The 72,089-nt window shown below is 42.4% G+C and overlaps 2 protein-coding genes across 2 annotated transcripts; one reads left to right on the top strand and one right to left on the bottom strand.

Moving 5' to 3' along the window:
* Positions 1 to 11,648: 11,648 nt before the first annotated feature.
* On the top strand, positions 11,649 to 31,071 carry TOMM7 (translocase of outer mitochondrial membrane 7). The gene is made up of 3 exons (XM_030550754.1): positions 11,649 to 11,858; positions 24,247 to 24,295; positions 30,842 to 31,071. The coding sequence occupies exons 1-3, from the start codon at positions 11,756 to 11,758 to the stop codon at positions 30,855 to 30,857; spliced, it is 168 nt and encodes a 55-aa protein (XP_030406614.1). The 5' UTR covers positions 11,649 to 11,755; the 3' UTR covers positions 30,858 to 31,071.
* Positions 31,072 to 40,354: 9,283 nt separating this feature from the next.
* On the bottom strand, positions 40,355 to 54,031 carry IL6 (interleukin 6). Its single transcript, XM_030549379.1, has 5 exons — positions 53,911 to 54,031; positions 44,648 to 44,832; positions 43,601 to 43,714; positions 43,282 to 43,428; positions 40,355 to 40,665 (listed from the first exon to the last, which is right to left on the bottom strand). Exons 1-5 carry the CDS (start codon positions 54,029 to 54,031, stop codon positions 40,474 to 40,476), a joined length of 759 nt encoding a protein of 252 aa, XP_030405239.1. The 3' UTR covers positions 40,355 to 40,473.
* Positions 54,032 to 72,089: the final 18,058 nt, after the last annotated feature.

Genomic DNA, 72,089 nt, shown 5'->3' with positions numbered 1-72,089 from the left:
TATAGTATTAGATCTTGAATCTTGACAGAGATGGAAAGCAACTTTTCCCTTTTCCTCTAATTTACAGCTATCTCTTCACCTCCCCCACGATCAGTTTAAGATATCTGCCTAAATGTAGATGATTAGCTATTCAGACTAGGATTTCTCTTATTTGCCTGAAAAGTGCATGTGCCATCAGGGGTGCTGGAACTAGGGATGATGGGGGGATGGCAGCACCCCTGGGGCTTGAAGTTGTTTCCATCATATCCAGGATTTACAGTTTTGTTCAATGATTTTTAGCACCCACCCCTCCACTATAACAATTGTTTCAACACCACTGCATGCTGCAGTATAAATATCAATTCTTTGCCACACACCCCTAGCAAGCTAAATGAGAGGCATGTATTACACACCAGCTAGTCTGCGACTTTAGAGGTCTGTGACACAAGCCTCACAGCAGCTTTTAGTTAAATGATACACAAGTGGAGGCAATAAGACACAGTGGGCAAGTCTCTTGGTCATTCTTTGAATTCAGAGGGGTAAGTAAAAACAGAGGGAAGCTGCTGCTGCACATGTGGCACTCTCTTGTGCGTACCCTCCCCCACTAACATTAAAACCCACAGTTAAGATATTGCATAAGATATTGCTACAGTTAAAATAAATTCTGTCTCAGTGGGCATAACACCTCTTTTGCCTACTGGATCAACTGCTGGATTGTATTTGCTTTTTTAAGATCCCTTATACACTTACATTACAAAAGTGTTGAGGGCACCCAGTTGAGAATCCAATTTCAATAGAGTTGTGACCCGTTTCAGCATGTCATTTTAGCATGGCTTGGATGCTCTTTCATTTGCAAGGAGTGAAGCTGAATGCAGGTTCAGATGAACAAGTAGAACTTTATTAATCCTCTGCGCTGCTCTGTCTGTGGGACTGCATTGCTTCCAGCCTAACTTCCTGTGTTCCATGTTTTTCTGAGGGAAAAATCTCTGACAACTGTTTACTGAGTGCACATGTACCTACAGTGGAATGGACTTGTGCAATTACTCAAAGAAGAATGTTAGCTGATATTAATATACGAAAAAAGGATTAAGCGAACCATAATCCAGCAAAATCATTAACTTTCCCTCACAAATGATACTGAAACTTACTGATGCTGTCACTCCTTCTGTATTTCTGAAAAGATATATTAACTGAATCCGTGTTTAATAATGAGTTTGGCTTAACACAGGTTGTTTGCACTGTGACTGGGCAATATGAACTAGGATAAAACATATTCAGCTCATTTTGGTAAAAAATATTTATGAGACTATCTATAAGCGTTTTGACTTCAATGGGTCAAGAGTTCCAAAACTAAATGTTTCCATTGACTGAGGCCTGTTCTACACTACGGCATTAGGTCAATATATGCCGCATTAGTAGAATTTATAATGTGCATATCTACACGACTGAGCCCTTTCCACCAACCTAAAGGGCTTCTAAGATCTATGCCTGTACTCCACCTCGGCAAGAGGCATGGCGCTAGAGTTGACCTTCCTGGGTGAAATTACGGATAGCGTAGGCACAACGCTGTGTTATTTGATGGAATTGGCGTCCAGGAGGTGTCCCAGAGTGCTCCAATGTGACCCTCTGAACAGCACTTTCAACTCCACTGCACTTCAGCCAGGTACATAGGAAAAGCCCTGGGAATTTTTGAATTTCATTTCCTGTTTGATCAGCGTGGAGAGCTCACCAGCACAGCTGACCATGCCTGCCCAGGACTGCAAACATGCTCCAGCATTGAGCACACAGGAGTGGATCTGATTGCTGTGTGGGGAGAAGAGTCTATGCAGGCAGAGCTCCAAAGCAGCAGAAGAAACACTGACATGACATCTATGCCAAAATCGCACAGGGCATGGGGGACAAAGACTACACCAGGGACACATGGCAATGCCATGTGAAAATAAAGGAGCTCAGGCAAACATACCAGAAGACAAGGGAGACAAACAGTCGCTCTGGTTCTGAGCAGCAGACATGTCGCTTCTATGAGCAGCTGCATGTGATTCTAGGCAGGGACCCCACCAGTACCCCAACACTTTCCATAGATACCTGCCAGGGGCCCCAGGCAGCTTCGGGCAACAACGAGGGGGACATTGTTGATGAGGAAGAGGAGGAGAAGAATGTGCAGCAGGAAAGTGGAGGATCCATTCTCACCGACAGCCAGGACCTTTTCGTAACTCTGGAGCCAATCCCTTGCCAGGGCCTATTGTTGCAGGACCGTGATGGTGAAGAAGGCACCTCTGGTGAGTGCACACTTGTAATCACCTACAGAGGTTACATGCAATTGTGTTTAATGTGTAATCTAAGGTAAACAATTGGGATACAGTGGTGGCTAGACCAGCTACACAAAGGGTGCTCCCCGGAGAAGCCTGTTTATGAGCCAAGAGTTCTCCCCACCAAAAAATTTCCCCGGGTGGCCCTGACATCTCCTACCCTTTGTTGTGTGCTTATCATGCCTGCCTGCAAACCGAAATCTGCTGCCCAGTGCTCTGCCGTGTGTTGTACCTTACTGGTAGGCACTTCTTTGAGAAGACAAAACATGTCCACACTCAGGGAGTGTATTTACTGCTGTGACGTGTTTCATTCATTGCAGAGTTAACCTTCTGTTTTCAACAGTGTATGTTTTGTAAGGATACCCATGTGGGTTTTTTCCCCTTGCAGCTGCAACCTTGTCTGTGAGTGCTTCCTCCACACCAGCACAAAGGCTGCCCCAGATTAGAAGGCGAAAAAAGCGGACAAGGGAAGACATGCTCTGTGATTTGCTGTGTTCCTCTGAGACTGACAGGGCCCAGCTGAATGCATGGAGGCTTACACTGTCAGAGAGTATGCACACCAACCAAGAGGGCAGGAAAGCATGCAGGGAAGAAGAGCATAACACGCAAGAGGAGATGTTGCTGCTTATGGAGGAACAAACAGATATGTTGAGGCATCTGGCTGAGGTGCAGGAAAGGCAGCTAGACCTTAGAGACCTGCTGCACCCAATGATGAACCAGCTGCCCTCCTCACCAAGTTCCATATCCTCCTCTCCCAGACATCCTAGAATGCAGGGAGGGGAGGGAAGGGGGAAGCTTCATTATCCCTTGAACACAACTCCAGCGGATGGTTCATGGAGCAGAAGGCTCTCATTTCCACAGCTTTGATTGCTAAACAGTGCAATTGTAATAAGCTAAGTGTCCTTGCCCCTCCCCACCATGTTATCAGGCCCTTAGACCCAGGTTATCTTTGCTATTCATTGCTGTCTCTGTTCGGTGTTTGTTAGAAAAATAAAAATGCATGGATTGAGAACAAGAGGCTCTTTATTCACTGTGCACACTGTGGTTGTTGGGGGTTTAGTTTACAGGGCAGTACATGCAAAAAAGGGGGCAGGTTGGTAAGGAACAACACACAGAACTGTCACATCAGTGTTGGGTCATTCATGAAACTGGTTTTCAAAGTGTCTTGGAGATGAAGTGCACCTCAATGTGCTCTTCTTATTGCCCTGGTGTCTGGCTGCTCATAATTGGCAGCCAAGCCATCTGCCTCAACCTCCCAACCCACCAGAAACTTTCCCCCCTTATTCTCACAGATATTATGGAGCACACAGCAAGCGGCAACAACAATGGGAATATTGCTTTTACTAAGATCTAACCTAGTGAGTAAACTGTGCCAGCGCCCCTTTAAATGTCCAACAGCACATTCTACCACCATTCTGCACTTGCTCAGCCTATGGTTGAACTGCTCCTTACTGCTGTCCAGGCTGCCTGTGTATGGCTTCATGACCCATGGGAGCAAGGGGTAGGCTGGGTCTCCAAGGATAACTATTGGCATTTCAATGTCACCAACAGTAATTTTCCAGTCTAGGAAGAAAGTTCCTTCTTGCAGCTTTCTGAAGACATCGGACTTCCTAAAGATGTGTGCGTCATGTACCTTTCCCGACTATCCCACACTGATGGTGGTGAAACAGCCCTTGTGATCCACTAGTGCTTGCAACACCATTGAGAAGTACCCCTTGCAGTTTATGTACTCTTTAGCAAGGTGGTCTGGTACCAAGATAGGGATGTGTGTTCCGTCTATCACCCCACCACAGTTAGGAAACCCCATCGCTGCAAAGCCATCCACTATATCCTGCACATTTCCCAGAGACACTAGCAGAAGTGAATTGATTGCCCTGGCTACTTGGATCACAACAGCCCCCATGGTAATTTATCCACTCCAAAGTGATTCCCAACTGACTGGCAGCAATCTGGTGTTGCAAGCATCCGCAGGACTATCGCCACTTGCTTCTCAACTGTCAGAGCAATTCTCATTTTGGTATTTCTGCTGGGGAAAGCACTTCGCAAAGTTCCATGAAAGTGGCCTTACGCATTCAAAAGTTATGCAGCCACTGTTTCTCATTCCGTACCTGCATAACTATGCGGTCCCACCAGTCTGTGCTTGTTTTCCAGGCCCAGAAGCAGTTTCCACCATGTCAACAAGCCTGGCTGCTACCAACAGCATGTGTGAATTGCTCCATTCCATGGCTTTCAGCATGGCAATTTGCATGGCATCACATTCTTCCATGGCTCCTGGCTAGGCTCTGCAAATACCACAGGACGACCGCTTACAACAACAGTGTTCAGCTGAGCGGGGTCCATACTTGCTGTGCTACGGCGTCTGCATGGGTAACCCATACTTAGGAATGAAAATGATTGTTTGCCATTGCTTTCAGGGATGGAGGGAGGGAGGGAGGAGGCAAGTGCGTCGTGGGAGGCTGATGACATGTACCCAAAACAACCCGTGAAAATGTTTTTGTTCCATCAGGCATTGGGAGCCTAACCCAGAATTCCAATCGGCAGCAGGAACTGTGGGATAGCTGCCCACGGTGCATCGCTCCATAAGTCAATGCTAGCCATGGTAGTGAGGATGCATTCTGCTGATGGAATGTGCATAGTGGGGACATGCAGCATTGACTTTGTAAAATTGGAGGCTAAATGTTGACTTAAATAAATTTGACCTAATTTCGTAGTGTAGACATATCCTTAATCTGTCATGAGGTCTGAGACCTATGACATGGCTATTCTTCAAATTTCATTATGAGTCTTGCATTATATGTCATTTTTCTTAAAGTTTCAGCTCCTCGAGTCAAGTGACTACATGAGATTCTCAGCTTTCGTTAAAAAAAAATAAAAAGGTTGGATCCATAAAGGCATTGTGATGCTGAGTTTCAGAATGTCTAACTTTTAGGAACCTTAAAAATCACTGGGCTCCACAAAGCCTGAACTAGGTGCCTTCTCTCCCTATACAATGGATGGGGAAAGAGATAGGCACCTGTGAATGGGATCTACAAAAGCCAGCACCTTAGGTGGGGAGTTGTCTAAACTAGTTAATGGAAAATGCCAACAAGACAGGTGGGTCTTAAGCCCCGTCCCTCCCATGGAGTTCAGTGCCTAAATCCAGGCTGCAGGGAGAGACATATCTCTGCTTGCAGTACACACAGCCTGGCCAGAGGCAGATTACAGTTTTGTGGGACCCTGAGCCAAAGCAAGTGGGCCCCCCTCCCTACTCCTTCTGCCTGCAGTTCCTTTCCCCAGATGCTCCTGCTGGGGAGCGGGGTCGGGGCACAGGGAGTTGCCCTGCGGTGCCTGCCCGCCCAGCAGCAGACTGGAACAAGCTCCCCAGCAGAAGAGCCAGGTGGGCGAGTGGAGCAGGGAAAGCCCACCTACCCTGCCCCCCGACAGGAGAGCCAGGCAGACGGAACAGGTCGGGGCATAGGGGTGCCCATTTTACTGAGGCCCCTGGGCACAGGCCCATTAGCCTAGTGGCTAATTCGCCATTGCCAGGAACCCTCTCCTGGAGTCACATAGTTTAGGTGCTTAAGCTTTTCTCAATGAGAACAGAATACGTGTTTGCCTATCTCAATACAAAATGGCCCTACAGGTGGGTGAGGCCTCCTTTAGTCCACTGGCTAGGGTACTAACCTGGGATGTGGGAGACCCTGGCTCAGTTCCTCCCCCTACTTGATGAGGCAAAGGGGTTCCCCACATCCCAAATGAGGGCCCTAACCACCAGTTTATGGGATGTTCTGATGTGGGTCTCGCTCAATCTCTCTTGTTAAGCTGTTCAACTTTGTATTAAAGAATTAAATATGAATTGGGCCATACAAAGAATGGCAATGACTCTACGGCCCAGTGGTTAGGGCATACATCCAGGAGGTGAGAACCCCATGTTTAAATCCCTTCTCCTCATCAGATGGGGCAGAAACTGGATGTATGATTTAGTGACACAAAACCAGTAGACAGGGATAAGTACAAAACAAACAACAAGATTTATTTAACAAGGACCCCCACCACAAGTATAACAAGATAAACAGGTAACTACCTGGTTGTTAACACTCAGCAACAAAGGCCCAGATGTAATAACAAAGGGTGGGGAAGTAATAACAAAGGATTTAACATATCACCATATCATGTAGGTCAAGGAAACGCACACTGGAGGAGACTGTGACGTTATTGACATGAACTGTGACCATATAGATCATTGTTGCAACCAAGGTCCTATAGTTGCACCACATCTTGTACAAAGGAGGTCAAGTACAGTGTCTATGGAAAGGTTGTTATCTGATGGTTATGATTATGCTATATGTATGTGTGTATTATTTTTGTATTTGAAGTTCTAAATATTGGCTATGTACTGGTATTTCAATGTGTTTGATTCTAAGCAGCATCAGTGAAGCATTTGGTCAGCTTCTTGAGAAAGGATTATTCTGAGTAAGTGCCCAGTCAAGAAATACTTAACAGACAATGGACTTTGGGAGACGCCAATCCACATCTGAGCTTTCCTGGGAATGTTCAAACTAACATGTAAACAATGGCATTGGCCTGCAAAAAGTCGAATCCTTCATGAACATGTGACTTGCCCAGGTGGCTACAAACTCCATCTTGTTGCTGTGATTTTGCACGGAAGAACAAACGGGTTTCCGTCCACAAGGGAGAGAGAATATAAAAGGCCCTGGAAGCCTCTCCATTTTATCTTCAGCTGGCTCAAGAGATGGCCTCTCCACCCCAAAGAGATGCTGTTGTAGGATGGTTACCCTGCTCCTGCGCAGAGGGGTTAAAATCAGCCCTGGGAGAGGGCTGTGAAGGGGAAAAGCTGGGCTGATTGGGGGAAGCAGCCTCAGATGGGGGCCACACCCCAATCAGGATCCAGCTGGCCCTATAAAGGCCAGTGTAGCCAAGAGTTGACAGTCTCCTCTAGCTGTGGAGGTAGACAGGCTTGACTGCTGGGGAGCTAGATAAGGTACCTGGAGTGGAGCAAGGCTGGGGGAAGGTCAAAGGAGCTGGGGAGCTCTGGCTGGGTAATCCTCCAGGCTGTGGCCTAGTATAAGGCCAAATAGGTACTGGGATTGTAGGGTACTGCCCAAGGCTAGGCCAAGGCAGCAGGTCCAAACCCCTCCTTACCTGTGATAAGTGACTTATACTGCAGTATGCCCCAGAGAGTGGGGGCTAGTTGGTGACTGGCAGTAGCCTATGACTGATGTGAGGTGGGGATAGAGGGTGGGTGCTCCCTGGGGAGGGGAGACCCAGTGAGGCTCTGGGGTGCTGCAGGGGGCAGCACCCCAGTCTGAAAGGGTCACCAGGGTGCAAGAGGGACTTGGAACCCAGTGGGAAGCAGGATACTGGCCTGCAGAGGGCACTCCTGGGTTGAAGAGCTAATTCCCAGGATGACCAACAGGAGGCGCCGCAGAGGTGAGTCACTGCCCCCTTACAGATGCCTAAAGGAAACTGGAACAAAAGACTATAACTACGAGAGTGTGAATGATTGCTGGACCCAGGCCATAAACCACGTTTGTCTGAAAAGGATTGGGCCCAGATTAGGAAGGAGTCTAGTCTGTGAAAGAAGGTTATTGGAACATCTCTGAGCGTGAGATTTACCTGTATTCAGTTTCCTACTGTATTAGGCTTAGACTTGTGTGTTTTGTTTTATTTTGCTTGGTAACTTACTTTGTTCTGCCTGTTATTACTTGGAACCACTTAAATCCTACTTTTTATACTTAATAAAATCACTTTTGCTTATTAATTAACCCAAAGTAAGTAATTAGTACCTGGAGGAGCAAACAGCTGTGCATCTCTTTCTATCAGTGTTACAGAGGGTGGACAATTTATGAGTTTACCCTGTATAAGCTTTATACAGAGTAAAATGGATTCATTTGGGGTTTAGGGTCCCATAAAAACTGAATACTGGGTGTGAGGAAAGTCCCTGTTAACTGAGAAACTCCTGGGCTAAGTGAACCTTAGTTTCTGTGAACTGCAAGGGGGCATGGCCCAACCTCTTGGTCTGTGCTATATCTGACAGGAGTGTCTAGCTCAGCAAGACTGGAGTGGACGGAAGCTTTGTCTGGCAGGGGGATTTGCTCTCAGTGGTATCAAAAATAAATCCTACAAAAAGTGGAAATATGGACAAATTGCTAAGGATAAATACAAAAGAATAGCACAAGCATGTAGGGACAAAATCAGAAAAACTCAGGCAGAAAATGAGTTACACCTAGCAAGGGATATAATAGACAGTAAGAAGAGGACTTGTGAATACATTAGGAGCAAGAAAAAGATGAAAGAAAGTGTAGGTCCACTACTTAGCAGGGAAGGAGACCTAATAATAGATGACAACAATAAAACTGAGGTGTTTAATACTTATATTGCTTTAATCTTCATTAAAAAGGTTAATTATGACAAGAAGGCATAGACTTACTCTGCAGCATTGGAGATTTAGGTTAGACATTAAGAACATCTTTCTAACTATAAGACTAGTTAACCTATGGAGTAGGCTTCCAAAGGAGATTGTTGAATCCCCATTATTGGAAGCAAAGATGTGTACAGGCTTGACAGAGCTTGCTTTGGTCTAATAGCATAGTATAAGTAGAACTGCATATGTGTAAGAAAATCCAGAGTAATCATAGAATCATAGGCTGAAAGGACCTCAACAAATCCTCAGTTCCAACTCCCTGAACTATGGTAGGACCACGTAAACCTAGACCTTACAGGTTTTTGTTGACAACCTGTTTTTTAAAACTTCCAATGATGGGGATTCCATGACCTCTTGAAAGCTTATTCCAGAATTTAACTACTCTAACAGTTAAAGTCTTTTCTAATATCTAAACAAAATCTCCCTTGCTGCAGATTACGACCATTACTTGTCTTACCTTCGGTGGACATGGAGAACAACTGATCACAATGTTCTTTCAAACAGCTCTTAACATATCTGAAGACTGTTATCAGATCTCTGCTCAGTCTTCTGTTCTGAACACTAAACATGCCCAATTTTTTTTAACCTTTGCTCATAGGTCAGATTTTCTAAATCTTTTATTATTTTTGTTGTTCTCCTTTGAATTCTCTCCAATTTGTCCAGATCTTTCCTAAAGTGTCCACAATTGGACGCAGTACTCTAGCTGAGGCCTCACCAGTGCCAAATACAGCAGGACAATTACCTCGAGGGTCTAACACACAACACTCCTGTTAAAACATCCGAGCCTTTTTTGCAGTTGCATTATATTGTTGACTCTCATTCAGTCTGTGATACCCTATAATCCCCAGATACTTTTCGGCAGTTCTACCACTTTGCCAGTTATTCCCCATTTTGTAGTTGTGCATTTAATTTTTCCTTAAGTGAAGTACTTTGCACTTGTCTTTATTGAATTTCATCTTGTTGAATTCAGACCAAATTCTCCAGTTTGTCAAGGTTGTTTTGAATTTTAATCCTGGCCTCCAAAGGGCATGGAACTATTTCAAAACTATTGCAGTAGAAAGGTGGTGAAGCACTGGACTAGGCTACCTAGGGAGGTGGTAGAATTTCCATCCTTAGAGGTTTTAAGGCCTGGTTTGACAAAGGCCTGGTAGGATGATTTATTTGAGGTTGGTCCTGCTTTGAGCAGAGGGTTGGACTAGATGACCTCCTGAGGTCTCTTCCAACCCTAATCTTCTATGGTTCTATGAACTCATGTGCCTTTATGATTCTCCCCCCATCCCCCATGCTAGTATTATTCTTTTGTACTCCTCCTTAGCAATTTGTCCATATTTTCACTTTTTGTAGGATTCCTTTTTGAATTTCAGGTCATTAATGAACTCCTGATGGAGCCATATTGGCCTTTTACTGCTCTTCCTATCTTTCATATCAGGATAGTTTGCAGTTGTCCCTTTAATACTGTCTCCTTGAGAAACTGCCAGCTCTCTTTAACTCCTTTTTCCCTTAGATTTTTCTTCCCATGGGATCTCACCTACCAGTTCTCTAAGTTTGTTAAAGTCTGCTTTTTTGAAGTGTAATTATTTTGTGATTCTTGCTCCTTTCTTTCCTTAGAATCATGAAACCTGTCATTTCATGATCACTTTCACCCAGATTTCCTTCTGCCTTCAGATGTTACCAATTTTTCCATTAGTCAGAATCAAGTTTAAAATGGGGATCCCCTTGGTTAGTTCCTACACTTTCTGGGGTGAAAAGTTGTCCCCAATACTTTCCAAGCACTTTCTGGAAATTTTGTGTTTTACTTATTATTTCTCCAACAGATGTCTGGCTAGGTAAAGTCCTCCATTACTACGACATCTGCTGTTTTGGCTATTTCTTCCTAGAAATGACTCATCCATCACCTCATGTCTATGGGGAAAAAGAAAAGATAAAGTAACCACAAAACTAGAAGAAACTGGTTTGAGTGAGCATAAAGCCTGTACTGGCAGGAGAGGAGAGTTTATAAGAAAACAAGAAACTTTAGCTATCTACACTAGTGTTTATGTCATCAGAAACTATGTTGCTCAGGTGAGTGAATACCCCTCACCCCTCGCCCCTCCCAAGTGACAGGAGTTACTCCGACATAAGCACTGGTGTGGACAGCACTATATCGGCAGCTCTGCCACTCATTGAGGTACTTTTATTATGCCAATGGCAGAGCTCTTTCCTGTCTGCATAGAGCCTTTTCACCAGATGCACTACATCACTGCACACGGAGACATGCCCTAATACATATGTATAAGAAAAGCTATTAAAACATTATACATAATTTGTGCAACAAAGGGAAGATGAAGCTGTGACTAGTCCAGTATTGGAAGGGACATGGTAGTGGTGAGATTGTCTTGATATGCTTCCCACTTGTAAGTAACTGATACGGTGTGGTAATATTTTGCCTTAATAGAGATGTTAGACCCATCAAGGGGGGTTTTAAGAACAGGTTGAACAAACATCAGTCATGTACTGTCCAGGTGTACTTGGCCCTGCCCCGGATGAGGGAGCTGGAATAAATGACCTCTGGAGGTCCCTGCAGCTCTGTGTTTCTATGATTGCAGACGACTGCCTGACAATGCGACCCGATGTGGGTTTGGCAGGCTTGTGGCTGGTAACGTGGACGGCAGGCTCCACAGCTGGGCCCAACAAGCAGTGCCAGTAATTGCTCCCAGGGCGCTGAGGCAGAGGCAGCCCGCGCGTGCGTTTGCGGCAGACGCGTTCAGGGGGTGACTGCGAGGCCCAGGCAGGCGCCTACCCGGAGTGCGGCCAGATCTCACTCCGTACGGACAAAGACCTAAGGGCGGGAACGAGACGCGGACACGTTCTCCTCCCCCGCGCTCGTCAACAGTCCCAACGCCCCGCCCCTCCCGAGTGTGTCCGCGCGCCCCGCCACCCCCGCGCAGCGCGATGTGGAAGGGCCTGAGCGGGTCGCTACGTCCCGGCTGTCCCGCGGCCGCCGCGCCTGCGCAGTTACAAGCCCTGAGGCCGCGCGCACCGCTCCCTGTCTCGCGTTGCCGGGATGCCGAAGCTGAGCAAAGAGGCCAAGCAGCGGCTGCAGCAGCTCTTCAAGGGCGGCCAGTTCGCCATCCGCTGGGGCTTCATCCCCGTCGTGCTCTATCTAGGTCAGTGCCCGGGGGCGGAGCCGCGCAGTCCCCGCTCGGGGGGGCCTGCCTGGTCACGGGGCCTACGGAGGGAACACTGCGCCGCCCACCCCCCCCCCCAGCTGGGGCGCGGGCTGGGGCACGCGGGGGAGCCCCTCCCCGGGAGATTCCGGGTCACGCGGGGGCCAGTCCCGCGCGCACCCCCAGCCGTTGGTGCCGGTTGGGCGGAGAGGCTGGCGCGTTCGGGCCGGGGGCCTCGCCAGACTCCTCCCTTCTGGCGGCCGTTGGACGAGGGGGCTCGTGAGCGCGCGGAGCCTTGTTCAGCCTTAACCCGCAGGGGCAGAGCCGCCTCCGCTCTGCAGAGCCGCCCCTTCCAAGGCCTGTTGTTGCCGGGGAGACCCGCCCCTTCCAGTGGCTGCAGGGAGGGAGACAAGGCCCCCATGTGCTCCGGAGCAGCCTCTTCCAATAGTTGCAGGCCGCGGCCTGGAGTGTGGCACCTAAGTTATCTGACTTCACCTAGGCCTGTGCTCCTTTAGGCCAGTGGCTCGCAACCTTCACAGGCCATGTCTACATCTAAAATTTTGCAGCGCTGGTTGTTACAGCTGTATTAGTACAGCTGTATAGGGCCAGCGCTGCAGAGTGGCCACACTTACAGCAACCAGCGCTGCAAGTGGTGTTAGATGTGGCCACACTGCAGTGCTGTTGGGCGGCTTCAAGGGGGGTTAGGGGAACGTGAGAGCAAACCGGGAAAGGAGACCAGCTTCGCTGCGGTTTGCTCTCGCGTTCCCGGAGCCACCCTGCAAACCGCAGGGAAGGAGACCTGCTTGCTCGGGGGTTCGGGGAACGAGAGAGCAAATCGGGAAAGGAGACCAGCTTCGCTGCGGTTTGCTCTCGTGTTCCCCGAACCACCCTGCAAACCGCAGGGAAGGAGACCTGCTTGCTCGGGGTTCGGGGAACGCGAGAGCAAGCCGGGGAAGGAGACCAGCTTGATTACCAGAGGCTTCCTCAGGTATGCTGGGATACCTGCTTATTCCACGGAGGTCAAGAAAAGCGCTGGTAAGTGTCTATACTTGATTACCAGCGCTGGATCCTCTACACCCGAGACAAAACGGGAGTACGGCCAGCGCTGCAAACAGGGAGTTGCAGCGCTGGTGGTGCCCTGCAGATGTGTACACCTCCTAAGTTGCAGCGCTGTAACTCCCTCACCAGCGCTGCAACTTTCTGATGTAGACAAGCCCCCAGACTAGTGTACCCCTTCCAGGAGTCTGGCTTGTCTTGTGCCCCCCCACTCCCAAGTGTCACCTGACTTAAAAACCTGCTTACTTACAAAACCAGACATGGAAACACACTTGTCACATCCCACGATTACTGAGAAATTGCTTGTTTTCTCATTTTGTCTGTATACAATTTTAGTTTATACTGACTTTGCAAGTGCTTTTTATGTAGCCTATTGTAAAACTAGGCAACTATCTAGATGAGTTGATGACCCTCTGGAAGACTTCTGTGTATTCCTGGTTGAGAACCACTGCTTTAGGGCATGGCTATGTTATGGAGAGGAGTGTGTGATTTTTATATATTAAGTCTTAGTTAGTAAAGACAAGGCCTTAGGTTCTGGCTGCCAACTACAGCCTTAGGCCACGTCCAGACTAGGAATTAAAATCGATTTTAGATACGCAACTTCAGCTACGCTCGTAGCTGAAGTCGAATTTCTAAAATCGAGGTACTCACCAGTCTGGACGGCGCTGCATCGATGTCCACGGCTCTCCGTGTCGATTCCGGAACTCCGTTCGGATTGATGGAGTTCCGGAATTGATGTAAGCGCGCTCGGGGATCGATTCACCGCGTCCAGACTAGACGCGATATATCGATCCCCGAGCAATCGATTTTAACCCGCCGATGCCGCGGGTTAGTCTGGACGAGGGCTTAGACTAGTCTACTCTTAAAAATTAGATCGACCTAGCTATGTCACTCTTGGCTTTGAAAAATATTGCACCCTATGCAATGTAGTTAGGCTAGTGGTTCTCAAACTTTTGTACTGGTGACCCCTTTCACATAGCAAGCCTCTGAGTGTGACACCCCTCCATATAAATTAAAACCACTTTTTGATGTATTTAACACTATTATAAATGCTGGAAGCAAAGCGGAGTTTGGGGTGGAGGTTGAAAACTTGTGACCCCCTGAGGAGTCCCAACGCCCAGTCTGAGAATTCGAGTGAGGCCAACCTAACCCCTCACTGTAGTCGTAGCTCGGTTGATTGAAGGATTATTCTGTCAACCTAGCTGCCACCTCTGGAAGCAGTAGATCTACTATGGTGATGGAAAAAACTCTTCTGTGAACATGTGAAGTGTCTACACTATGGTGACGTAGGTGCAGTGTCGTTGCTGTCATGTAGACATGGTCATAGAGAAAAGATGCCCAGCGCAAGAGTTTTGTTTGCATAGCACCAAAGTATGCTGGTCAAACTTTAAAAACAAATGAGGCAAAGTCTCTGCCCTAAGGAGCTTAGCCTTAGAAAAAAAGAGTGAGTTTGTGTTGTTGTGGTTGAAATGTAGCATGAAAGTCTGATTAAAAGGCTTTTGTTTTCCAATTAATAAATAACTCGAAAAATTAGGTCTTCTGTGTCCCCCATGTACTCTTTAATTGCATATGTTAAACCTATTACAATTTTGTGGATAAAACACCTTTATGATCAGTTTAAATTAAAAAACTTAGTATTCAAAATTCTATATGTAAATCACCTAAATTGACATTGAAAATCTCATCCTAGGAAATTACTCAAAATCACTCAACGTTGGTCTGTCTACACAAATAGGTTGTACTGCGTTAGCTACACCAATATACTGTCTGTATAAGGAGGAGAATAATTGATGTAGCTGCATCCACTCCATAAGTTCTATCAGACGAACTGATTTTTACAAAAGAATCACATTTCTAACAGAAATAGTTATGCCAGTGTAAAATACGCATGTAGACCAGGTGGCTTGAGTGACATGCCTGAGATCCCATGGAAGTTTGTCACAGGGCTGGGAACTGAACCCAGGGCTCCCAATTTCCATGGTAGTGCCCAAATCTTTGGACTGTTGTATACATTAAATATGTCAAGAAAGCAGTGAATAAATATGTTGACAAGCAACATGCCATATTTCCATAGCAGCTTTCTTTTTATTCTTATATATACATGTCACAAGTAAATTATTGAAACAGATTTATCCCAACTCATTAATTTAAAAGTTAGGAAGGGATGAAATTGGGAGAGTATGGGGGTCCCGGGTTAGGGGTGGGATCATGTGAGGGGTGGTCAGAGGGGTTACTCCCCTGACTCCCAGCTTCTCCCCTTCTCCCGCCCCTTTCTCCCCTCCCCCCCAAATCCCTACCAGTTGCCATCCCAGCCCGTCAGGGTAAGCAGCTGGTGTGCCGGGACACTTTGTTTACTTAGGTTTACCTCCTGCGGATGCTCAAGGTAAACAAACCATCTCGGCCCACTAACGGGTTAGCCTGATGGTCTGGGAGCCAAAGTTTGCTGACCTCTGAATTAAAAGGTCGGCTTATGAACAGGTTATAAAAAATTTCCATTTTTACTTATCCATCTTGTGGTGGGTTGGCTTATAAACTAACTGGCTTATGATCGAGTATATACGGTAATAGTTATTGTGCAATTGTTTCTTAATCGGCTGTAAACTTTTGCTGAAAATGTTGAGTTCCACTGAGCAATATTAGGTGAAGAGTTGGAACTGTTATCCTATAGTGTGCTGGAAAATAAAAAATGCACACAACTCTCCATCTATTGGAATCTTAGCCATCAAAATAACACACTACCTTACATCTGGTGTGATTTTTGTTATCTTTAGCTTCACAATAACTAAAATCGTAATGTGAGAAACAGCATGTATCATATCTGAAAACAGAATATCTCTAAAAGCCTACCAATGACAAGTGGTTTGATTATTCAGAAACCGGAAACAATAAATGTATGCTAAACCTATTTGAAAAAATTAAGATTGTGTGGCTAAGCACTCAGGAAAATCAAATAAGGGTGCCCTGATCACATTCTTAAAAGAACAAAAAAAAAAAGTACAATTTTTTTTCATTGGGAGCTGAGGAACAAAAAGTACAAGTAAAAGGCAGAGTACAAAGGTAGCATAAAACTTACTTTTGCACTTCCCTGATCTTGAGGCCATCAGTGCTGGGTAGGAGAGAGAGATGCTCCAGTGGTCTCTGAGGACCGAAGCTATAGGTGGGAATTAGTGCAGTTTAGGAGCATCTTGGCCATGTTCCTTTCCTCTGACCATGCTGCCTATTCTGGCAATAGTACCAGGGATGGCTGTGTTAGTTCTGTAGTGTTGGAGGATCCCTCTTGCACCAGCAAATGAAGGATTTATGATTGGAATCCTTCAACAGTGCAGTGCAAAGTGTTCACACAGCACCTGAGGATCAGACTTTAATACTGTTTATATTCCAGACAAACAGTGTATTGCAGTTGTTTATGCAAAAAACATAGTAAATCATGCTTGCATTTCTGTAGTGTATTTTGTATACTTGGTTTTTAGCATGTTAAAATATGACTTCTTGCTTTTAAAAATTATTCTTACTTGCTGTTGTCTGATGAACATAAAAGGTATATATATGTAAGTAAAGTTAGGAAAAAATAGTATAGTGTACTTTTTTGGACCTAGAATGTGGTTATGTGAATAAATCGGGTGAGAAACTATGGCCCATGAGCCGGATCTGGCTCATCAGGGCTTTGGATCTGGCCTGTGGAATTGCCAGCCCTGTGGTGCAGCTGGGCTAAGGCAGGCTTCCTGCTTGCCCTGGTTCTGTGCCGCTCCCAGGAGCGGCTGGCACCATGTCCCTGCAGCCCCGGGCGGGAGGAGACAGAAGGCTCTGTGCACCGCTCTCGCCTGCAGGCACCGCCCCCCACAGCTCCCATTGGCTGGGAACTGGGAACCATGGCCAGTGGGAGCTTCAGAGGAGGTACCTGCAGGCGAGGGCAGCACACAGAGCTTCCCACCCCAGAGGCCTTGAGCCCCTTTCTGCACACCGCACACACCCCACACTCCCTCTTGCACCTTAACCCCCTCCCCAAGCCCTACATTCATGGCCCTGCTTGCAGTTTCCCCACCCAGATGTGGCCCTTGGGTCAAAAAGTTTGCCCATCCCTGGATTAAATGATAGGAATGTATTCACAAAAAAAGAGCACAGTTGAGATTGCATGTAACTTTGGTATGTCTTTACTTGGGAGGCCTTAATTGTGTAACCTTATTCTAGTTTCTCTGATGGAACTGCTTAGCCTTTTTTTGAAGTCCATAATCTGGAATTCCTTTGCTGAAACACGAGAATGCTTTGTTCCTTGCACAGTGTGCACTCCCCTGGAGTTCTGCCTCGTAAACAACATATTGAATAGGTTATAACGAAGGAAGTCTCATGCCTCACTCTTTTCATACTTAAAACTGCAACATGTTTGAGGTTGCAGCTTTCTTCCGCATACTAAGTAACTAAATTAGTTCAGTATCAGAGGGGTAGCCGTGTTAGTCTGGATCTGTAAAAGCAGCAGAGAATCCTGTGGCACCTTATAGACTAACAGATGTTTTGGAGCATGAGCTTTCGTGGGTGAATACCCACTTCGTCAGATGCATGTGGTGGAAATTTCCAGGGGCAGGTATATATATGCAGGCAAGCTAGAGATAATGAGGTAAGTTCAATCAGGGAGGCTGAGACTCTGTTCTAGCAGTTGAGGGGTAAAAACCAAGGGAGGAGAAACTGGTTTTGTAGTTGGCAAGCCATTCAGATCTTTGTTTAATCCTGAGCTGATGGTGTCAAATTTGCAGATGAACTGAAGCTGAGCAGTTTCTCTTTGAAGTCTGGTCCTGAAGTTTTTTTGCTGCAGGATGGCCACCTTAAGGTCTGCTATAGTGTGGCCAGGGAGGTTGAAGTGTTCTCCTACAGGTTTTTTTATATTGCCATTCTTAATATCTGATTTGTGTCCATTTATCCTTTTCCATAGCGACTGTCCAGTTTGGCCGATGTACATAGCAGAGGGGCATTGCTGGCATATGATGGCGTATATTACATTGGTGTACGTGCAGGTGAATGAACCGGTGGTGGTGTGGCTGATCTGGGTTAGGTCCTGTGATGGTGTCGCTGGTGTAGATATGTGGGCAGAGTTGGCATCGAGGTTTGTTGCATGGATTGGTTCCTGAGCTAGAGTTACTATGGTGCGGTGTGCAGTTACTGGTGAGAATGTTTCAGGTTGGCAGGTTGCCTGTGGGCGAGGACTGGCCTGCCACCCAAGGCCTGTGAAAGTGTGGGATCATTGTCCAGGATGGGTTATAGATCCCTGATGATGCATTGGAGAGGTTTTAGCTGGGGACTGTATGTGATGGCTAGTGGAGTCCTGTTGGTTTCTTTCTTGGGTTTGTCTTGCAGTAGGAGGCTTCTGGGTACACGTCTGGCTCTGTTGATCTGTTTCCTTATTTCCTCGTGTGGGTATTGTAGTTTTGAGAATGCTTGGTGGGGATTTTGTAGGTGTTGGTCTCTGTCTGAGGGGTTAGAGCAGATGCCGTTGTACCTCAGTGCTTGGCTGTAGACAATGGATCGTGTGATGTGCCCGGGATGGAAGCTGGAGGCATGAAGGTAGGCATAGCGGTCGGTAGGTTTTCAGTATAGGGTGGTGGTAATGTGACCATCACTTATTTGCACCGTGGTGTCTAGGAAGTGGACCTCCTGTGTAGATTGGTCCAGTCTGAGGTTGATAGTGGGGTAGAAGCTGTTGAAATCGTGGTGGAATTTTTCCAGACTCTCCTTCCCATGGGTCCAGATGATGAAGATGTCATCAATGTAGCGTAGGTAGAGAAGGGGCGTGAGTGGACGAGAGCTGAGGAAGCGTTGTTCCAGGTCGGCCATAAAAATATTGGCATATTATGGGGCCATGCGGGTGCCCATAGCGGTGCCACTGATCTGGAGATATATATTGTCATCAAATTTGAAATAGTTGTGTGTGAGGATAAAGGCACAGAGCTTAGCAGCCAGTTGTGCTGTGGCATCATCAGGGATAGTGTTCCTGACAGCTTGTATTCCATCTGTGTGCGGGATGTTCATGTAGAGAGCCTCTACATCCATGGTGGCTAGGATGGTGTTTTCTGGAAGGTCACCAATGCTTTGTAGTTTCCTCAGGAAATCAGTGGTGTCACGGAGATAGCTGGGAGTGCTGTTGGCATAGGGTCTGAGTAGAGAGTCCACATATCCAGACAGTCCTTCAGTGAGAGTGCCAATGCCCGAGATGATGGGGCATCCAGGATTTCCGGGTTTGTGGATCTTGGGTAGTAGATAGAATGACCCTGGTCGGGGCTCTAAGGGTATGTTGATTTGTTCTGGTGTTAGTGTAGGGAGTGTCCTACACTATTAGTTCAGTACCTTTGCACATAGCCTTCCTTTGCTTAGATAATTGGTGAAAAGTATTTTTTTAAATAATTCCACACATACTGTGTATGCATAAAATGCACCTTTCCCCTCATTCCTGTGAATCTGTTAATTTAAAAACAGTTATCACTGGAAGGCTCGCTCCCTAGACTACTTGCACAATTTTAACTTTCTAATAAGGCAAAATCAGTGTTACAACTTTTTATATATTTTTTTTACAGTAGTAAACAAATGTTTTGCCCTAAAGCAGCTGAATGTTTTGTTAAAACCAAAGCAAATCTTTTGTCAGGTAATGAACAGGACTAGGAAACTTTAGCATGAAAAGTGAAAGTTTCAAAAGTTGTAAGCTACTGAAAACAGGGTTAGAAAGGAGATGCGTATGCACCTTTACTACAATTGTCATGTTTCTGCTGTAATGTGATTGTCCTTTTGTTGCTAGAGGCATATTTTTTGTTTTAAGAAATTTAATAGACTGGCATTGTTTTCTGAAGGAAATATTCTTAATGCTGTTATTAAGTATAGTAGTTCAAAATGAGAAATTGAAGTACAGACTTCATCTTAGAATATTGTTAAAATCCTACAAGACACAAAGGAAAATAACATCTGAATTAACATTTAAATAAACCTATTATTTCTGTTTCTGATAAAATCAAATGCAAATTAAATATTATTGCCCTGAACCAAATATAGGATCACAATGGATAAAATTAAATGATATTTTTAAATTAAAAAATTAGAGTATGTCTACACAGCCGACGTTAAAGCGCTGCTGCAGAAATGCATTAACATGGCTGTTTAGTCATACTTCCAGCACTAGAAGAGAACTCTCCTGGCACTATAAAAAAAATGTAATAAAACCACCTATGTGAGGGGAATAATTATCTATACTGCCACTTTACAGTGCTCAAACTTGCATCACTCAGGGGTGTTTTTTCACACCCATGAGCGAAGAAAGTTTCAGTGCTGTAAGTGGCAGTGTAGACAAGGCCTTAGTGTTTTTTTCTTTAAATTGGATTTGTTTTAGATATATTTTTAAAAGAATAAATCTGTTTAAAATTTGAAACTGACAACCTTCATTAACCCCAAACTTATTATAATCTGTTGTTGTCATTTGAATTGAACAAAAAATAATATTCAGGTAGTACATGTTTGCCACCAAAGTTTTAAGGAAATTAAACCACTGAATTGGTGGAAGTCGCTGGCTAAGCAACTGGAACTAGGATTTGTTAAAGTGCTAAACTAGTTTCTGACAGCAGTAGCCTCTGGCAGGTGTGAAGAGACTATTTTCTTCTTTTCAATTTATTCAGCTTGATTATTCAGAGTTGAGAAACTTATTGGAAGTTAAAGCAGGAAAGCTTGTTTTCTTCTTTCAAATGAATAAAAAAAAAGGTGTGAGGTGAGATTTGTTAGTTCTAAAATCTCAAAAGACATGGTGATGGAAAGAATCGGTTCAATTCACTAACTACAACTACTTGCCTTTTAAAATAAATTACTTAGTTTTAAATGCACGTTTGATTAAGCTATCTTCCCTTATGTATCCAATACATTTAAGATCGCTTTAGTTAGCTAATTAAAAGCAAATTTGAAAATGTTATTTTGTACCTTTTTATAATTGAATTCCAGTTTCTATCCAAATGCAGCTTGACACACATCATGAGTAAAAAAATTAGTAACCTAGTAAATAAAAAAAGCATCCTTCACCATTTTCTGACATAAGGAAAATATGAAAATTAAAGAATCTGAATAAATATTTATGTTAAGCAATACATTTGCTTTAAAAAAGGTGTATAAATACTAATGTATTTTCCTGGTTAGCAAACAGTAGCATATTTAGTGTAAAGGCTATATTTAGTTGAAAATCAACATGTTTACCAACAGTGAGAATCAGTTTTTCTCTAGAGGGGAATAAAAAGGACAAATATGAAATTAAACTAAAATAATGATTTTGATCAAAGTTTTCTGCTTGCTGACTTAAATGTTGTTTTAAGTTGCAGCTTGTATTAGAGAATCAGTTCTACAAGTTTTCCCTTTAATAACTGTCAGCAGTCCAAAGTGGAAAATACAGCATTTGAAAGTTAATGGGTCAGATTCTTCCTTGCATTCTCAAATCATACTTTGGCTGTTTGTTCAAGGCCTGATCTAAAGCCCGCTGAAATCAGTGGAGGTCTTCCCATTGTCTTCAATGGCCTGTGAATCACATAGGCCCTTAGTAATTATATATCAGAGAGGAAAGACCTTTCTTTATAGAAATGGTACAGAGTGATGTGTAAAATATATTTTGAACATTGCATGTGCTTCACTTTTCCAAACTTTACTGTAAATTTGTAATTTGGTCAATATATTCAGTGCCTTTGAAGCAAAAATCATGCTTTTTTGTACCATAAAGTTACTTTAATAAATTAGAATTTTTTTGAATTCTAATTGAAAGCGTTAATCCTCAATACAAATTGCTTTTATTTTTAAAACTGTGCATTAGCAGATTGTCAAGTATCTTATTTTCTTGACAATCATTGTTTTGTGTAACCTTTTAAATAGCACTAGTACTAATGTAGGATTTGAAGAGTTTATTTTTAGTGCTGGCACAATCATTTTTAATTGTTATGAATGGTGCTAACAATTTTTAATTCATTTAAAGTAGGGCTGTCAAGTGATTAAAAATGAATGGCAATTAATCACGCGATTAAACAATAGTAGAATACCATTTAAATATTTTTGCATATATTTTAAAATATATTTGAATTACAACACAAAATACAAAGTGTACCGTGCTCACTTTATATTTTTGATTTTAAGTATTTGCACTGTAAAAAACCCAAAAAATAGTATATTTTTTTACCTAATTCAAGTATTGTAGCACAATCTCTTTATCATGGAAGTCGAACTTACAAAAGCAGAATTATGTGCAAAAAAACTGCATTCAAAAATAAAACACTGTAAAATCTTAGAGCCTGGAAGTCCACTCAGTCCTATTTCTTGTTCAGGCAATCACTCAGACAAAGAAGTTTGTTTTCATTTTCAGGAGATAATGCTGCCTGCCTCTTGTTTACAATGTCAACTGAAAGTGAGAACAGGTGTTCTCATGGCACTGTTGTAGCCGGCATCGCAAGATATCTATGTACTGGATGCACTAAAGATTCATATGTCCCTTCATCTTCAACCACCATTCCAGAGGACATGAGTCCATGCTGATGATGGGTTCTGCTTGGTAACAATCCAAAGCAGTGCAGAGCGACACATGTTCATTTTAATTATCTGAGTCAGATCCCACCAGCAGAAAGTTGATTTTTCTTTTTTGGTGGTTCGGGTTCTGCAGTTTCCGCTTTAAGACTTCTGAAAGCATGCTGCACACCTCCTCCCTCTCAGATTTTAGAAGGCACTTCAGATTCTTAAACTTTGGGTTGAGTGCTGTAGCTATCTTTAGAAATTGCACATTGATATTTTCTTTGAATTTTGTGAAATCTGCACTGAAAGTGTTTTTAAAATGAACAACATGTGCTGGGTCATCATCCGAGACTGTGATAACATGAAATGTATGGCAGAATGCAGGTAAAACAGAGCAGGGGACATACAATTCTCCCCCAAAGAGTTCAGTCACAAATTTAATTAATGCATTATTTTTTTAACAAGTGTCATCAGCAGGGAAGCATGTCCTTTGAAATGGTGGTTGAAGCATAAAGGGGCATGTGATTGTTTAGCATATCTGGCATGTAAATACCTTGCACTGCTGGCTACAAAAATACCATGCAAATGCCTGTTCTCACTTTCAGGTGACATTGTAAATAAGAAGAGGGCAGCATTATCTCCTGTAAATGTAAACAAACTTATTTGTCTTAGCAATTGGCTGAACAAGAAGTAGGACTGAGTGGACTTGTAGGCTTTGAAGTTTTACATTGTTTTGTTGTTAAGTGCAATTATATAAGAAAAACAATCTACATTTGTAAGTTGCACTTTCACGATAAAAAGATTGCAGTACAGTACTCGTATGAGGTGAATTGAAAAATGCAATTTCTTTATCATTTTTACAGTGCAAATATCTATAATCAAATAATACACACTTTGGTTTCAATTACAACAGAATACAATATGTATGAAAATGTAGAAAAACATCTAAAATATTTGATAAATTTTCAGTTAGTGTTCTAAAACAGTGTGATTAATTTTTTTTCAGTTAATCGCGTGAGTTAACTGTGATTCATTGACAGCCCTAATTTATATTCAAATATACTTTAAGTGCTATATAAATCTTGTATCTGATAAACATTGCTTGTTAAAGTACAAAGGTAATGTGTTTAAAAATATTGTGAAAAAATATATGCTGTAATTGGCTATTTGGAGAGTTATGTAACTTGCTAAAACTGAATAAACCTGTGCATACCAATTTAAATTTTTGGAAGTACGGGGGGTGGGGGATGGGGAGGTGGAGGGGAGAGAGAAAATATAGGCTTGTCTTATACTTTCCTCCTCTTGAATGGATTTTCTGTTCTCTCCTGTTTGCTTAAAAGATAAGAAAGGAAAATCTTGTTTCATGACATATTAATGAAAGAGTTTCAGAGGGACCTTAAATGGGTTTTCCCATTTCTTTCTTGTTTCACGTAATTAACTTTACCCATTGGTTCTGTTCCCCGCACAATTCACGTTATGATTAACAGCTGGGGATGCGTATATTAGCTGGAAGTAATCTGAGTGTCTTCCTCTAAATGTTATGTTGCTTTCTGAACAAGATAACAAAAGATGTAGCTTTAGTATGGGTGATAAAGGTTAGTCACTACGAAATTTTAGAGCAAGACAGTCCATTAAAATACTGCTAACAAGATGTGCTAATCTTAAAATATTGAGAAGAATGTGAGGTTTCTATATTTGTTAGGGTACGATTTGTGTGCATATATAATTGTTTTTTGACAGCTTTTTTAACTTTACTTAATTTGAGAGTGGGGAAAGAACCCCAACCTTGTTTTGGTTAGCTGCTGATATAGGTATACATTTGTTATTTCAGGTTTTAAGAGAGGTGCAGATCCTGGAATGCCTGAGCCAACTATTTTGAGGTACGTATACATCTGTAAATACACATGCAAAAATAATGCAGAAAGCTAGGAAAGAAAACAAAACTTTAGGCTCAGATGTCCCGTGTCATCGTCCCTCCCCCCATCTAGGCATTAACTGCCAGGAAATGCTATCTTCATTGATCATTGTCATCATAGTTTGAGAACTTCCTTCATTATGGGCTTCTTGTCAAAATTGAATTTTTAATTAGCCTGTTAGTCATTAAGATTGATAGTCAAAGGGAGAACTAGTAAGTCATGAAAGAACGTGAAAATTATTTAAAGCACCACCACTGTGCTCCAACATGTCTGAAATGAAGTTTGTACAGTGAGAAGGCAGGATGTGCTGCTATAGGAGGGTATTTATTTCTCTTCTGATAGGAAGGAGCCCCATATCTTGTCGTCTGCAGCCACAAATGGTGGGAGAGTGCCTCTGTATGGGCATTGCAAATGGTGGGAGAGTGTGTCTCTCCACACATGCGAAGTTCTCCAACTGAATTTTTTTTTTTTTTTTTAAAATACAACAGTGATTTGGGACACTTCACATTTCCCCTCTTAAGCCTGTGGGCTTGGCTACACTGGAGAGTTGCAGCGCTGGTGATGGGGTTACAGCGCTGCAACTCACTCTGTGTCCACACTTGCAAAAGACGGCCAGCGCTGCAACTCCCTAGTTGCAGAGCTGGCTGTACACCTGGTCTGCTTGGGGTGTAGCGATTCTAGCGCTGGTGATGCAGTGCTGGTCATCAAGTGTGGACACCAAAAGTGCTTTTATTGGCCTCCAGGGTATTAGGAGGTATCCCAGCATACTTTTTCAGCCACTCTGCTCATCGTTTCACACTCTACTGCCCTGGGCTCCGGTGACCCACCCTTTAAATGCCCCGGGAATTTTAAAAATCCCCTTCCTGTTTGCTCAGCCAGGTGTGGAGTGCAATCAATCAATCAATCAGTGACCATGCGTCCACGCCCCAAACGAGCCCCAGCATGGAACACTTCCGAGCTGCAGTACCTCATCAGTGTTTTGGGAGAGGAAGCTGTGCAGTCGCAGTTGCGCTCCAGCCGTAGAAATTATGATACCTATGGGCAGATATCAAAGTCCTTGCTGCTAAGGGGCCATGAACGGGATGCATTGCAGTACAGGGTAAAAGTAAAGGAGCTGTGTAGTGCCTATTGCAAAGCCCATGAGGGAAACTGCCGCTCAGGAGCTGCCCCCACGACCTGCCGTTTTTACAAGGAGCTGGATGCCATACTTGGTTGTGACCCCACTGCCAATCCGAGGAGCACGATGGAGAGTTCAGAGCAGGGAGAAGTGGGGGAGGGTGTAGATGAAGCAGAGAGTGAGGCTACTGGGGTGGAGGGAAACACCCCGGAGTCCCAGGAGGCATGCAGCCAGGAGCTCTTCTCAAGCCAGGAGGAAGCTAGCCAGTCACAGCAGCTGGAACTTGTTGGTGAAGAAGAAGCAGAAGAGCGGGTTCCCGGTAAGCAGATTTTATTTTTAGGATGGAACTGTTTTGGGAGAGGAGGGTGGGGGTTATGGCTACCTGCATGCATGCCTAGATGTGGAAAAGCCCATTGATTTGGTTTATCACGTCTCTGTAATCGGCCTCGGTAATCTCTTCAAAAGTGCCCACGCTCTGGCTGAAAATGTGCTTGCGCGAGTTTATAGGGAGAGCAACCGTGGTCCTTGTCCCAGTCAGGCTAACGCGTCCGTGCCACTGTGCTGTGAGGGGTGGGGGGACCATTGCTACACACAGGCAAGCTGCATAGGGACCAGGGAGGAATCCACATTGCTGTAGAAGACCCTCTCTCTCTTCCCAGATAACACGCAGCAGTGATATATCTGGCAGTAGAAAATCCTGTTGAAAATGTAGGGATAGTGTTCAGTGCAGGTCCCCCCCAGCTGCTCTCTGCTTTCCCCAATGCACAGAAACCCCAGTGAGCCCTGACTCAAGCAGTTCCCCTTCCCAGGTGAGTCGCGGCAGAAACACTCACCCCAGTACTCGCCATGTCTTCGCTGCTGTGGCCTCTCTGTGCTATGTTTTCTATGTGTAAATGATGCTACAAATAGTCTACGAACTCCTTCACTGTGATAATAAACAATGTAGCCTCTGTATTAAATGTTTCTATTTCTGTTTTTTTCAGTGTCCTTGAATCCTCCAGCCCTATCACAGCCTGCTCAAAGACTACAGAACTTGAGGAAGAAGCCAAGGAAAAACAAGGAAGATTTCGTCAAAGCAGTTATGAATCAGTATGCCAGAGAGAGTTAAAGGCTGCAGGACTGGAGTGAGAAAATGCATGAGTGGAGGGAAACACAGAGCAGAAGAAAGGAATTGGCTACCAGGAAAAGCACAAAGCTGCTGATAAGCCTCCTGACACGCCAGACGGACTGTATGCAGTCTCTCGTAGCCATGCAGGCAGATCAGTACCATGCTAACCCCCACCCCTACCCCAAAGCTCTCTCCCTTGTTCCCCAGTGTTTGTTCAAAACACCTTTCTCCAGCAGCCTGGTTCTTACCACCACCAGCTGCCCCCAACACCTGTACGTTCACCTACCAGCCCTGAGAACTACAACCCTTACCCTATGCACTCAACCCCCATCACTATGCAGCATATTAATCCTGAAGTGCAGCAGGCATTGAACGGCAATCCAGGCAGGACATATTCAAATCTCTGAATGTACAGTCCACCACCCTACCCCCCTGCTCTTTTATGTACTGTATTTTGAATAAATGATTTCTTGGCTTTTAAAACATTTTTTATTATTGCAGAAAGTGAGAAATACTGTACCCCAAGGGAAAAACAGGCACGGCAAATCATTGTAACCACTGCACTTCACACCCGTGCAAGGCACCAAACATTACTGTTGGCTTTCAGCCTCAAATTGCTCCCTTAAGGCATCCCTAATCCTTGAAGCCCTCTGCTGGGCCTCTCTAGTAGACCTGCTCTCTGGCTGTGCAAATTCAGCCTCTGGGCATCGAACCTCGGAGGTCCATTCCTCACTGAATGTTTCACCCTTCCCTTCACAAATATTATGGAGGGTACAGCACGCGGATATAGCAGCGGGGATGCTGCTTTCCCCCAAATCTAGCTTCCCATAAAGACACCTCCAGCGCCCTTTTAAACAGCCAAAAGCACACTCCACAGTCATTCAGCACCTGCTCAGCCTGTAGTTGAACCGGTCCTTGCTCCTGTCAAGCTTCCCTGTATATGGTTTCATGAGCCATGGCATTAAGGGGTAAGCGGGGTCTCCAAGGATCACAATGGGCATTTCGACGTCCCCTACTGTGATCTTGTGGTCTGGGAAAAAAGTCCCGGCCTGCAGCTTCCTGAACAGGGCACTGTTCCGAAAGATGCGTGCATCATGCACCTTTCCAGGCCATCCTGAGTAAATATCAGTGAAACGCCCAGGGTGATCCACAAGCATTTGGAGAACCACAGAGAAATACCCCTTGCGAATAACGTACTCGGATGCCAGGTGGGGTGGTGCCAGAATAGGAATATGTGTCCCATCTATCGCCCCTCCACAGTTAGGGAAACCCATTTGTGCAAAGCCATCCACAATGTCCTGCACGTTTCCCAGAGTCACAGTTCTTCTTAGCAGGGTGCGATTAATGGCTGTGCAAACTTGCATCAGCACCATTCCAACGGTGGACTTTCCCACGCTAAACTGGTTCGCCACCGATCGGTAGCTGTCTGGAGTTGCCAGCTTCCAGATTGCAATAGCCACCCACTTCTCCACTGGCAGGGCAGCTCTCAATCTCGTGTCCCTGTGCCGCAGGGTAGGGGCGAGCTCAGCACACAGTCCCATGAAAGTGGCTTTTCTCATCCGAAAGTTCTGCAGCCACTGCTCGTCATCCCAGGCTTGCTGGACGATGTGATCCCACCACTCAGTGCTTGTTTCCCGAGCCCAAAGGTGACGTTCCACGGTGCTGAGCACGTCCATTACTGCCAAAAGCAAGTTAGTGCCTTGCACGTCAGGCGAATCAATATCATCGTCTGACTCCTCACTGTCACTTTGGAGCTGAAGGAATAGCTCAGCTGCCAAACATGATGTGCTGACAACATTCATCAGCAAGGTCCTCAGCAGCTCGGGCTTCATTTGTAACAGAAATCTCACTGCAGACTCACAATGGCGCCAAACTGCTTGGAATGTGTAGCGATGCACCACGGGGCGTTGGGACAGGAAGCGGAATGACCCGCACCCTTCTGTCCCCTTCCCACAACCCACAGCGCCAAAATGGGACGAGGTGATCTGTGGGATAGCTGCCCACAATGCACCACTCTCAACAGCGCTGCTAATGCTGCAAATGTGGCCACACTGCAGCGCTGGTAGCTGTCAGTGTGGCCACACTGCAGCGCTGTCCCTACACAGCTGTACGAACACAGCTGTAACTCCCAGCGCTGCACAAATGTAAGTGTAGCCATACCCTGTGAGTTTACTGCTCATTTAGACTTTTCATAGCTCCTCTGTTCATTCTTTTTATGCAAGCTCTTCCTCCTGCACCTCTGAACAGCTCCACTGCTTTGTATTGTAAATTAAAAAAAAAAAAACATAACACCCACACCCAGACACATTCTGGAGTGGAGATAGTGCCATGTACTGCAAACTTGCCTGTGCTTCTGAATAGATAGGCCAGCTACACGAGCAGCTTTCCAAGTCCTCCATTACATACCAAGACTAGAAGACTGGGTAATTGTATGTTGTTAAAACTCTAGGAGAGAATCATTTATGTGAAAGTGTCTTATTACTAGAACTACAAATAGTGCATTGATGCGTATTATTTTCTTCTTTTTTGGAATGAGATAAATGAGAGCCACTCTAACAATCAGCTGGCATAACACTTTTACTACCTTTTCTTTTTTTTTTAATCCAAGCAGCTCTAGAATCGATATGACTGGGAGATGGTTGATACTTGGCAGGCCTTACTAGGAAGTGCCTTTGAACAGTCTAATGAAAACTTTTTTTGATTAATGGAGTTACGACCTTTTGACAAATAGCGTCTTATGCACATACAGTACTTTGCAAAGCTTGTAGTTATGCAGCTGAAGAAGGTTGTGCTTCACCGCTAATTTAGGAATGAAGTTTAGTAGTGACTGACTCAGATCTCTGTGGTATACTCTTGGTGTTATGAGGTAATATTGGCAAAGCCCTTTGAGAGAGGGATCCTTTTCACTTCTGTTCATTTGGAATGGTGTTCTAGTGTTGTCCAAGCAAATAGGTTAACTTGAGAGGGGAGCAATTCTTTCTAAAAAATAAAATGTAGAAAATTCCATTTAAAAAGCTACATAAATAGAATTAATTTGTTACGTTAGGCATGCAAAACTCTGGAAATGGAAGTTAAGGTTAGACCCCTGTGAGTATGCATTATGATAGATTAAATTACATGAGCGCATAAAAATATAATGTAATATGTTTATAAAGCACGCAGGGAATGAGAAAAGGTGCCAGCCTCATTTAAGGGATATCTTGTAAGTTATATGAGGCATAATATTGTATTTGAGAAACAGTAGATGATGATGTAAAAGATTGTATCTATGTATGTACATAAGGGGAAAGAGTTAACATTGTTTCATTCCTACCTTTGATTACTCTTAATTCAACCTTAATGTTCTCTAGATACTGTGTTTTGAGGAAATATTAATGCGTCACATGTAAATATTGGGTTTTATCTGAGGATCTTCACACAGTTTAAGAAGAGTAAGCCTCACAGCATCCTTGAGATAGGGACATTCTATACCTGCTTTATAGATGAGGAAACATGTGTAGAGCAGAGAAGTTAAGTGATTTGGTGATGATTGTTAGACAAATGCTTCACTGTAACTCTTCTGTTTATTGAAAAAGACATTCATGGAAGGAGGCCAATGCTGCTGCTTTTTTTTTTTTTTTAAGTACTGAATAAAAAGTGAAAAATCTTGACAAATGTCTTTGTTGCAGTGCCAGTAACTTAGTAATACTGCACTGAAACTGATTTAATATAAAGGGATGGTATAGTAAGATACTATTGAGCCTAGCCAGTAACCAGATACCCACAACCCCTCCCGTCACCCCAGAGCCCGGACATTCGTGCATCCCCCCCTTCTTCCCAGAGCCCAGCCGTGGACCCCACAGCACAGACACGCACCCCCTCTACCCCTCAGAGCCCGGAGAGTAGGAGAAACAGCCTGATGCTCCATCCCAACTTGTGTGGAGTTTCCTGCATGCCACCATCTCCTTCCCTCAGGGCATGCTGGGAACTGCAGCAGTCGGGAGCTATCTAGCTCCCTTCCCTTGCCCCCACAGTGTCTTCTGTGTGTGAGCTGGTCTCTGCAGAGTGGTGGCCAATAGCACTGCAGCCCATTTCTATTGGGGAGTGGGGAGAGAAATACTGCATACACGACATGAATTTCTGCAAAATTCTTCATTGCACAGTGGTGCAGTTTTCCCCCAAGTGTAGTAATGTGTATTGAGCCAGAGTTGTACATCCTGTCTTGTGTTTAGAAAGACCCATGTTATTTCTTTGTTACTTTAAAATATATATTACAAATCTAACTTTAATTTTCTGTCTATTTTAGTCTACTTTGGGGATGAAAGATTGGCCATACTGTACAGGAACCATTTGATGGACAGAGAAAATGAAGATGTGAACCTTCACAAGGCTAAAGAAGGAGTACGTTTTATCACATTACACTAGCTGGCCTGAACAGCTTCCTGATGGCATAGATGTACATACAACAAAGTGGAATATATGTTGACCTAATTTATTTGGTTTACAGTGAAATTAAATAAATACAGTTTGAATCCATGTGTATAGTCTCTAATCCTTTAAGGTTAATATAATGGGGGAAATCTTGCTTTTTTGAGTTTAAAAAGTAATTATTTTTAAATTCAATGTCACACTTTTTAGTGCAAGTGTATTGATCCTTTTAATCTATGGTGTTGTCCTTAACACCTGAGTGTGTCTTGAAGTTTCAGAATACAAGTTCACTATAAAATAACAAACTAATTTGACTAAATTACTGTTAGTATGTCTCTAACCTGTTGCTGTCTTATAAGGCACTTCATCATTCAACCTTTCTACTTAATTCTTGCTTATTGTGATCTTCCTAGCACAGGCTACTCTACCATCCATCACTTAAGATTAGTCCTTTGAGTGTTATGAAGTGTAAAGCTGTAATTATCTTACTTTTGTAATCTAAGGCTATGTCTATACTACCGTGGTAAATTGACCTAAGCTATGCAACTCCAGCTATCTGAATAACGTAGCTGGAGTCCATGTACCTTAGGTTGAGTTACCGCGGGGGGGGTCGATGGGAGAATTTACCTTACTCTTCTTGTTGGGGGTAGAGTACAGGGGTCGACTGGAGAGCGATCTGTTGTCTATTTGGTGGGTCTTCACTAGACCTGGTGGATTGATCTCAGAGCGTTAAGCTCAGCTGTAGTGTAGACCTGCCCTAAGTGTCAGAATTGTCCTCAAAATCGAGGAGTCCTTGTGGCACTTTAGAGACTAATACATTTATTAGGAAAACAGTTTAGTAGAAGAACACTTCAATCTCCCTGGTCATTCAATAACAGACTAAAAAGTGGCAGTTCTTCCAAAAAAAAAAAAAACTTCAAAACCAGACTCCAATGAGAAACTGCAGAACTGGAATTAATTTGCAAACAACACCATCAAATAAGGCCTGGGAGTGGATGGGTCACTACAGATACCAAATCAGTTTGTTCGTCTCTAGGGTGCCACAAGTACTCCTCGTTTGTTTTTATCAAAACTAATTTTCCCTTGCTAAATACTCACACCGTGTCAACTGTTTCAAATGGGCCACCTTGTTTACATTGGCCTCATTAACACTACAAAAGTGATTTCGACTCCTCCTTGTCAACTGTTGAGAATTGCCTACTTCCAACTTAAATTGAATGGACTTGTTAGCACTAACCCCCACACACACTTGGTAGGGCAACTCCCATCTTTTCATATTCTGTGTATTTATACCTCCCTACTGTATGTCCTCACTCCATGCATCTGATGAAGTGGGTTTTAGCCCACAAAAGCGTATGCCCAAATAAATGTTAGTCTCTAAAGTACCACAAGGACTCCTCGTTGTTTTTGCTGATAGACTAACACGGTTACCACTCTGAGAATTGTCCTCAGACTTTGAGTAGGATATCAATGAGCCTTATGTTGATAGCTCTTATTTTCTTCAGAGCTGTGTTGGTTGGATGTTGTTAAAGCACCTGTAACTGCTGTTTTTTCTAGTATTGTCTTCTAAGAAACCTAAGTATACTGGATATGTTTGCTAGAATTATAGCAGTAAATGATGTCTGAACTTGAAGTTAGTGAATGTACTGTAGTGAAAATTAAGACCGTTTCCACAGGTTACCTGAACAGTATACACCTGGATTAAAGTCTGAGCTGGAACATAAAAGCACTTTTCATATCTGCTTTGCAGAAAGTACCTTTCTAAAGATTGTTTCTTAATCATACCAACCATAAGACCTTATTTAATCTACCTTACTTAGTCCATGTATGTTATTGCCATTACTGTGAATAGATATGCAGAACATTTGGCCAATGGAAGTTTAAAAATACAAAATAATTGCTCTTTTAGAAAAATGAATCTAGGAATTTTTTGCCAATCAGATATTCCTTGAATTTCTCCATTATTTGCAAACCCCACAATGAAATTAAAGATATGAAGCGCATCTATACTGTACCTTGCACTTCACTATAAAACATAGTGTTTGGGTTTTTTTAGTCTTTATCCACTCTTATCAGCAAAAACCTTACTAGCTTTACAGCCAATAGTGTTTAAATTTAAAATGTTGTAAACTAAAACTGTTTAAAATACATGTTTAAGTAGACGTTCGGTCTCAGCAAGTACAAGTTCTTAGTATATATTAAAATAAGAAGAGTACCTTTGTGGAAATGTATAACATACAAAATTACATGTCTTGCACGGATGTCCTCTGTTAAAACATCCATACTCAAAACTCTGGATGAGTGCAGAAAACATGTATTTCTAATGCAGTATTGTAGTTAAAACATTATTACACATTCCTTGTGACTAGGGTGCCCAGATGTCCCAATTTTATAGGGACAATCCTGATTTGTGGTCTTTTTCTTATTTACTCCCTACCCCGTCCCAGTTTTTTTCACACTTGCTCTCTGGTTATGTAATCAAGCTTTGAGTAGTTTTGGAAATACCCTACTGGAGAGTTGGAACTAACGCTGCTGCTATCTTAAACAAACAAAAAAAAAAAGTTAGAAATAAGTTCTTATTTCCCCCCCTCACCACAGGATTCAAGACCACATCCTGATAAGATGCATGACTAATTTAATTTTTACAAGTGACTAGTTAATAAATTTCTAAGGCCCCTTTTGTGCTGTGCAATGGCCAGCCCTTAAATTGGTTAAGTATGAACTTGCATACATTATTTCTAGGTTCTACTTACATTAATATAATATTTTCCATTTAGGAGATGGATATACAGAGCAAGAGGTCATTGCTGAGAGGAACAAGGACATGTACTTTCTTTTGGGCATGAAATTAACTGTTCAAAAAGGTTTTTTTGAGTTAAAAGCTGTGTTCAGCTGGTGAGCAGATGTCAAAGTCCAGACTTTAGTTCAATTTAAATCCCTGTTCTGAGAGTTGGATTATTAAAGAAGATTCCCAAACAGGATCATAGTTAATCCACTGTACTTGGTTGCAGTCTTTCCAGAAGGATACGGAGAGAAGTAAATGTTCTTCCTCCTATGGCGTAAGATTCCAAGGCCAGAAGGAACAACTGTAATCATCTAGTCTGACTTCCTGTGTACCATAGTCAATGGAACTTCCCTCAAATGATTCCTCATATCTAAGGCTACGTTTTAGTCGAGGGTATTTTTAATAAGAGTCATGGACAGCTTACTAGCAGAAAACAAAAATTAATGGCCCATGACCTGTCCATGATTTGTACTATATACATCTGACTAAATCTTGGGGTGGCCTGGGGGGATGCTGGAGTTTGAGCTACGGGAACTTGGGGGGGAAGGCTTTGGGAGAGGGGACTGGGAGGCTCCCTACCTGGCTCCTTGTGGCTCCCTGGAAGCAGCGACTTGTCCCTCAGCTGCGCGCCCTGCACCAAGCACTAGCTCCGCAGCTCCTTTTGGCCAGGAACCACGGCCAGTGGGACCTGCAGGGGCAGTACCTGCGGGCAGAGGCAGTTCACGGAGGGAGGGACATGTTGCTGCTTCCGGGGAACCCCCCACAAGGTAAGGGTTGCCTAGAGCCCTCACCCCTCCTGTACCCCAACCCCCAGCCCTGAACCCATTCACCTACACAAAGTTTTGCTGCTGCTGGGGAGGAGGGGGAGCTAAGAGGGGAGGATGGTGGCCTGAGACTGCCCCAGCAGCGGTCAGTGGGGCTGGCCCAGAGGCTGCCCAAGCCACACTGGCCCCTGCAGAAGTCACGGAGGTCCCAGAAAGTCATGGAATCTGTGACCTTCATAACAAACTTGCATCCTTACTCATATCTTTTAGAAAAACTTCAATCTTGAGTTAAAAGTTGCCAGTGATGGAGAATCAACCATAACTTTTGGTACATTGTTCCAGTGGTTAAATGTCCTCACTTTTAAAAAATTACACTTTATTCCCAGCCTGAATTTGGCTAGCTTTAACTTTCAGTCATTGGATCATGTTATACTTTTCTCTGATAGATTGAAGAATCCATTATCAAATATTTTCCCCTCTGTAAGTACTTACCCTTCTCTTTGTTAAACCTAATAGATTGAGCTCCTTGACTCTGTCACTATAAGGCAGTGGTTTTCAGACTGGGGTACATGTACCTGTAGGGCTACGTGAGCCCTTGTCAGGGGGAACATGAGAAAAATCCCGCAATGGTGAACAACTCTATTTAGTAAGACTTGGCAATCTAATCATAGGTCTATTATGACCCTCTCAGATTGGAGTATGCAGTAGGACTACATTATTTGGAAAGGGGTACACAGCCTAAAAAGTTTGAAAACCTCTGCTGTAAAGCATATTTTCAAATCCTTTAATTATTCTCATGGTTCTCTGAACCTTATTCTATTTATCAACATCCTTTTTGAATTGGAGACACCAGTACTGGACAGTGTTCAGCTGCAGTTACACCAGTGCCAAATGCAGAGATCTGAGATTCCCTTGTTATACATCGAAGGATTGTATTATCCTTGCTGGCCCCAGTGTTGTACTGGGAGTTCATGTCTAGCTGATTATCTGCTATGACAGCAAAATCTTGGTCACCATTTATTAAAACACATATTGTTTGTTTGTGCCCATCTTACTAAGAAATCAGATCTCTCTATATCAGTGACCTGTTTTCTTCATTATTTACCAATCCGAATTTTTGTGTCATCTGCAAACTTTATAACTGATTTTTATGTTTTCTTCCAGTTCATTGATAAAAATGTTAAAATAGCGTAGGGCCAAGAACTAATCCCTGAGGACCCCAAGAGAAACACCCTCTCAAAGATGATTTCCCATTTACAATGACATTCTGAGACTTATCAGTTAATTAACTTTTAATTCATTTAATGTGCGCTGTGTTAATTGTAGTTTTTTAATCAAAATGTCATTCAGTACCAAGTCAAATGTCTTACAAGAAGGCTAAGTATATTATGTCAATGCTGTTACCTTTATTGACCAAACTTGTAACCTCATAAAAAATCAAGTTAGTTTGAAAGGCTCTATTTTCCATAGACCCATATTGATTGGCATTAATTATATTACCCTCCTTTAATTTTTGATTAATTAAGTCCCATATCAGCCGCTCCAATATTTTGCCCAGGATTGATGTCAAACTGACTGGCCTATAATTACCGAACTCATCCTATTTATTGGTACAACGTTAGCTTTCTTCCAGTCTTCTGGAACTTCTCCACTGTTCCAAGACTTATTGAAAATCTATATTAACAATGTTCTTCATTAACATTAACAATCTGTGCTTCTCAGCCAGCTGTTTTAAAACTCTTGGATATAAGTTATCTGGACCTGCTGAGTTATAAATGTCTAATTTTAGTAGCTGCTCTTTAACATCCTTCTGAGATACTAATGGAATGGAAAGAATATTTTCATATGACACGACTACATCATATTTTCTCCCAGAATAGGGGGAATACAGAACAGAAATATTTATTGAACACTTCTTTTTCTTCATTATTATTATTGATAATTCTACCATTTGCATCTTGTCATGGACCGGTACTATTGTTAGGATTCTTTGTTCATAATGTATGTTTAAAAAATTCCTTATTGTCCTTAACTCTGCTGGTGATAGATTTTTCTTTGTGTCCCTTTGCTTCTCTTACCAATTTTATAAAATTTCTAGCTTCAGTTTTATATTAATTACTATTGACTTCCCCTTTCTTCCATTTGTTATATATTACTATTTATAGCTGCCTTCACTTCTCTAAACCAGGTCAATTTTTTAACTAGCACAGCTTTCTTTCTCAATTGTAAGATAGTGGCTTTCAGGGCATCTAATGAAGTATTCTGAAACAATTCCCAGTCATTCACATTTTTTTGATTAAATTCTTCCATCCAGTTGATTTGGCTCATAATTGTTTTCAGTTTTGTGAAATTGGTCATTTTAAAGTAACAAGTACATACATTACTGCTTTGGACTTTATTCTGTTTGCACATTGTAAATGTGATCAAGTCATGATTACTTGTACTTAATCTACCATTGATTTTTCATTCTGTGATCAGTTCCTCTTTATTTCTCAAGATGAGATCTAAATTAGAATTTCCCTGTGTGGAATGCAAAGCTTTTTCAGTTAGGAAATTGTTGTCTGTAGTAAGAAATTCTGAGGATGTTTTAGGAGTGGAGTATGAGACTTCCAGCACTGTTACTCAAATCAAAGTCCCTTATGATCACATAGCTTGTTTTCCTAAACATTATAGATAGTATTAGAGCCCCTTAAGCACCTAGTATGATTTGGTGGTCTGTAACAGACACTAATACCCCATCTTGTGCTTTCTGTTAGGGCACTGATATGTAAGCATTCAAGATCATTTTCTCCTGAGTTGTCAGCAACTCAGAAAGAGGTAATGCCATTTTTGACATTTTGCTCTGTTGATCCCTCATAACTAGGTTATAACCATTGATTTTAATAGTCCAACCATATGAATCATCCCACCAGGTTTCAGTAAAACCAACTGGATCAAATATGTGCTCATAAAGCAATGCCAACTCCTCTTGATTGTTAAATAGGTGCCATGGCATTGGTGTAGAGGCAATTAAAGAATTTCTTCTTTTCTTGTCCTTTGATTAGTTTTGTTCTCTTGGCATCTTGATTTTTTGCTAAATGAGTGCTCATGTTTTCTCTCTCTTTACTCCTCCCTTTTATTATTATTCACTCCTGAATATACTAGCCAGCCTTCCCCAGAGGAGGTTGGTTCTCCTTCAGTGAGATGGATGCCATCCAAACAGTACAGCTCCTTCTCCTCATAGAAGATGGACCAATGTTGTACAAAACCCAAACCTTCTACGTTCTGCCACCTACCTAGCCTGCAGTTCACTTTCAGAAACTTCTGTGTTCCTTTGCTTGTAGAACAGGAAGGATCTCTGAGGTGATTGCTTGGATATTCTCCTTTAGCATGCTTCTGAGTTCCCTGAAGTTCTCTCTCATCTGTGAGATATCCCATGACACAGCATCATTATTACCACTATGAACTTTCCCCACCGGATCCTTGTCCATTGACTTCAGAAGCCTGTCCAGTCAAGACTGACATCTCATGTCTTGGCTCCAGGAAGACAGAATACTGTCCCGTTGCCTGCCTGTCTTTGCAGAATGTGTTTTTGATTGTTCTGAGTACTAAATGCCCACCAAGGATCATCCGTTTCCCAGAGCAGTTGGAGATCTCTTTTTGTGCCTGCTTGATTTTCTTAAAATTTGGGCTGAGCTGCCATCCACAGGAATGACCCAAACATCTCTCTAGTCTCTCAGGCCAGTTGGATTTTGAGAGAGAGCTTCCACAGTTTCCATACTGAGGACCTGGCATTGGTTGGAAATGTCTGGCTCTGTGGAATTCTTCCTGGCTCTCTTCTCTCTGGTGGCCTTGTCTGTTTCCAGTCATGTAGAATGCTGCCCTTTCCTCTTGCCTCTGGTGGTTATACATTGCCAAGCCTTTTCTCTGACTTACTATCTCTCTCGCTCACTCTGACTTTTTGGTTGCTGTCCTTGAACCTGAGATACAGGTGTTTCTCAAACCTGGCTGTCTAGGAACTCCTCAGCTTCTCTGATTCTCCATAGTGCTTCCACTTGACCTTCCAATCCAAGAATCTTTTCTTCCAGTGCAGCCACCAAATTGCACTTCATGTACAGAAAGCCCCTTCTGGCTTCAGGCATGAAAGAAAACATGGGACATCTGTTGCAGGCTTATTGCTGGTCACCTTGAAATTGCACGTAAAGCTGAACCTGGAAGGAAAGCATCTCACATTCGGTTTTCAAATTACCTACTTTACACTGGACAATACAAATGGCAAATAAAATATTTGTACATGAAATGGATCCCTTTTTTATATATGGTACAACATATAGAGTCTTCGTTAAATATTTTTTCAGTAACATAGATCCCTCTAGCAATCAAATGTGGACTTGCTTGAAGCCAATGGGAATCTTGGCACTGACTTTAATGGGAGCAGGATTGGGCTGTCTGTAGTGCATTATCTAGGAACAATCAGAATTAAGCATGATACGGTAAATCATGTTTCCTGATTTTTTTTCCCATCTACCGTCTCAAGTCAATAAAAATAAAAAGTCTATTGATCAACTCATTACAGATGAACACTGTGCATGGAAAAAATCCATATACTTTCTCCTGTAAAATATTCAGTCTGTTGAAAGGGGCTTTGCTGAAGTTCAAGAAACTCTTTTGAACGCCTTCTAGAAATCTAATAATCAGCCTGTAGGTTGTAGATTAAGGCTGTTACTGTGGTATCTGAGCATTTTACACAGTGAAAATCTTTTATATTACTTATAAAATAAATAAAAAATAAAATTGTAAAATGCTTTGTGTTAGATACTATAAGAACATGGGAAGAGGCAGTCCCTTACCTTCAAGAGCAAAGAAATTTCCATCTGTTCCTTCTCCCCCCGGCCCTGAGAGGTTTTAAGTATAGGGTTGGAAGTGCTCATTAGAATGTTTTATGTAGACTCCAGAAAAGAACTTTATACATCAGATCTGTTACCCTGGACTATGTGTGTCCTCCATTAGGGCAAGGGTCAAGACTCCTGTTTCCTTTATATGTGCTGCTGTAGATTGTTTGCTGGCAGGGGGATATATTTTTCTAATATCTGCATGTGGATCATTTGAGGCAAGTTGCCATAGGTGTTTTTATTAATGGTTTTCAGCTTTAGTCTAACAATGTGGGATTACAGTAGTGGTTCGCAACCTAATTACCATTGTGGACCACATATGTAGCTCTCTATGTGTTATGCTGGCCACATCTACAGAATATGTATGCTATCTGTATGGCCCTGAGGATGTCACATGGGCTGCAGGTGTGTGCTGATTGGGCCACAAGTGGCCCGTGGGTTGCAGGTTGAGAACCACTGAATTAGAGTTTGCTCCTGTTAGGCTGGTTTTTATCATTCTTTTTAATAATTGACTCTTTATATAGCTGTTTTTAGAAACTTTGATGTAGTTACCCCAAAAATAATAATATTCCAGAATGGCTGTTGAATGAAGGCAATGTAGAACATAAGTAATTCTAGGGGTGAAGATTAGGGATATCAGAATTCCATACTTTTATTTAAATACATACAAGCTAGTCTGTTTTTTAATCTGCTTTTATTTTTCTTTAAATATAAATAGATGTTAAATACTTCTCACACATTTTCAAAGCATAAATTAGTCTGTCTTTTCATTCTACATACAACCATTTCAAGTGAATATTTTTTCATGAATATTAAATGAAATCAGCTTGTATTGTAAATATTGGTAATAAATACTGGTAGTGGTAGTAAATAAGCTAGACTCCGTTTAAATTATCTCTAAATCCTGTAAAAATAAATAGGTAATATTTTTTAAAAATAAATATTTTAAAAAATAATAAATACATTTGTAAAAGGAAATCTTAATAAAATATAAACTATTCTGATTACTTCTGGTTCTTAAAATAGAACAACACTGTCATCTGCCACATGACAGATTTTGTGATGAAGGAATGTGCCTGAATTAAAACATTCAAACACTGAGATTCCTGGTGTTTTTCAGATATCGAACAGCCCTCACAGTTTTCTCCATGAATGAAGTAAAGTCCCGGAGGATGAGATGGGTGCTGATTTTCTCTATCCATTTTTTATTTGACTTCAGTTTTTCAAAAAGTGTGCTCTGGGTAGCTGGGTCTGGCACGATCACTGCATCAGGATTTTTCATCTATGACAAAGAAAATGAAAATACATTGGTTACAATACTATAAAATGCTCTTGATGGAAAGGATCTGCCTTTATGCATGTGAAATATGCAAAAGATGCTTACAAGAAAGCATTATTTATTCCCACTGTAATCTATGGTACTTGAGTTTCATTTGTAGCTGATACTACTTGCGCTAGGGAATCTTTTTTGGAATCTGACTATATGGCCTCATCTACACCAAAAAATAAAATGGGGTTTGAACATAATTGTAGACAGTTGAGTTAGACGTGATGCTGAATGATCCAGGACAATCAATATATCCACCAACTGTGTGGTTAGCTGACAAGATTTGTTCTGATCCATACTGATCACTAAGCCTCACGTCATCTAACTTTGCTGTTCACAGTCATGTTCAAACACAGTCAAATTCTGTAGTAGAGATAGGGTAAAATTTTCAAAAGGGGCATGTCTACGCTCTGGATTTTACAGTGGAGCAGCTGCAAACTGTCTGTGTAGCTGCACTAAGCCAATGGGAGAGCGTTCTCCTGTCAGCTTAACTACTCCAGCCCCCGTGAGTGGCAGTAGCTATGTCAGCTGGAGAAGCAATCCCACTGACAAAGTGCTGTCCTCACTGGCACTTATGTCGATGTAACTTATGTCAGTCGGGGATGGTTTATTCACATGTCAGAGGGACATTAATTATGCCAGCATAATAAGCTGTAGTGTAGACATAGGTTGAATCCTGTTTTCAAAAATACTTGGACACTTAACAGCCTAAGTCCTATTGACTTTCAATGAGAATGAAGCTCTTAAGTGCCTAAGACACTTATGAAAATGAGACTCTGGTGCTTTTGAAAGTTTTACCTGAGTTCTAGGTGGTTAATAAAGTACAAATCCTTGCAGCCTTCTCTCAGGATCCAGGCTACCATCTAAGAAATGCTGAAAGCAGTGTACTGTAAGCTGGAACATCTCTTTTTAAATTTTACTTGAATTATGTAAAAAATGCATGTCCTTTTCATTAAAATAACTTGAAGGGGTGGATTCTGAGCACACACCTCTGTGGGTGCATCTCTGATTCCTTGCTGCAGAGTTCTGTGTGGAGGATCTCCGCAGAACCACAAGGGAATATGAGCATGCTGATATGGCAATGATTCTATGGGTCTACTTGACCACAAACTAACAACAGGTGAGCAATAGGTTATGTCCCAAAGTCCTCCCCATACTCAGTAGCAACTAGGGCAGTTTGGCTGTATGGGTGTCCCAGGCCTCACTTCCTAACTGGGAAGGAAGACTCTATTTCTACTCCTCAGGATCTCTCATTGTTCCCACAGGCACAAGTTTTACTTGTGAGCTTTTTATTAGGCATTATGTTTAGTTCCAGCCAGTTCAATCAGTTTCTCACTTTCATGAAGGCTAAAGTCCAGCTGAGTTCATCCAGTTATAGAGCAACACAGACAATTGCCACAAATCAGTGTTTGCAATATATACAGGTGAAAGCAATGGTCCATTATCTTTTCACAACAGGACTATTATTCTAGATTATCACTGTGAAAAAAGTTCAGCTCCTGTTCATCTAAAAATGATGAAAATAAATATAATACAAAATGTATTTTATATATACAAATGGCTTTTGAAGGCATTGAAAAACACCTTGTAGGAAATAATGGCCTATAGTTTCCATAATTCTTGATCCTGCAACCCTCACTCACCTAAGTAGTTCTTCTTCACCCCGTAGTTCCATGGACTACGAAGAATCTATTCACATGAAGAGCTATTAGTGCAAGTAAGAATTGCAGGAATGGAGTGAATTTTAAAGAGTTCCATTTCAAAGAATTGCAAAACATACAAGCACAGCTAGTGTGTCCTTTCAAGGTATTGCAAAACATCCAGAACAGCTATTAGAGCTGAATAGCATTTAATTTTCTGAGTCCAAAAATATTCAGGCTTTTGTAAAATGTTAAGGCGTTATCAACTGTGATGCAAAAAGCAAGTGTTTCTCTGTAGGTGGCACTTGTTATTCAGCCCAAATCATTAACCTATAGGTTGTGTTTATCAGCAATTCTATAACTTGGACATTTGATTTTAAACTGAAAATGTTTAATCATAACATACAATCCTGCATGAAAGCTTGCGTTTATGAGATTTTAAATATTTACATTGTTTATTAAAGGTATTCTCTAGTCTTTCTCTGAGTCACTTTCAGAGTATTTGTTTTTTACTTCAGTGGGAGTTTTGGGTGTGAAAAGACTGCATGACTGAGTCCTAATTCTACGACTACTAGGAAAAAAATACCAGAAGCAGATTTTCTTTGTCACCAACCCAGCATCTACTTTTTTGTTTAATTTGCAAAATAATTTGGCACATTTACTTGCTAGAGCTGGTGTGCAAATTAGAGATAACAATAAGCTGTAGAATTAAGAATCTAATTGTCAGAAAATATTTGTAAAATCTGTAATTTACCATTGATATCCTTTCTGATAAATATTGAGAGCATGGATTTGTGGAGCCAGTTTGCTTCCATTGTAACCAATGGGATCACTGTGTGTCTTATGTTATTTTTCAGAGCATTATATTTCTGATTCCTTTTCAAATCAAAGTCAAAACAATTATGTATGGGTAAACATAAAAATAACTCACCATCTGCCTCATAGTATTTGCCAGATGCTTTGTACCATAACATATGGATTCCACTTTTTGTTTTTCACTAATAAATGTCTCTCGGACATATTCCAGGTATGTCTGAAATGCAAAAAGTCCACTAGAGATTCCTCTCAAGCATTTTTCCTAAAATGAGAGAAGGGTAAGGAAATTACTTATTGCAGAAAAAATTATTTGATGACAATATTGTTTCCATGTATCAGTTAACTAGCTATGTTTATACAGTGCTTCAGTGAGCTTCAGATAAGGCCCTATGTGTTGGGCTATTAATGTATTATAAAAGTTATTGATTCCTTGCCTCATTGAATCCAGAGAGTAGACATCCATCTTCCTCTGTGATCTTGGGGAGGTTCAGATTGTTTTGGGCAAGCATCTCCATACTGTTGTCACACACAGTAAATTTCTCACACATCTGGAAATAGACACAAAGAGATTTTATTACACCTTTATCACATTACCGTTTTCCAGGCAAAAGGCACTGTATACCTATGTCAGTAGAAAGGCCTTGTGCATTACTGAAATCTCCACAAACATGTTTTTTTTTATCAGCTTTTAAAAATTATTTGGCAGAATAGTTGAATATAGGGTGACCGGAGAGCAAGTGTGAAAAATCGGGATGGGGGTGGGGGGTACCTACATAAGAAAAAGCTCCAAAAATTGGGACTGTCCCTATAAAATCGGGACATCTGGTCACCCTAGTCGAATATGTTGTCCTAACTAATTAGAAATCACTGTTACATTTTCTCAAGTTTCAGGGGGTAGCTGTGTTAGTCTGTATCCACAAAAACAACAAGGAGTCCGATGGCACTTAAAGACTAAGATTTATTTGGGCATAATTTGGGCATTATTTGTTACATTTTCTATGCTTTTCATAATCTCCCATCAGAAACAATTTGCTCTAGTCTGTCTGATACACAGATTGGTATGTTTTCTAAGATGCATGTCTCAAATATTTGCTCCTTTAGAAGGTCAGGAAACTGCATGTCCTGTAAATAAACATGCCCTGGGAGGCTGTGGATTGTGCCTGCCTACACTCACTACACTTTTGACTAATATTCTCAAGGCCCCACGAGTTTTTCAGGACTAAAAGGAATTCACTTCCATGCTATCTTAGGTCTTGCCCATGGGAAACCAGCATAAGCCACCAGGCAGCCCAATCAGACAGAGAGAGGTGGCCAATTCCATGGCCAAGCTCAAGACAAATGACAACATGAGCCCAGATAAAACAGCTGGAGGCAAAAAACACCAGATAGTCCCGTTTGCTGTTAAGATCTGCCAAGTGCAGCAAAGAACCGACCAACTCAGGTTGGGAACCCAGACCCAGCTGCCTCCGTGTATTACCCACCTCGTCCTTCAGCTTGGCCGCTTTGCTGTGCAGCAGCCACGCCAGGGACTCGCAATCGGGCAGCAAGGGGCTTCTGGCAAGCGAGTCCGGGGGATCAACAAGTTCCTCTTCCCCGGAGGAATCCGGGAGGGGGACAGCTCTGGTCCCGAGGAGCAATGTCAAGGCTGCCGCTGCCAAGAGAAAGCCTGAGAAGAGGAAACAGACAAGGGAGTGGAGTGAAATCCTGCCAGTTACATCGCACACGCTCTGTCAAAAAGACAGCGGGAGAGACTAGCGCACCCCGCTGCTCAGCGTTTGTGTTACTTACTTCCCCGAAGATAATTCATTTCCTTCTCTTTCCCCCCCTCTTTGCTCTCTCAAAATAGTTGCTGGCCAGAGGGCTGGAGAGCAGAATGAGATGCAGGAATCCCTGATTTTGGGCATATTTATATTCATTGCCACTGGTCGCTGGGAAAATCCAGTATTAGAAACATTTTTTTTTGTCTTTTGTTGTAATGAAAAGTGTTATTTGGTTTCTAATGAAAGGGAGGTATGAAGTACTATTGTGAAACACTTCAGGAAACTGAGCTCACTATAATAGCGAATTAAGGATGGAAAAATAGTAATAGGACAGACCCCCCCCTGCAGTATGTTCTGGACTACAGTAAATGACTCAAGCAGAAGGTTGCCACCCGGATACTCCTTTCACACCATCTTGGCATTAAACCAAGGGTGCAGCTATCCCAAGAAACCAATACATTCTTGAGAGAAAACAGACATTTAATAATTATTATGTCATGTGCAGCAGAAGCAGTCATTAGGAGAGCCCTTATGAGGAAAAGGAAACATAATTTAATTCCCTAAATTGGTAGACCATTCAGAAAAAATTACAACTCATAAAAATATACAAAAAAAAAAAGACTAATTCTCAAAAGGGTGAATTGGATGGTAGATGATGGACATCAGTGAGTATCAGTTATTGTTAATTATTTTCACAGAATCCAGTAGTGTGGTAGGCGTATCAAAGTACAGTTAGGCCTTGTATAAATGAGAAAATTGTGCTAGTTTAACTAAACGACTTGATAAATTGATTTAAGTTGGTTCAGCTTGGTGTGTGGATACTCTTATTTGGGTTAAAGACTTCCTTATAATAAACTGATTTTAGCTAAATCAGTTTCTAAATAGATTTGTTGAAATGTATATGGTTTTTTCATGTGGACAAGACCATAAAAACACCTTTTCTTCACTAAAGGCTTGCATTCTTATTCTAGTCATGATATGACAAGATGGAGAACGGGGGAGAAGAGTATGTGGTAAGGAAGGAGCAAGGTGACAGCAGTAAGATTACATGGTTAATGAGTTTGGATGTCTGCACAGCTTGTGCAGATTATCAATTTATTATTAGTAAAATATAGGGCTGTCGATTAATCACAGTTAATTCATGCGATTAACTAAAAATAATTAATTGAGATTAAAAAAATTAATCTAAATTAATCACACTTTTAATCGCACTGTTAAACAATAGAATACCAATTTAAATTTATTAAATGTCTTTGGATGTTTTTCTACATTTTCAAATATATTGATTTCTATTACAACATAGAATACAAAGTGTACAGTGCTCACTTTATATTATTTTTGATAAACAAAAATATTTTTCAATTTACCTCATACAAGTACTGTAGTGCAATCTTTTTATTATGAAAATGTAACTTACAAATGTAGATTTTTTTTCTACATACCTGCACTCAAAAACAAAACAATGTAAATCTTTAGAGCCTACAAATCCACTGAGTCCTACTTCTTGTTCAGCCAATCGCTCAGAAAAACAAGTTTGTTTACATTTGCGGGAGATAATGCTGCCCGTTTATTATTTACAATGTCACCTGAAAGTGAGAACAGGCATTTGCATGGCACTTTTGCAGCCAGTATTGCAATGTATTTATGTGCCAGATATGCTAAACATTTGTATGCCCCTTCATGCTTCAGCCACCATTCCAGAGGACATACTTCCATTCTGATGATGCTCGTTAAAAAAAAAAAATGTGTTAATTAAATTTGTGACTAAACTCCTTGGGGAAGAATTGCATATCTCCTGCTGTTTTACCTGCATTCTGCCATATGTTTCATGTTATAGCAGTCTCGGATAATGATGCTGCACACAGGGCCGGCTCCAGGGGTTCTGCCACCCCAAGCAGCCAAAACAACAACAACAACAACAAAAAGCTGTGATTGCAATCGTGATCTGCTGCAATTCAGCGGGAGGTCCTTCTCTCCGACCAGGAGTGAGGGACCCTCCGCCGAATTGCAGCCGAATACCTGGATGTGTCGCCCCTCTCCGGAGTGGCCACCCCAAGCACTTGCTTGCTAAGCTGATTCCTGGAGCTGGCCCTTCCTGCACATGTTTTTCGTTTTAAGAACACTTTCAATGCATATTTGACAAAACACAAAGAAGGTACCACTGTGAGATTTCCAGGGGTGAAAGTAACTGAGGACACTTACCAATACAGGAGAGGGTGGGGCGGCTCTGGCCCTTGGAAAGACTGGGGCCTCGGGGAGGTGGGGCAGGGCTGAGGGGTCAGCATTCCTCAGCCAGCCTTTGGTCCATGCTGCCCAGGGCTCCCATGTTGATTTAAAGGGGCAGAAGCTCTGGATGCCACTGCTGCAGTAGCAGTAATGTTGTCCAGAGCCCCAGGCCCTTTTAAATCGCTGGCCCCAGGGCAGCTGCTCCCTTCCTCTCCCCCCAGCTGCAGGGTCCTTTGCTGCAGCAGCTGTGTCCCCCATGTTGGTGGCCTCACAATGGGGGGGAAGCAACATTAAAACGCTGCTGCAGCAAAGGACTGTCCTTAAAACACTGCCGCAGCAGCGCTTTAACATTGCTTCCCCTTCCCCCCACCCTCCCATTGGCGGCCCTGCTGGTACTGACCCTACTGTCAGGGCCCTCGACAGGGGAAGCAAAAGGGGCAGGTACATTAAAGTGCTGCTGCAGCTAAGCTTTAATGTGAACCGGGTATGGCCTGGTGCGGGTTCTTACTGGTACAGAGTACTGGCCTGTACTGGCTCACTTTCACCCCTGAAGATTTCTAAAGGTAGCTATAGCACTTGACCCAAGGTTTAAGAATCTGAAGTGCCTTCCAAATTCTGAGAGGGATGAGGTGTGGAACGTGCTTTCAGAAGAGTTAAAAGAGCAACACTCCAATGCGGAAACTTCAGAATCTGAACCACCAAAAAATAAAATCAACCTTCTGCTGGTGGCATCTGACTCAGATAATGAAAGTGAACATGCATCAGTGTGCACTGCTTTAGATCATTAATGAGCAGAACCTGTCATCAGTATGGATTTATGTCCTCTGGAATGGTGGTTGAAGTCATATGAATCTTTAGCACATCAGGCATGTAAATATCTTGTAACGTTGGCTACAACAATGCCATACAAACATCTGTTCTCACTTTCAGGAGATATTGTAAAGAAGAGGGCAGCATTATCTCCTGTAAATGTAAACAAACTTGTTTGTCTTAGCAATTTGAACAAGAAAGAGGACTGAATGAATTTGTAGGCTCTAAAGTTTTACATTGTTTTATTTTTGAGTGCAGTTATTTTTTGTACATAATTTTACATTTGTAAGTTCAACTTTCATTATAAAGATATTGCACTGGAGTACTTGCATCAAGTAAATTGAAAAATACTATTTCTTTTGTTTCTTACAGTGCAAATATTTGTAATAAAAATAATATAAAGTGAGCACTGTACACTTTGTATTCTGTGTTGTAACTGAAATCAATATATTTGAAAATGTAGAAAATATCTAAAAATATTTAAATGAATGATATTCTATTATTCTTTAACAGTGCGATTCATCATGAGATTAATCATGACTGATTTTTATAATTGCTTGACAGCCCTAATAAAATATTAATTTACTTTCTATATGTATCATGGGAGAAGTGAGTGTTAAGGAGGGACAATGCTTCCCTTTTCTTCCAAACACATTCAGCTGTTCTTACAAAAAGTGCTAAAATAATGTGTCATACTGGCAATTTATAGGAAAGTGCATTGTAGTGATTGTATGTAATTTGCTGCAGTGTGGAAATGTGGTCAACAAGCCCCTTGTGACAAAGTGCAGAGATCACTAAACCCATTTTTGCTTGACCATAAATCTGATTGGAGCCATTTGAACGCTGTAGATGAGAAGCCAGAGCAATGACCTTCTGTAGCACAAAGCCCTCCGATACCCCCTTTATGCATATCAGAGCATTAATGTCATATGATCAATGCATATATTTAAATATAACACTGACATTAGATAATCTAATCTAATGTATCAAAACATTAGAACCAGATCAGACTAATGGCCATCTAGTTTGGTATTCTCCCTCTGAGAATGGCCAAATCAGAGGAAGGCATAAAACACACACAGCCACAGGTGTGGACAGTTATGCCTAAGAGACAGTAAGTGGTTGACCTGAAGCCTGGAAGTTGAGATCTCTTATATATATATTTTGTCCTACCCAGTGAAATTGCAGGTATTCTTATTATTCATATAGAAATCTAATTTTTTTTAGAATTATTTTAAGCATTTTTCTTCATTACTATCTTACGGCAAGGAGTTTCGCAGATTACTTTTGTATAACATGATCATTGTTTGCAGTGTTGTTGTAACCATGTTGGTCCCAGAGACCTCATGGTTATTGAAGAGAGACAGGATAGGTGAGGTAGTATCTGTTATTGGACCAACTTCTCTTGGTGAGAGAGGCAAGTTTTAGATCTGGGAAACTTGGGGTTTGTCTTCACGTACTATGCTACAGAAGTGCAGCTGTGCCACTGCAGTGCTTTAGTGAAGACGCTACTACGCTGATGGGAAAAATTCTCATGTCAGCATAGTTAATACACCTCCCCAGGAAGCGGGAGAGTTTCTCCCATCAACATAGCGCTGTTTACATGGGGGATTAAGTTGATATAACTATATTGCTCAGGGGTGTGGATTTTTCATATTCCTGAGTGACATAGTTATACCAGCGTAGGTCTGTAGTGTAGATATGGCCTCAGAATGTCACGGCTAAATACAGGGTGGAAAATATTGTTTGGTGTAAATAGTTAACACATATTTCAAGGGACCAGTCCAGGTGAAATGGACGCCATCTGTTATCTGTACAGTAGAACATAACACCTATAGCACCTACATGTTTATATGATAAAAACTCCATAAGGGTGGGATTTGCAAAAGTACTCATTGTTGGTCTTACTCAACTCTGGTGCAATCACTGGGAGTTCTACGATTAATTTAAATGGCTGCAGAGGTAGGCCAATACTAAAAGCTTTTAAAAACCATACCTTAATCCCCCCTGCCCTTTTTAACTATTGATGTTCACAAAGGTAACTCTGAATACAAATTTTTTTTCATAAGGATGAGGGGAAGTGTGGGTTACTCCCAAGGTTGCTACCCTCAGAGAAAATGGTAATACCACTGGAAAATTCTAAAGAATGGTCAGGTGTAGGAGGAATCAGAGCATGTCAGCTGTCAGATGCATGCGTAGAAGAAGCTCAAACAAGGGTGGAGAAGGAAAACAATGCTAATGTCAGCAAAAGAAGGGGGTCTGCTAAATGAGTAAAATAAATGGATAGATAACTGGCATTTCTGTATAGAAAAGAAATGTTCAAATAAAGATTTGAATAACTGCTTCTAGAGCTGCTATATATTCCGCTCTGCTTTATTTACATTCTTGTTTTTAAAAATCTCCAGTATTCTACAGTAATGATCCAAACCACTACAGTTTGAGATGTGCTTATTGCAGTATTTGAGACTATTACTATATGATACAATAGTACTTTTAATAAAAATAGGAATGCTACTAAGCATGTAATTTTGTGCTTCTATACAGAAATCTGTTCAGAGAGTGGAAGAGAACCTCCATCATTTGTAGCCCATTAAAATTGGGATCAGAATAAAGAATGAGCAAATGGCATCTACGTGACTGACCGTCTCTTGAGAAGGAATTTAAGTCAATTTCATGGACATAGTTCTGGTTTATATTCTCCGATGGTTTCCCCAGCATTTATACAGGACTCCTGTGAATATTGAATTAGGGGGTCCTTGCACCCTCAACAAGACAAACTTGTTTCTATTGAGAAGCCTTTGTGCTTACAGTCCCTGAATTGCAGGTCCTGTTGGTGCCCAGAGCGGATTCTCTTCCTCATTCTTCTGAGGATCCATGGAAGCTAAATATGATAACCTCAGCCAGAATCTGCCTCCATTACAAAAAAAAAAAAAAACAACCCAAAAAACCCCCAAGCTTCAAGAACTGAGAGAATTTCCACTCTCAAGTATTTCCAAATAAATCTCCATTGGCTCTGTTGGGTGCTGTGAAATGAGGAAGCATTAAACCAAGGTGCCTTGTGACACAGCTGAAGTAAACAGGTCCTTTACTGTCCTGTATTAGCACAGTTCATAGCCAGAGGGATTTCTTCATTTGAAAATGTACACCAAAGGATTCCTTTTCATTAAGAGAAGTCATTTTGCTGCATTGCAATTTACTTGATGGTTATTTGCCAGCTCTAAGGGGAACTGCAGAGACATTTGGGATTTTTGCATGAAAAGCACTAGGGAGAGAACAGTTTTCTGCCCTGGTGACACATTCTCATCATTTTAAAACCACAGGCCCAGTGAAAGGCAGTCAGAAATTTACTCTCTGAGCACCTCAACCAGTTCCATGTGCAAAGAGCTCAGATTCCCTTGCTTGTCTATGTCTGAATGGTGGTGTTATGAGAGAAGGCTTTAGTTTGGGAGAGAAGTCTTTGGTCATCTTAAAGTTTGTGCATTGGTTTTTCAGATTTGCCCGCTTACTCAAGAGGAGAATTTATGTCACTCGCTCTTCTGGACAAGCTCTATGTTCCCCATGAGCCGATCTTGTTTTGTAGGCTCCTGTAGATGAAAAAAGGTCATAGAGGCAATACTCTCAAGGAATGTTGGAATACTCAGCAATTTAAACAGACGGAGCTTTGTAATGGATATATCTCTCAAATCAAAGTTATCACAAAATCAGAGAAGGAGAGTGTGTAAGGGATGATAGGTACCTTTTTGTAGACTCTCAGGCTACAAAGTGCTTTCTAGTGCCAGGCTGATCAAGTGGTAATCGGTGTGTTACAGTCATTTTCACTGTTGAACCACTTGTCACGGAGGCTAGATCCACAGTGGGAGCAAGTTTTGGCAGCACAGTTATATCTACACTAGGGCTTTGCCCAGCAAAGGTCAAGGCTCACACCTCTTCGCACCCTCTGTCCGATCTAGCTATGCCAGTGTCACAGGGTCGGTGCTGGCTCTGCTTCTTTTCCACCTGCACCCTGTGTTTAGGCTGGTAGAATAAAGAGACTTCCACACCTTTTCCTGGATCACCCAAGGGTCTTTTACAGCATTCGTGCAGTTCCCCAGTCTCCCAACAACTAGTGCCCCACAGACCCTCCCCAGAATCTCCAGCCTTTGAGGCTTCCTCCTTTGGTAAGGAGACAGCAATACTACCCTCCTGTCTCCTCCCCATCTAGCCTTCTCTCTGAGGTTCCGTCAGGGTTTTTATAGCCCTCCTGTGCCTAAGCCCAGCTGTCAGCACTCAGCTCAGCATGTTCCTCTGAGTCAGCTGGGCTTCTTGCTGAATACCTGTGTCTCTACCCTGGCCTCCTAGCCAGACAGCAGACCGCAGCCAGCATTTTGGCAGGGCTTTAAAGGTGGTTTTACCCCTGCCCTGCCACAGCCAGCAACAATTTTTAAGGTAGACTTGGACTGATGGCTACAATTACACATCATGCATCTATGAAGAACGCTAGAGAGACCTGAGAAAACTAAGCAATCAGGCAACATGATGGCAGAAGAAATTCAATGGGCAGAGCCTTAGCTGATGCAGATAGGCATAGCTCCATTCATTAGGTAACTGGTTCAAATTCAGTCCAGGTCAGTACTGACAGAAGCTGATAACATCCGATGGCTGTTAAGTGATTTACAGTATGAAAATGAGTTAATGGTTGCTGTCTAATTCTTAGTGATAGGTATCCACATAGTCAAAGTATAATAATAATTGGTGCCCTTGACAGAGGCTAACATTGGGATGGGCAATAGAGAGAATTTAATCTCCCCACCTATGTAGGTGGTCATTCCAGGATAATATTTGTGCACATTGGCTGAGCAGCATAGCAATCTCCAGGGCTGTCAATCTTTTTCAAGATTATGAAATTAACACACTTCTTAAATGCCTGCATCTAAGATGCAATGTTATTATAACTCTTTTATATTTGCTATCTGGGTATCTGCTTTATACTCTAGTATTGATATTTTTGGCTTATTGATAATGACTATAAGATCAGGCACTGAGTTATAGGGCTTGTTTGTCAAAAGGCCCCATTTTTTGAGAATTGCGTATGAATTGTGATTTGTCTAGTTTCTGTAGGAAGTAAGCCCATCGTTTCCAAAGAAACAACTCCGTTTAAAATACTCTGACTTCAAGTTTCACTTGTCTTTGAGAAACTTTTCAGTTTCTTCTTGGGATTGCTTTGCAAACGTAAAGTGTTCTGAAAATTTGTGACAAAGAGAAGTTGGGAGGGCAAATGTTTATATGAAAGCAAAACAAGGAAATGCAATCAACATAAATGCGGATGATACAGAAGTTCTCAGAACAGTAAGCATTTTTTATTGAGAAGACAATTAGGTTTTTTATGTATAGTTTATATAACACTTTACATGTGAGTGGCACTTTACAAAAGACCAAGCTCTCTTCCCCCAAAGAGCTTACTCAAATCAAAAAGAACATAAAGAGCTTAGAAATATGTGCATTCACAGACACTTCTAAGCACTGTGATTTCACTCGTGAGCATTTTCACTGGATCTATTGCATTCAAAGTTGCAGCTTCCCTTTGCTGCCCACACACTGATTCATTTCTATATAAAATGCATTTTTCCTAAATTCCCCAGGTGTTTAGTGCTTTATAAACTTCAGTTTGTTTGTGCCGTCTTGACTTTGAGGCAGTCATACTTCCTTTGGGACACCCACCTCTTACAGGTGTATGTGTATCAGTCAATATTTCTTCTTAATCTCCTTTTTTTTCCTTAAAGGAATGCTCACCTAACTTTCCTAACACTTCTACCTGGCTATAATTCCTATATCCATTTGAGATCCTAATTACATTGTTTGGAACTTTTTCACTTACAGAATATGCTTGCTGAGTTGCCATCAAATAGCACCTGTAAGGTCTGTGACTAGTGATGTCACCAGTTTTATTCACATAGAGCTCAATCCTCTACCTTTGAAGTCAATGGGAGTTTTGCCACTGACTTCAAAAGTAGACGATTCAGCTCCATAGAACTGGAGCCAAAGCTCACTGAGGTTAATTGGAGTGTTCCTGTTCAATGAATTTTGCATCATCCTGCAGTGCAAGACTTTATTTTCCATTCCTTTCTCTTGTTTGCTTTCATAATGTCTGTCTTATTGTTACTGCAGCCCTTTCTGGGAAAGGGAATTATTGTACAAGACATCAATAAAAGCAGGAATACATATGCACATTGCACTGCAAATTCAAGCTACAACAAAGATAAGTGATTTTTTAAAATTATCCTTGCAAGTTTAAACCTATAGCTATATGGATTATATGTATAGCTGGATTATCCCCTCTAGTTTCTTATAAGAGAAAAGTCTTCAAATAAACTTTAGCACCTTCCTATATAAAACCACAAATATAATTAACAGACAGAAAGAGGGAGGCCAATGTCCTCATGAATTACATTCTAATTGAAAGGTCAACAGAGACCAATCAGATGCGACTAAACTATTAAAATATTATAATACTAATTATATTATGGGCATGCATTCAAGAGTTTAATTATTGTCAATTTTCCCATATTTAAAATATCTTTAATTTTATTGAACTATTTGAGTAGTAAGGAGTTGAATCACATCGAATGTAGACACCATTTTATTTTATTTGTATACCCAATAGTTATACAAGTTTTAACTAACCAAATGCATTGGAAAACTGTGGCAGGACAATGTAATCGTGTTCAGTATATTCCCCTTTTGTCTCAAGGACATATTCCTATTCATTAGAAGTGAGTGAAATTTCCACATATTAAAAAGGGAGAAAATTGAAATTTTTTTTTGCTAATTTATTTTCCCGTTTTGACCAAATAAAGCTGCATGGAATTATTTGCATTTTGGAATTAGAATGAAATTTTTCATTTAAAAACATTGAGGGCGTAACAGGGCAAATTTTCTGAAATAACGGAAAGAAATCTTGTCCCTAGTTTTGAACAAGCTTCAGTGGCCAGAATTTGACTAAACTGGATAAAACACTGAAGATTTTTGTTCAAGTGTTGTCCAGAGTATTTGTCATTTACTAGCTGATAGTGTTCACAACATCACTCACTTGACGAACATTATAAAAATCAGAATGGTAATATAATGTGCTTTCATTGCTAAGGCTGATCTAACCTATTCTGGGGGCCAAATTGGCTCCAGCTTTAAACCACTTTAGCCCCACTGCCCTGAGCTAGGCATAGCTCAGCTGGACTCAAGGATTTGAGCCTTAGTTTCTGCCTACATTTAACAGATGAGATCCATATCTCTGCTCTGATCCCTTTATGACAGCTAAAAGGGTCAAAGTGGCACAAGAGGACGCTAAGCTCCACGTCCAGCTGGGGAAGGATTTTTCTGGTGCTGGTACTGTGGATGACAGCTATAAGGCTGCTCTGTGAGGACCCCCCCTAACAAACCCTACTGTAGCGGGGAATGCTGGCTGAGAGGTTGGGGTGAGAAAGATGTGGCAGTGGCAGTGCCACAGTACTAAATGATGCAGTGATCCCAGGAAGGATGCTATAACTTAGATAATCTTAAAGCCACCTTAGCTCTCCTACATCCTTATGGGCTGCATGTTCTGTGTTGTGCCTCTCACCCAGCATATCAGAGCTCATTCTTCCTGTGAACCAGTTTAGCTAAAGGTGTGATTAAAAACAAAGGCCTGTATGAGCATTAGTGTTCCCTCTAATTTTTGACATCAATGTGTAGGATAAATTTTGTTATGTGCACCAATATGGAGGTGATGTGTGGCGGGGGTGTGGCAGAGGGGTTCAGAGTGTGCGAGGTGGCTCAGGGCTGGGGCAGAGGGTTGGAGTGTGGGGGAGTGAGGGGTCTGGCTATGGATGCGGGCTCTGGGCTGGGGCCGGGGATGAGGGGTTTGGGGTATAGGAGGGGACTCAGGGCTAGGGCAGAGGGTTGGAGTGTGTGGGGGAGTGAGGGCTCTGGCTGGGGATGCAGGCTCTGGGTTGTGGCGAGGATGAGGGGTTTGGGAAGCAAGCTGCCTCAGAGCTGTGGTGAGGAGAGAGGACTCACCCCAGCCCTCTCTCACCACAGAAGCAGCTCTGGGCGGGGGGAGAGGTGCCTTTCCCATCCAGGGCAGCTCTGGGGCCAGGGCCAGGGCCAGGGCCAGGGGAGAGGTGTTGCTCCCCTGCCGCTGCAGCTCCAGGGCCAGGAAAGAGTTGCCTCTCCCCAGCCACAGCAGCTCCAGGAATGGAGGAGAGGTGCCTCTTCCTGCCTGCGTGGCCCTGGATAGCTTGCTGCACAGCCACGTAGCTTAGAGGAAGCTTACTTAGATGGGCATTCTTCCTGCAGTGTAAAAGAGACTTACTTCACTTTGAAGGCTGTCTGTACTGCAAAAAATGATGTGTTTTCACATTGAGACATGTATCTGAATGTAAAATCCTAGCAGAGAGAAAGCACACATAGATTTTACCTCAGTGTAAGTAGTTGAGGTCAGCCCCAGGTGGGGAGGGGATATAGGGTTGACCTCAACTAACTATACAGAAATAAAAAATACCTTTGTCTTGGTTCCATTAGGATTTCACATCAGGATAGCTATCTCTGTATGAAAACACACCTTTTTTCCCCTTTCCTTTGATAGCCAAATCAACCAGGAATGGGTTTAAGCTAAACTGAAATAAGCCACTCTTAGGGGAAGTAAGTGTCCATTTTGGGGTTTATGCCAGTTTAATTGAATCAGTTTAAAAACTAGTTTAAATTAAACCTGTGCAACTTACAAGATCTATGGGCTCAATTAACACAGGCAATGGTTTTGTTCTTAGTCCCTGATACTGTTGGTTTTATCCCTCTACAATAGTTCCACTATGTTTTTCTCCATTAAATCCTCTTGCTTGGTTTACTGTGGTTTAGTTGCACCTTTGAGAAAGTGTTACCATCCTTTAAGCTTCCCATTTTATGAATCCTGTATTCATAATCTCACCTAGATCCATTTTAATTACCAGTTTACTGGATATGAACTACTTTATATATATAATCTTAGTGTCACTGGTTTTTACCAAATTCCCATTAATAAATAACTTTCATTAGGTACTATAAGCTCCTGATCAGGTTATTCAGGTCTTTTGCAATTCAGTCTCTCTTCATCTTTACTAATGACCAGCCTTCATAATTTCATGCCACCTGTAATGCAATGTTGTTGTAGCCATGTAGGTCCCAGGATGTTAGAGTGTCAAGATATCTTTTATTAGATCACTTTCTGTTGGTGAGAGAGACAAGCTTTCTGCAATGTCATATATTGGTTAGTCCTCTTCCAGGTCATTGGTGTGTCTTGTATTTGTTTATTTGGCTTAGTTCTTCTTTTTCTGAATAGTACTAATAATAGAAGTTAGAATATAATGAGGGCTATTTTTATCCATCATATCCAAAATGACACAGACTCCCTTTTTCTGCATAGAAAAGATTTTGGGGATATGAAAAATGCAGAGTACCACAGAAAGCTCTCTTGTCATGTCATGTCTAACAACATTGCAGCAGTGAACATTTATCAGACTTTGTTTCTTTATCCTGTGGTGGGATGTGGGAAGATGGTTAATATCAAATTATGATGATGAAATTATTATGATAACTTCAGATCAGATCTCGGTAACTAGGATTGTAGACTGTCAGCCAAAAGACTTATTTTTTGCATATGATATAAAATGATTATGCTGCTTCTTTTAAGATATGGAGCCAGGGCTGGCCTTACCATAAGGCGAACTGAGATGGCCGCCTCAGGTGACAGACTGTGGTGGGGGCGCAAATAGGACCCAGAGTGTAGAAAATTGTGTCTGCTGCTGGTGCATATGTATTCTCTCTGCTCTAGATGCACAGAGATGGTGGAGTGCTGTGCTGGAGGAAGGAGGGCACAAGAGACATAACAGGCAGGCAGGAGAAAAGGTGAGAGGGAATAACAAAGCAGCAGGAGCTGAAGGGGGAGAGAAGAGGAGGAGCCTCTTATGTACCTCTTTGGCACTCCCAGGAGCTTGGACTGATTAACACCAGCTTCTCAGGGAACTTCCTGTTTCCTGCTGCTTCCCTGAACCCACTTGAGGAGAACAGGCAGTCAACTGAAGTAGTAGGAACCAGTTAGGCCCGTAAGACGCTGATATCTTTCTTCACTCAGGCCCTGCTACGAGCCTGCTTATTTGTCCCCTTCAACTGACTGTTGAGAGCCACTATAGCTGGCACAGAACAGCAGTCATGAGTGAAAGAAGAAAACGCCCCTCTGAGGCAGCATTCAGAAAAAGAAAGAAAGCAAAGGAAGCTTTTCTATCTAAGCAGAAAAGAGCTCTCCTGAGATACATAGACACAAATGTTCACAGTGAGCCTTCCAGCCCCAGTGAGGATGTGAGTGGTGAAGAGATGCCTGATCTTCCAGTTAGTCAGACTGCAGGTGACCTGGCAGCTACTGCCCCATCCATATCTGCATATCAAATGGATGTAACCATGCACATTCCTGAAGAAAAGTGTAGATTGGAGAAGAGTGTGGTGGAGGCACAAGAAACAGCTGCTGCAGAATTTAGTTCCTTAAGTCTAGATGATCCAGGACTGGGGACCCACTTGAGCAGTACCCTGAGGGACTTCCTTGTACTGCATGACCCACAGCAAGTGAAAAACTTCATGTTCCTCAAAGACAATGAAAATAGAAGTTTCCATCCAACACATTACTGGTGTGAAATCCCCAATGGTGACAAAATGGAGAGATCATGGCTTATGTACTCAAAACCCCAGAATGCTGCATACTGTTTTTGTTGCAAACTCTTCCAGTCTAATGTTTCAGCCACATTGGGTTCTACAGGAACAAAGGACTGAAAAAATCTGGCTAGAAATCTGGCAAGCCATGAAAAGGCAGCAAATCACCAGAGAGCATTCCATAGGTGGAAAGAGCTTGAGATGAGACTAAGGTTAAAGTCCACCATAGATGATCAGCATCAAGAGAAGATTGCATCAGAGTCTCTTTACTGGCAAAATGTTCTGAAAAGGCTCAATGCCATTGTGAGAATGCTTGCTACCCAAAACCTAGCATTGTGTGGCACTTCAGATCAACTGTGTGTGCCAAACAATGGAAACTTACTTAAAATTCTGGAGCTGATGGCTGAGTTTGATGCTGTACTCCAGGAGCATCTAAGAAGAGTCACCACCCAAGAAATGTACACACATCACTATCTTGGAAAAAACAATTCAAAATGAGATCATACAGTTACTGGCAACAAAAGTCAAACAGAAGATTCTGGCAGATCTGAAGTCAGCAAGATATTACTCTGTTATTTTGGACTTCACACCTGACATCAGCCATACGAACAAATGACTTTAATGGTGCATTTTGTAACAACAACAGAACCTAGTGAAAATGTCCCTGCAGTGGTGACTGTCAGAGAGCATTTTCTAGAATTTATTGACATTGATAATACTACAGGAGCTGGTGTGACAAATGTGCTTCTCAAAAAGCTGGAAGATACGGGAATTGCGATAGCTGACATGAGAAGTCAGGGCTATGATAATGGTGCCAACATGAGAGGAAAGAACAGAGGAGTGCAGACATGGATCCGAGAGTTAAATCCTCAAGCTTTTTTTGTCCCATGCAGTTCCATTCAATGAGCTTGGTGGTCAGTGATGTAGCATCAGCTTCTACTGAGGCTGCTGAATTTTTTAATGTCATTCAAAGCATCTATGTATTTTTCTCTGCATCAACTCATTGATGGCAAATTTTGAAGCAACATCTGGGAACTTCCTCTCTGACACCGAAACCACTGAGTGCCACACGATGGAAAAGTCGAGAGGAGGTGATAAAGCCTATCAAACACGAAATTGGGAAGATAGATGATGCCGTAGTTGCCATTATGGAGGATAGTGCTGTGACAGGAACTGTTCATGCGAGAACAGTGGCAGAGGGAAATGGAATCACTGGAAACATACATAACTTCAAATTTTTGTGTGGCTTAGTGTTGTGGCATGACATACTGCTTGAAATAAATGTTGTAAGCTACAGACTCCAAGGTGTTGACCTTGATATATCTGGAGCAATGGAACAACTGGACAAAGCGAAGTCATACCTACAGCCTTACCGGTCAGATGAGGGATTTCAAAACGTTCTGAAGAGTGCATAGAAGTTGGCAGAAGAACTTCACACTGAAGCTATTTTCCCACCCATTCAAGAATACAAGAGTCACCAAAGAAGACGATATTTTGATTACGAGGCATGGGATAATCCCATAAGAGACCTCAAACAATAATTCAAAGTTGAATTCTTGAACCAGGTACTAGATTGTGCAATACAGTCAGTTGAAGAACTTTTCATGCAGCTCAAGGAACGCAGCAGTATATTTGGAATGTTGTATGATATTCCAAAACTCCTCACTGTACCTGCAGAAGACCTGCACCAGTAATGCAGGGCACTAGAGACAGTGTTGACATATGACATGCGATATTGATGAGAGTGACTTAGGTGATGAATTGAAAGCCCTTTCAAGATACATTTCAGCAGGATCAACTCCAAAGGCTGTTCTGGAATATATGTGCACAAATAAGATGACCACCCTCTTTCCAAATGCTTTTGTTGCTCTGTGCATATACCTCTAACACTTCCTGTAACGGTTGTCAGTGGAGAACACAGCTTCTCCAAGCTGAAGTTAATAAAAACACAGCTATGCTCCACAATGACACAGGAGAGGCTGGTCGACCTTGCAACCATCTCAACAGAGCATGAGCTGGCCCAGACTGTGGACCTTCAGGAAGCAGTTCAAATCTTTGCAACCGAGAAGGCACGGAAAGCACCACTTTGATTATTCAAACAGATAAAAATGCCAGTGTTTACTCTGCAGACCAGAAAAATTACATTTGCTGTTCAGGTGTTTTAAAGTTAAGTTTTACTTAAAATTTTTGAACGAGGCATTTTAAGTTGTTAGTTCTCTTTTATTGGGGTAGGTAGCAGAGCAGTACCATGAGAGGAGTAGAATAGGAAGAAGGCAGAATTGAGACCTTTCAAAGTTTTGGCCAAGCAAGCGGGCATCTGGGCATCATTTGAGCTCCCCGCCTCAGATGCCAAGATGTTGTGAGCTGGCCCTGTATAGAGCAGTAATAACCAACAACAATGGATCAGATTCAGCCCTGGTAAAATGGGGTACAACTCCATTACATCAAGAAGAGGCACTATCTGAGTGAGCATTAGCTGTTAAAAGCATAATTTTGGTAGATAATATTTTGCAGGCTGTGGATATTTGTTGAGAATTTGTGTTATAGTATTTTTGGGGAGAAATATTTGTTTAAAAGCAACTGATATACATAATTGAAAAGCAGTTTATTTGCATGATGGTTTTATTGCTGATTACATAAATCCAATGCCATCATGATGTTATGATTGCAGAGGAGTTACTGGGGCTTTTGTCATTGCCATTGTATAACTGGTCTCCGAATGTTGCTTATGAATCATGAAATTGATTGTCACCTCTCTGAGGCTGTGATGTGAGACGTATCTTTTTGTCTGTCTTCTCCATGACAATAAGTGCCTAGTACAGCCTTGCTATTCCCCTTGGGAAGTGGCTTCTTCGTTGGTTATCTCTGGCTCCAGTGGAATCACTCCTGACCTTACACCTGTGTAAGTGAAAGGAGAATCAAGCCCAGAGTTTTGCAGGCACAAAAAATGGTCTGTGCTGGTTTGCAACCTAAACAGTTGAGCCCACAACTGAAAATTTGAGCCTAATTTGAAAATTTGACATGGCTGCAGGGTCCTCTAAAAAACCTAAAACTTTTATAATAATAAACCATACCTTCTGGAAATTAGACCTTTAAAAATGGGCTTTAGCACATAGGTGGATGATATGGCAAGAACTGTCTCCATTCTCTCACTTGCTGGGATTCATTGCAGAATCCTGAGCATCTAATTGTTAAGGGAGGAAAAAAATTGCTTTTTCTGGCATCACATGCTATAGCAGCATTAATAAGAAACAGATTAGATCATTTTGATATGTGTGTGTGGGAGGGAATCACTCTTCAGATTCTCTAGAATTGCTACTCTCTTAGCCATCCTGTAAAACTGATTTCATACTTCTTTTTCCCATTATGTGTTTATTGGGCAAATCTGTGGGAGTTTTTAATACATTTTGTTGGAAATATATAATGAGAATGAATATTCTGTAAACACAAGAGTGAAGGCCAGTGGCAGGTGTAGGGGAATTTGATATAAAACAGGGACAATGTACTGTAAAACTAATGCAATGAGTTGATTCTTCTCCAATTGTAGTCAATGGCAAAACTCCTACTGACTTCAGAATGAACCTCATGTGGTACAGGGAGGAGGTACAAAGGGAAAAAGTTGGAATAACCCCACTCTCCTCCCACACTCACCAAAGTTTATTAACTCTCTACTTAACTTGAACTATTTGTCATCACGCCTATACAAAAATTTCTAAACAAGCAGTAATGCAACAAATCTTAACACATGTAACTAACTATTCATAAACATATAATTATTTTGGCTACTGTACAATAAAATCAGTCCAATTATGTCAGAAAAGGATAAACTACAGATCTCAAATGATATATTAAATATCCTTGAAGAGCTCTTGCTCCCCATTGCCACTGGTCAACTGAGCTAATGCAAGAGTGATACTGCCAGATCCTTCATCCCATCTTTGAATTAGTAGAGATTCATTAACAATTTGGCCCTTAATGTTATTTCTAAACAAACTATAGTGTTCTTGCAAATGAATATAAATGATTATGTAAAAGCATCAAAAAGTCCTGTGGCACCTTATAGACTAACAGACATATTGGAGCATGAGCTTTCGTGGGTGAATACCCACTTCATCAGATGCATGCATCCGACGAAGTGCATGCATCCGACGAAGTGGGTATTCACCCATGAAAGCTCATGCTCCAATACGTCTGTTAATCTATAAGATGTCACAGGACTCTTTGCTGCTTTTACAGATCCAGACTAAGATGGCTACCCCTCTGATACTTGACATAAATGATTATGTGGAACTGAAAGATTTAAACACCATGACCACTGCCAGTTCTTATTAATATTTATCAAACAGATTCAGTTTCCTGTGAACTAAGTATTTATGCTATACAATGCAAGTAGAAAACCAGTAAAAGCTGGCACTACATGTTTCTGTTAGTACTGGTGCTGAGAGCCTCAGATGCCATTCACTTTCCCCATCCACTCATTCCTATACATGAATCTGTATTTTGGAGACACTTTTGGTAAGTTTTGTGTCTTGCCATAAAGCTGCGGGGGTAAAATGGCTCTGATGCATGCAAGATGGAGTTATAGACAAGTGAACTAGAAAAATAAATATGCCAAAAGGACAGGGAGAGTTTCACAGCTGGAGATGGCTTGAACCAATCTATGGAGCTAAACATCCCTGAAACTTGAAAGTTTGGATCCAGATAGGAGACAGCCCTTGTCTAGAAGAGCTCGTGATTTAATTTAAGGCATAAGCTTACATAGGTGCTGGAACTAGAGATGCTGAGGATGCTGCCACACTCACTGGCTTGAAGTGGTTTCTGTTCTATACAGGATTTACAGTTTGGTTCAATGGCTCTCAGCACCCTCACTATAAAAATTGTTCCAGCACCTCTGTAAGGTTAAGCAATGGCCATGATCCAAAGCCCATTGAATTCAATAGAAATATTCCCCTTGGCTTCAGTGGGCTCTGGGTCAGGTCCATGGGAAAGAAAAAGGGAGGGAGGACAAGGACAACACTAATAAGAACATGTGATTACCATATAGTTATGCACAGAACCAATCTATGTATCAAGTCAGAGAGGGTTTTTTTAACCTATAGGAAACATCTTCAAAAGTGCCTAAGTGTCTTAGGTTCCTAAATCACTTAAAATAGAATGTAGACTCCTAAGTCACCTAGGTGCTTTTGAAAATTTTACTAATAGGTAGATATCTATCTACCTGGCCATGATCACTTTTCACCTTGTCACTTCTCTCCTGTGGTCCTTCAAGACAACATCTCACTAGAAGGCAAACTCTGTCCCACTAGCAGATGTCATGGCCTCCTTCTGCTTACCAGAGGATTAGCCTGACTTGACATTTCTTTCTTTCCAAAGGAGAATGTGTGTATCCAAACTGAGGCTCCAGGAGGAGCTAGCTAGTAGTTCACCAATGATATTTACACTTTTATTAGTACCCTGGAAAAAAAAACATAAAATCATCACTGATAAAGTCTGCAGATGACACAAACTGTTGGGAGGTGGGGAAAAGGCAGAGGGGAAGCTGGTAAATAATGAAAGGGACCCATCACTGATTCAGAGTAATCTAAATTGCTTGGTAAACTGGGCACAAGTAAACAATATGTGTTTTAATACGGCTAGATGAAAATGTATACAGCTAGGAACAACGAATGTAGTCCAATGGTTCTCAAGGCCGGTCTGCCACTTGTTCAGGGAAAGCCTCTGGTGGGCCGGGCCTGTTTGTTTACCTGCTGTGTCTGCAGGAAGTGGCACAGGCTGAGGGATGTGCTGGCTGCCCTTCCTGCAGCCCTCATTGGCCTGGAGTGGCGAAACATGGCCGGTGGGAGCCGCGATTGGTTGAACCTGCAGAAGCAGAAGGTAAACAAACCAGCCTAGCCTGCCAGGGGCTTTCCCTGAACACGCAAGGCACCAGCTTTGAGAACCACTGCTGTAGTCCATACTTACAGGATGGTGGTCTCTATCCCGGGAAGCAGTGACCCTGAAAAAGATTTGGGGATCAGGGCCGGCTCCAGGCACCAGCGCAGCAAGCAGGTGCTTGGGGCAGCCAATGGAAAGGGGCAGCATGTCTGGTTCTTTGGCAGCAATTCGGCAGTGGGTCCCTCAGTCCCTCTTAGAGGGAAGGACCTGCCGCCGAGTTGCCACCGAAAAATCAAGCGACAGCGGTAGAAGTGCCGATTGCGGCTTTTTTCCCCTCCCCCCCACACTGCTTGGGGCGGCAAAAGTGCTGGAGCCGGCCCTGTTGGGGATCATGGTAGATAATCAGCTGAACGTGAGCTCCCTATGTGATGCTGTGGCCAAAAGAGCTAATGTGATCCCGGGAGGCATAAACGGGGCAATCTCAAGTAGGAGGCTATTTTACCTCTGTATCTAGCACTGTGCAACTGTTGCTGGAATACTGTGTCCAGTTCTGGTGGCCACAGTGCAAGAAGGATGTTGATAAATTGGAGAGCCACCAGAATAATTAAAGGATTAGAAAACATGCCTTATAATGATAGACGCAAGGAGCTCAATCTATTTAGCTTAACTAAGAGAATGTTAAGGGGCACTTTTTATTACAGTCTATAAACATCTACATTGGGGAACAAATATTTAATAATGGACTTTTCAGTCCAGCAGAGTGTGATGAAGCAGAGAAACTGCCTGCCAGCATGGCAGAGATTAAAGAGAGCCATTGGGCCAGCTAGCTGCACCCTGTTACACCTGCAGGCAATGCTGGGCCTGGAGCAGGGAGAAAAGGAAAGACCCTGGCTCAGTTCAGGACTGACTGGTGAAGAGGCAGGAGTTGGCTGCTTTTCTTCCTGAGGGGAAGGATCACTAGCTTGCCAGCCAAGGCAGCCACCAGGGAGTAAGCACGGTCTCCCCGGACAAGGGAGACTGCAGAGGAGACCTAGGAGTCTCTGGTAACTGGGTGACTAAAGGGCACAGGGGCTGATTTTTGTTTTTCCCGGTGGGTGTTCCACCCTTACTCAGCCTCTTCCCTTGAGGCCTTGCTCTTGCTCTGCCTCTTCCTTCCCCAGCTACATCCCCTCCCCTGAGGTCTCCCCACCGCCTGACGCTCTCTCGTCTCTTCCCCCTCCCATAGGCATAGTTGGACTGCTGTATTTGAGGAAGCACAGCAGAGGTGTGCCATGAATGAGCACATGTGTACACTGAAGCTGGTTCTCTTGGCTCACTGCCTTTCTCCCCCTGCCGGAGTGTACCTGGGCTGCTGAGGCTGGTGTGTTGCGGGGAACAGGCCAAGTTAACAGGGGTCTCCAGCTGCTGCCTGCAGCCATTCCAGCACTGGCTGTGGCAGTGATGTCACTGCTCTGGTGCTGCTGTGACTGCCTCCCTGCTGGGGCTGCTGCTGCTGTTGAGCAGATGCCACATGCCGGGTGCCTTCTTCCCCTGGCCCATTCCTGTGTCCCCTTCTCTTCCCCATCCCCTCTCCGTTCCTCTCCCCACAGCCCCTTGCCCCATCCTCTTCTCTTCTCTCTGTCTCCTCGCCCTCTCCCTGCCCACTGTCAGTGAAAAGCAGCTTTATGTTATTCCACAGTAGCCCAAGGTCACTGGGCAATCTTGCAAAAGAGATTTTAGTCTTAGTTTTAGGTCATTTATCCTCTTTTCCAAATGGGTCACTCTTTGCTAACTTGGTGTATATTTCAGTAAAACAGAAGGAGTTAATGTAAAATAGGAAGCCCTGCTGTTCGGCTGGGGAATGATCTAAAAACAATAGGGAGACTTGCCTGTGTCCTCAAAATAGCTACAGTACAGATGGCAGCTGAAATCACTTCTAGATGTGCTCATTTTCATCAGAAAGTGAGTTAGAGAACAGAGGTGCTGTCGTGTTTTGTTTGCAACTTGGTTGTTGTTGTAACTTGGTACAGTAATTCCTCACTTAACATTGTAGTTATGTCCTGAAAAATGCGACTTTAAGTGAAATGATGTTAAGTGAATCCAATTTCCCCATAAGAATTAATGTAAATGAGGGGATTAGGTTCCAGGGAAATTTTTTTCACCAGACAAAAGATTATATATATATAGTCTGCTGTTGAGCAGACACCACATGCTGGGTGCCTTCTTCCCCTGGCCCATTCCTGTGTCCCCTTTTCTCTATCCCCTCCCCGTTCCTCTCATCTATATATATACACACACACACACACGCACACACAGTATAAGTTTTTAACTAACAGTTTAATACTGGTACACAGTGATGATGATTGTGAAGCTTGGTTGAGGTGGAGGAGTCAGAGGGTGGGATATTTCCCTTACTGCTAAATGATGAATGAGCAACTGGCTGAGGCCTCAAGGGTTAATTCTCTCACTCTACAAGGCAGCAGGAATGGAGGGAGGGGAGACATAGCAGACAGAGACACACCATATGTATGTGAGAGAGAGATGTGCATTTACCCTTTAAGTACACTGTCTTGTTAATAAGATCAGCTTGCTGAGACAGCTGCTGTAAGCTCCCTCCATCCTGAGTCCTGGTGTGTTCCCCCTGCTCTATGGAAGATGGGGTAAGTGGTGTGCAGGAGCGGGGGTGAGGGACACTCTGACATTAGCCTCCTCTTCCTTCCTTCCCCCTTCACAGCGAGCAGGAGTCTCGGGGAGCAGCTCCAAGGCAGAGGGCAGGAGCAGCACATGGCAGTGGAGGGAGGGACAGCTGAACTGCAGGCAGGTGCTGCACAGGGAACTTAGTGGAGTGGGAAGCTGATAAGGGGAGCTGATGGGGGGCTGCTGGTCCACCCTGGTTCCAAGCCCCCACCAGCTAGCTGCAACGGGCTGCTCTTCCTACAAGAAGTAGACAAAGCAGGAGGCTGCCAAATGACTTTAGCAGGGAGCATTGCACAACTTTAAACGTGCATGTTCCCTAATTGATCAGCAACGTAATAATGAAACAACTTTAACTGGGATAACTTTAAGTGAGGAGTTACTGTACCTATGAGATGGTGGATATTTTGAAGCCTACAGTTGGCTGCATATCTATGATGGCATAGGTAATCTTTGCAATGGGATAAACTGCTCTCTGTGTCTCTTGCTTTGTCCTACCGAGAGTGACTTCCTTTCTTTTATTACACTTAGACTATGAGCTCTCTGGGGCAGGAACTGTCTTTGCTATCTGTCTGTACAGGGCTTAGTACAATAGGGCCCCAATCCTTAATTGGAGTTCCAAGGCATCACCTCAAGTCAGATAATAATAATGACAATAATCCTGAACTGCAACTCCTGTCCTCTCTAATATTGCCCTCAGTGAAAATGTTGCCCTCTCCTCAACACTCAACAAAAATGGGTGCTTCTAGAAACAACAACACAGTGTCAGTGGACATTCATTGGCTGATTCTGTAACCTCTAATCCCTCTGCCCAGCAGGAGTGAAATCAATTTGACAGCTGGTTAGTTTCATCACCTTCTCCCTCTCTCAAAGTGCTCAGATGAGCCGCTCAGATTCACTGGAGCAGGATGATGGCAATGATCATTAGCACATATGTAGCATTTTACATATTCAGAGCAAACAGGAATTAACCCTCTACCTCCTGTATGAAGTGGATAATTAATAATACCAACTCATTTTATATAGAGAGAAACTGAGATGTAGTGAGGTGCCTAGTACCGTGATGTCTAATCCTGGCTCTGAGACTGACTTGCTGAGTAGCCTTGGGCAAATCACTTAGTGGACATTTTAGAAAAGAATCTGGCCTAATTTTGAATGACTCAGGTTTTGGGTGCCCAACTCAAGACACTGAGGTTTCTTGCAGTATTTTTTGTTTGATTTCTCCAGCTCCTATCAAAATACAGTGATAAGTTTTAGCTTATGTTAGCCCAGTAGTTCTGCAAATACTTTTGTATGGGCTTAACTTTAAGTGTGTGAGCTGAGCAGTGACCTCCTGGGGATTACTCATATGTAAAGATGAAGTACACATGAAAGTGCAGGACTGGAGCTTTGTTACAACCAGGCTTTTTCTGGGAGCTGCATGTCTGAAACCCATGCATTTCTCAGCTGTCATTAGCAAAAAGAACCTTTCTGCCATGCAATAAGTAGACAACAATGACTTAGCTACTAATTCCAAGAGGCAGAATTTTGAAGAATATGTCAGGAATATGTAAAACGCTTCCTGAAAGTAATTGCAATCTCTCCAAAAGCCTGAACTCGAAAGCATCTCCAAAGACTGTGAGGCAAAGAAGTAATCTCCTTGTGCCACTTGAGACAGTAATTCTGTGGCATAAGCGATAATGCTTAGTGTAAGAAACCATTTATGATGCACAAAAAAATTCCTATTATATCTAACCATTACATACGTATTGCTTATGGCCTGTGTCCTTTCCTCTCAACTAACTTCTAAACAGGGCTGGCCCACAACATTTTGGCACCTGAAACGGGGAGCTCAAATGACACCCCCACCCCCTCTCACTTGGGCCAAAACTTTGAAAGGCCTCAATTCTGCCCTCTTCCTGTTCTACTCCTTCTTCTTTAAAACGCCTGAACAGCAAATGTAACTTTTCTTGTTGCATAGTAAACACTGGCATTTTTATCTGTTTAAATAATCAAAGTGGTGCTTTCCATGCCTTCTTGGTTGCAAAGATTTGAACTGCTTCCTGAAGGTCCACAGTCTGGGCCAGCTCATGCTCTATTGAGATAGTTGCAAGATCGACCAGCCTCTCCTGTGTCATTATGGAGTGTAGATGTGTTTTTATTAACTTCAGCTTGGAGAAGCTGCGTTCTCCACTGGCAACTGTTACAGGAAGTGTTAGAAGTATGCGCAGAGCAACAAAAGCATTTGGAAAGAGGGTGGTCATCTTATTTGTGCACATATATTCCAGAACAGCCTTTGGAGTTGATCCTGCTGAAATGTATCTTGAAAGGGCATTCAGTTCATCACCCAAATCACTCGCATCAATATCGCACATGTCATCAAGTGTCAACACTGTCTCTAGTGCCCTGCATTGCTGGTGTAGGTCTTCTTCAGGTACAGTGAAGAGTTTTGGACTATCATACAACATCCCAAATATACTGCTGTGTTCCTTGAGCTGCATGAAACATTCTTCAACTGACTTTATTGCACAATCTAGTACCTGGTTCAAGAATTCAACTTTGAATTGTTGTTTGGGGTCACTTATGGGATTATCCCGTGCCTCGTAATCAAAATGTATTCTTCTTCAGTGGCTCTTATATTCTTGAATGAGTGGGAAAATAGCTTCACTGTGAAGTTCCTCTGCCAACTTCTGTGCACTCTTCAGAACGTTTTGAAATCCCTCATCTGACCGGTAAGACTGTAGGTATGACTTCGCTTTGTCCAGTTGTTCCATTGCTCCAGATATATCAAAGTCAACACCTTGGAGTCTCGAGCTTACAACATTTATTTCAAGCAGTATATCATGCCACAACACTAAGCCACACAAAAATTTGAAGTTATATATGTTTCCAGTGATTCCATTTCCCTCTGCCACTGTTCTCCCATGACCAGTTCCTGTCACAGCACTACCTTCCATAATGGCAACTACGGCATCATCTATCTTCCCAATTAGGTGTTTGATAGACTTTATTGCTTCCACTTGACTTTTCCAGCATGTGGCACTCAGTGGTTTCAGTGTTACAGAGGATGTTGCTTCAAAATTTGCCATCGATGAGTTGATGCAGAGAAAAATACATAGATGCTTTGAATGACATTAAAAAATTCAGCAGCCTCAGTAGAAGCTGATGCTACATCACTGACCATTGAGTTCAATGAATGAGAACTGCATGGGACAAAAAAAGCTCAAGGGTTTAACTCTCGGATCCATGTCTGCACTCCTCTGTTCTTTCCTCTCATGTTGGCACCATTATCATAGCCCTGACCTCTCATGTCAACTATTGCAATTCCTGTATCTTCCAGCTTTTTGAGAAGCACATTTGCCACACCAGCTCCTGTAGTATCATCAATGTCAATAAATTCTAGAAAATGCTCTCTGACAGTCACCATTGGAGGGACATTTTCACTAGGTTCTGTTGTTGTTACAAAATGCATCATTAAAGTTATTTGTTCCGTATGGCTGATGTCAGGTGTGCAGTCCAGAATAATAGAGTAATATCTTGCTGACTTCAGATCTGCCAGAATCTTCTGTTTGACTTTTGTTGCCAGTAACTGTATGATCTCATTTTGAATTGTTTTTCCAAGATAGTGGTGTGTGTACATTTCTTGGGTGGTGATTCTTCTTAGATAGTCCTGGAGTACAGCATCAAACTCAGCCATCAGCTCCAGAATTTTAAGGAAGTTTCCATTGTTTGACACATACAGCTGATCTGAAGTGCCACGCAATGCTAGGTTTTGGTAGCAAGCATTCTCACAATGGCAATGAGCCTTTTCAGAACATTTTGTCAGTAAAAAGACTCCGAGGCAATCTTCTCTTGATGCTGCTCATCTAGTAATTTGCTGCTTTCTCATGGCATGCCAGATTTCTAGCCAGATTTTTCCAGTCCTTTGTTCTTGTAGAACCCAATGTGGCTGGAACATGAGACTGGAAGAGTTTGCAACAAAAACAGTATGCAGCTTTCTGGGGTTTTGAATACGTAAGCCATGGCCTCTCCATTTTGTCACCATTGGGGATTTCACGCCGATAATGTATTGGATGGGAATTTCTATTTTCATTGTCTTCGAGGAACGTTAAGTTTTTCACTTGCTGTGGCCCATGCAGTACAAGGAAGTCTCTCAGGGTACTGCTCAAGTTGGTCCCCAGTCCTGGATCATCTAGACTTAAGGAACTAAACTCTGCAGTAGCTGTTTCTTGCGCCTCCACCACACTCTTCTCTGATCTACACTTTTCGTCAGGTTATGTGCATGGTTACATCCATTTGAGATGGAGATATGGATGCTGCAGTAGCTGCCAGATCACTAGCACTCTGACTAACTGGAAGATCAGTCATCTCCTCACCAATCACCTCCTCGCTGGGGCCGGAAGGCTGACCATGAACATTTGAATCTATTATTGGAGGGGTAGCCGTGTTAGTCTGGATCTGTAAAAAGCAACAAAGAGTCCTGTGGCACCTTATAGACTAACAGAAGTATTGCAGCATAAGCTTTCATGGGTGAATACCCACTTCATCAGATGCATGTATCTCAGGAGAGCTCCTTCCTGCTTAGATAGAAAAGCTTCCTTTGCTTTCTTTCTTTTTCTGAATGCTGCCCCAGAGGGATGTTTTCTTCTTTCATTCATGACTGCTGTTCTGTGCCAGCCATAGTGGCTCTCAACACTCAGTTGAAGGGTACAAATAAGCAGGCTGGTAGCAGGGCCTGAGTGAGGGAAGATATCAGCGTCTTAAGGGCCTAAGCAGCAAAGAATCCTGTGGCACCTTATAGACTAACAGACATTTTGGAGCATGAGCTTTCGTGGGTGAATACCCACTTTGTCAGATGCATCACCCACGAAAGCTCATGCTCCAAAACATCTGTTAGTCAATAAAGTGCCACAGG

Source organism: Gopherus evgoodei, chromosome 2, assembly GCF_007399415.2.
Source record: "Gopherus evgoodei ecotype Sinaloan lineage chromosome 2, rGopEvg1_v1.p, whole genome shotgun sequence".
Lineage (NCBI taxonomy): Eukaryota > Metazoa > Chordata > Testudines > Testudinidae > Gopherus > Gopherus evgoodei.
This window is presented reverse-complemented; position numbering and strand designations above follow the sequence as displayed.

Bases quoted from the DNA above. Each gene is read 5' to 3' on its own strand.
- IL6 (XM_030549379.1), bottom strand. From the start codon at position 54,031: ATGATGCAAAATTCATTGAACAGGAACACTCCAATTAACCTCAGTGAG. The intron at 44,833-53,910 runs GTAGAGGATTGA...TCCTCTTCTCAG, and splicing joins AACTCCCATTGACTTCAAAG to GCTTTCTCTTGGCAGCGGCA. The intron at 40,666-43,281 runs GTGAGTTATTTT...TCTTTGTCATAG, and splicing joins CAAATACTATGAGGCAGATG to ATGAAAAATCCTGATGCAGT.
- TOMM7 (XM_030550754.1), top strand. From the start codon at position 11,756: ATGCCGAAGCTGAGCAAAGAGGCCAAGCAGCGGCTGCAGCAGCTCTTC. The intron at 11,859-24,246 runs GTCAGTGCCCGG...TTGTTATTTCAG, and splicing joins CCCCGTCGTGCTCTATCTAG to GTTTTAAGAGAGGTGCAGAT.